The sequence below is a fragment of the Olea europaea genome, chromosome 16, assembly GCF_002742605.1.
Source record: "Olea europaea var. sylvestris chromosome 16, O_europaea_v1, whole genome shotgun sequence".
In the NCBI taxonomy this organism is placed as follows: Eukaryota; Viridiplantae; Streptophyta; class Magnoliopsida; order Lamiales; family Oleaceae; genus Olea; species Olea europaea.
In genome coordinates this window covers 5,969,543-6,041,631 of record NC_036252.1, presented here as the reverse complement: position 1 = coordinate 6,041,631, position 72,089 = coordinate 5,969,543, and the positions used below count along the sequence as shown (strand labels likewise).

The window sequence follows — 72,089 nt, the reverse complement described above, 5'->3', positions numbered from 1 at the left end:
TAAAAAAATGTGTTTGACTCAATCTCAAGCTGTCCTTTGGACCGAACTAAGATAAGCGAATTTTGTGAGCGACTCGATCTATTTGTCACCGTTGACCCATAATTTATTACTAAAAGCTTGTAAAAACTCAATTGTCGTGATCAATGAAGTCATTATCAACCACAAATTGAAGAGGGGTGAAAAATGAGAACTCATTTCGTTATATGGACGGCTCCACGTGCAAACGGGTGAATTTATATAACAAAGTGAACTATACATTGATTAGTACAAGGGTGGATTTGTGTCCATAACTTGTCCCACTTTAAATTTTTGCATTTATAGAGGTGTAAATCTGAATTAAATTTAAGAATCGTGTTGAAGTGAGATTTTTATATCCATCACTCATTCTGGACAGACACGCAACATCTCAACAAAAGGCTCAAAATTTAACAGAAAATTTTAAATTAGATTAGTCTTGGACCGTTGCCCATTCACATCTTTTTTGAATTAGTACTGATTAGAACTCCACAGAATTTATGAATTGTGTTAGGTTGATAATTGGTACAACTGATTTTACATGTGTAAATTCGTCTGGTCACTTTTGAACAATCGATGATGTGTAACCTTAACATTAATTTCCATAAATATTATTTACAAAGATCAAGAGTGAGGTTATCTCACGCATTGTTAGCAGTGGCAGTGTGAGGGTTCAATTTTTGAAACATGGAATTGGACTCTTTGTAGGCAGCTCTTGTTCTCTGACCTATTGGGACACATTCCGGGATTTACTTCTCTCACAAAGTTTTAGTGGTGGAACGATAGGATCCTTAAAATTGAGGTTCAACTTTTATTATTATTATTATTATTTACAATTGGAGTAGGTAGGGAAGGGTGACGTGGGGTGGACCTTTCACCTCATGACTAGTATGACTTCAAGGCTGTCTCATGCCTTGATTAGAGCCTATTAAATCTTTGCAAGATTTTCTTATAATGACTTCATCTTTTGGCTTTACTGTCTATTAAACTATTACTGACAGCCACATTTTTATTAAACAGAATTAATCAATTTTCTTCTTTCATAATTACCTTTTAAGCTTCACCAAATGTACTAATGGTAGTAAATCTCATCTACAACACTTACATAATTCACATAAATAAAAGATAACCACTCATAAAATATTGAGTTACGTACTTTTTTTGACGAGATTGAATCTCAATACCCTATATCATATCGAACTGAAAAAGATTAAATGAGCAGTTCGATGAGCTTAAATAACAATATAGTCGAATTTAAGGTTAGTATTCACTAGAGAAGGACCCCTTTCCACGTCTATATATAGTTTAATTAATGTATAGTCGCTTTCAAGAATTAATACAAAATATCTTTATTTTCAAGAATTATATGAACCATATAATAAATTTTTTGTTCTACATACAGACACATATATTGGTGAGTGTGTGTACGTGTTTTTGCATGGTGATTTCCAACAACAATCCGACCAAAAGTGTGAATGCCAAATATGTTGGAGTTTCAAGATTTTTTTCTTATTTCACTTTCACGCTTTATATTTTATAATAATAATAATAATACACTCAATTATTCTAAATAATATGAATTTAAATAAAGAATTATTTGAAGTGGAGATATTTTAAAGGTTGGTTCAGTCCGACTTTAATCCTGGTCAGTGGTTAAATCCCATCCCATCCTGACTTATCGCGGTTTCTCAACAAGACTCGTGTTGGACTAGATTTATATACTGATGCAAAATTGCTTGTATAAGTTTGCTTGATTTTTTTTCCCCAAATAGGATCACGTAGTTTTAGGGTTAGCAAATTAAATATCTTGCCCCTTGCTTGGTCTTGCTCGTCCCAACTCTTATTTTTTAATATTTCTAATTTTACAAAATTATAATATAAAAGTAAGTAAATAGGAGAACATGATGAAAAATGAGGATATTTTAATCCTCACTCCCACATCCTGGAAGTGTTCCTGATAGGCAGGGGACCAATACGACCACCTGACAATTGGGTCCATACAAGAGTGATCGCTCTTGACATGACCCACATTAGATCGCACCATGTTTAAAAGTATACCAGACTTCCCAACCTGCAACCCACCACATTATTTTGAGACTCTACGTAAAAAGTTTTATCGTCTAGATAGATATAATTTAATTTTAGAGCTATGTTTGGAAATGTATATAAATCGTTTAGTTTGTAAATAGATAAATTTGAATGATAGATAAGTGAATGATACTTGTAGATTATACAAAATATGCGGATATTAAAAGAAATAGTTCGACTAATTATAAAAAGTCAATACACATTAGCCAAACATAGGCTAAAAATCCTAATTGCTTTCTTCGAGGATGACGGTCCACAATAAGGATGACAACAAGGTAGGACGAGGTCAAGCCAAGCCTCCTTGTCCTCTGTCTTTTTGTGGATTTACGAGAGTTTGGAAGGGTAAACGATAAAAATTTTCAATTTGTTGCTCTAGTTTTTAAAATACAATTGGGATGGGGAGCATATCCCCCGTCCTAACAAGGCGAGGATTCCCTTCCTCATCCATGATAGGACAATGGCGGGTAATTTTGTCAATTACTTTATTTTTGGTACCCAGTTGGCCTAAATAGAAGTTGAGGAGAGTTGGTATCGGCATGAGATGGGACCACGCCTTTGACAGCTCATTGCCAATTCATTCAATTCCTCTGTCCAATTTTACCCCACTCGTTCACGACTCTCCGCGTCACCCAACGGGTCAGTCAGAGATACACGTTATCGCTCACGTGAGATTACCATGACTTTTACATTAAGGCCGTTTGGTATTCATGTTTTTTGCTCTCTCTTCTTTTCAATCATACATTTTTTATTAAAATAATACTATACGTAAATCAAAAAAAAAATTTATTTTTCAACCACACATTTTTATCAATTTACTATTAAAAAATATATTTTTATATAAAAATGTCTCTCAAACACCAATAAAATATCACCACTTTTCTTTTCATACATTGAAATCACTTTCAAGCAATAATAATAATAATAATAATACTTCAAAATTTCAATAAATTTTGCAATTGCAACATTAGAAACCATATACTATAGCCTCCCGCTCCCATTAAATTACATTCTATTTTTCTCTCTCCTATTTTTAACCATGCAATCTTCCATAAAATAATATTATATGTAAATTGAAAACTTTTCCTTTTTTTTTTCAACCACTCATTTAAAAAAAAAAAAAACACTATTAATCCAATTTTCATTACCAAAAAATGGGGGCCAAACAGGGGTTAAGTTATCATACATAAGGGCTCGTTTGATAAGACTTCTATTTTTACTTTTATAAAAAAGTGATAAGAACTCATTTGATAAAACTTCTACTTTTATTTTTGTAAAATATTTTTTTCAAAAATATTACCTTAAATCGCCCCTGTTTGCCCCTCCCATTAATTTTCATTCCATTAGATTTCATTTCATTTTTCTTACTATTATTTTCAATCACACAATCTTCCATAAAATAATACTACACGCAAACCAAAATTTTTTCCTTCTTTTTCAATCACTTATTTTTCAAAAAAACAATATTCCATACATTTTTATTTCTACAAAATGAGGGCCAAACGGGAGCTTTCCTCTAATAATTTTTATAATCAAATAAAATATTTTTATTAAAAGTGACATACAAAAGTAAGTAGGGCCCATTCATTGTTGATCAAAATGCAGATACCACTATTATTTTGCCACCGTATCATGTCACGAATGGGGCAATTGTCATGTTTCGTTTAAAGATATCCAAATGTTCGTAAAGCATTTTCCCAGAATCAACATCATCAGTTTCTTTCCAGTTCGATAAGTTTCCTCTGCTCGACCTGGTGATGTTTGATACATAGAACAAAAAAGTATAGCTTACCAAACATGACATTTATGTGCAGTTTAACTAAATAAATGACACTCACAAATTTGAATTCCAAATCCCAAGTTCTAATACAAGGATATTTCTCTAAAGACCTATTTGATTGGTTCGAATTCCATGGAAATTGGAATTGGAATTCCACCTTCTTCCAATTTTGTGCATTTGATAGGTTTTATTTTTCATGGAATTTGGTTTTCTTGGTTGTCTTGGAAATTGGTATTTTCTTGATTTTCAAGGATTGGTGGGAATTGGTTTTCCAACTTACTGTTTACTTCTTTTTCTTTTTTAATTTTTTTTTGGCAATAGAAACAAATTCTAAAAATTATTGTAAAAAAATATTTAATTTTAATTGACAATTTTCATGTAAAATAAAGCCAAACGAAAACCAAAAGATAGATGGTTTTCTTTTTTGCAATGGAAACAAATTCTATCCCCAATACTAGTAAATTTGATCTCTTTAATTGACAATTTTTATGTAAAATAAAGTCAAATGAACCTCAAAAACACTTTTACATCAACATTTTCCACGTGGAAAATTATACCAATCAAATACAAAAACTTACAATTTCCAATAAAACAATTTTTAGACAATTCAATTTCTTGAAATTTGTTTTCTTTCCATCCAAATTTCATCTTTGTAATCAAACGAACCCTAACAGACAAGAAAATCTCAGGTGTCTAGTTTCGAGAAAATGGTGAAACACTATTTGTTGACTAGCTATTGCCATTACTATACTGCATTTATATCACTTGTGATTCTAATAAAATATATGTACAAGTATCAAGAATACATGACAGGACGAAAAGGTTGGATAGTTTTCTCATTCCTCTTGGAGCTTAGATCATTGTGCATGTCAAAGTGAGAGATAAATCCAACAAATGCACGTAATGTTGGATATCCGATCTAAAATGGGGAAAACACGCAACATTCATGAGTTGACCTAGTCAATACCTAATTTTTGCAACCTGTCAATTAGATGTTGAAACTATTAAAGATCATCATAAAGTAATCCACTACCTTTGGTAGATTACGATTTCTCAGATCATGCAAAAGTTCAAAGAGTTGAGAAGAGGGGAGAAGGGCATGGATGGTTGCATTGAGAAAGCATAGATTCCCCAAGTTGATTGAAAATCTTTAGCAATTGAATATGGCCCATTTGATGCCTGGGTAATACTTTCGTTGGAATCGACTATGTCAAAACCTTCTGTCTAATATTCCAAAACTCCATCGTCCAAGAAGGATGACAATTCAGTAACTTTCTCACAACTGGGCTGCTGTATGCTTTGCTGGAAACACATAGGCTTCAGTTCTTTTGAGATATTACCCTCAACCGGACTTGTATAGTTGGCGCACCCATTTCCCTGCACAATAGGGACTTCCAAGTGTGACGTGTTTTCAGCATTTCTAGGAATCCTAAGAGTATTTTCTATTTGAGCTGGCTTCAACTGCGCATACCCTTTAAGGGAATAAATCTCTATCAGACTAGTATTTGAAATGCCCACGGATCTTCAAGTTACTGAATCCAAAGAACCAAATGTGATTTCTGTATTATTCTGTGACGGCTCGCACTTACAGAGTCTTTACTTCTCTTCTGTAAATGATCCAAAAATCAACACCTGACGATAAAAACAATTAACTACAGAAACGATAAAAGTCATCTCTCTTATGAACTATTACAATTAGTAACATAGATACACGTGCACATCCTTTGACGGTTTAAGCTTTGTATTTTCAAAGAATAAGATCTCAATAATAAATCAACTAAAGGGATACAAGCATTTAGCATACTGAGCAAAGTAATTATCCAGTAAATGGGTAGCAATCTCAAAACAAGCCCTATTATTAGCAAAGCAAACAGAAACGACAATATTCTAATATGTCAACGGTCAACGCAGTATGAAAACATATTAGCATTGCCTCTGTTGAAGCTCGGAAATCATGAAATGCCTTACGAGTTTCTTACATTATTCAGGCTTTCTTAACTTATGCAGTAAACCAGTAACTACAGTCTTGCTATGCCAAGTTACTGGCATTATTCAGGCTTTCTTATCTTATGCAGTAAACCTGTAACTACAGTCTTGCCTGAATTGCAAACTCACCCAAAATCGAGCTCAGCAAATCAAAATTCATTATTCCCATCTCAATTCTAGTATTATGGGCTTCTGTGACAAAATTTTTGACTTTAATCTTTTTGCTTTGTTTATTCTCATCACACCCCGGCGAAGACCACAAATGTACATACAAAATCACAAATAAAAAAAAAATAAAAAAAATAAAAAAAATAAAACCCTGGCCGTCTTTAGTTTCAATCAAAGTGAACAAAATTTATGGGATAATCCCAACATTTTCCTGATATTCAGAATTTTTATTTAGCTACAATGGACAGAAAAAATGAGCCACAGGGTACAAAAAAATGGGAACAGCGATGGAATCAGGAATGAGCTGGAGAATGAACCACAGGGTACAAAAAATGCCATCTGCAGGAAATGATGTTGTAAAGCAGAACGGAACGTCGTCTGAAGACATGAAAAATTGACCAAGTAGAGAAGGGGTTTTTAACTACATATTTTCTATTAATCTACTATTCAAAATACATTCTTTCCCAACAAAATAGGGCTCAAACAATGGCTAAAAAGAACTTTCTTTGAACACTAGACGGTACAATACATAATTTTTTAATTTATTTCTATGTTGTACTACTACCAATTAATGTGTTATTTATTATTTTTTATGAACGAATGCTCAATTGATTTTATAGCGATGTCTCTCCTCATTTTGGACATTTATGTATTCTTCGATGTAATGTAAACTCGGCGTGCTTTATCTTTTGTATTAGATAAGTGGTTAGTCTTGATTGACAATTGTCAATTGTAGTCTAGCCCTTTTTATTCATAGGTAAAAGGAAGTTCCGTGCCACGATCAAAACAAATCAATAAATAAATTGTATCTCATACAACAAATTTTTTTCTAATTCCTTAAAAATCAATTCAAAAAAGAGGAACCATTTTTAGCCTCTGTTTGATACAGATTCTTTAAAATTTGTTTTTTTTAAATTTTTTTTTCAACTACATATTCTCTCAGTAAAATAATTTTGTACATAGACCCATAATTATTCTAATATTTTAAAAAAAAAATTTCAAAAATATCACTTTCTCACCCAAAAAAAGAAAAAAAAGAAAAAGAAAAATCTACATCGCAAAAACTCCTATTCAAATAAGTCTTAAAGGATTCCATGTAAAGCTTTACGCAACTCTTTGGTTTATAAAACACATATTGAGTTTAAGGGGATGTTAAAGAAATATCTCTATATTATCGTAATGTTATTATACTTTCTAGATTGTTGTAGGCTATCTCCATAATACTTCAATTAAAATCTTTCTTTTTAATATAGATCCCGTTTGAGTCACATTATTTGTAGAATGAGAATGAAAAATAGAACCGTTATGGACCCCATATAAGAGATAGAAATTCAAAAATAATGACTTGATGTGATGGATAACGGTCATATTTTTTATTTTAATGAGATAAAAATGAGGCTCAAACAGGGCCATAGTTTGTAACCATAGTTTGTAACCCTATAAATATGATATTTTCGATCTAATTAATATTTCAGAACAATTATACAATTTCTCATTTTCCTTTCAATATTCTGTCTAATGTTCAGTTTATTATTCTATGTCTTTGTTTGAGCTCGATTCTTTTCATAAAAATGTATTTTTGAATAGAGTATTAATGAGAAATATGTGATAAAAAAAATAAGTCAGAATTTTGGATTTTAATGTAATATTATTTTATTAAAAAAATATGCAGTTGAAATAATGTTAAATCACTATTTAAAAATATATTTTTCTAAATAGCGAGACTCAAGCAGAGGCTATGTATCATTTCATGTAATAAATGTAGTCTATACTATTTTAAAGACTTGCCTTAAGTTAGTTGGCTAGGCTTATCATGGCACATACATTCAAAGGGGGAAATTGCACATTTAGTCCCCATGCTTTAGTGTCCCTGCACTTCTCAGACCAGTCATCAAAATTTCACTTTTCGATCCCCCAATATTTTGTTCTGTTTGCGAACTAAGTCCTTTGTAGTCATTTCATGTTAAATTTTTCGTCAAAGTTACACGTCATCATTTCCAATGGGAAAAACAACAAAAACATTGGTTAATGATAGCAAACAGAACTTAACATTGGCATGTGAAAATTCCAATTTTGAAAGGTGGGGACTAAAATCAAATGGAGCACTAAAAGTTGGGGACTAGAAGTAAAAGTTTCCCGTACGAAATACATAGAAATACTAGGAAATTCATAGTTAACCATAATATTAATCTAGTACATAATTGCACAGCCAACTTCAGATACAAAATTTCGACTCGAAATATCGTTATTACGACTCTTTTTCCTCTGACCCTTGTGCCAATAGTGCATTGTACTCATCTCTAAGATTGTTATATTTGTCACACAAATTGTCAAATGGCTTTGTTTCCTCTGTCAGCTTCTTCTCTAATAGAGTCTTCAGTTCTTCTTTTTGTTTTTTAAGCTCTTTAATCTTTGATATTTTCTCCTCATGTAGTTCCTGCAGTTTTGCCAATTCAGACACTGGTTTGTTTGATTCTGCAATGGAACAGCTTAATAGTAAACATCAATGACTAGAACAGAACGGAAATGTCAACACATCCCGGGAATATGATTAATCTCAATCAATGGACCTGCTAAATTTCCGGCCAACTGTACCTAATCTGATGATGCAATCTTGGTGGTTTGGACCTTATAAAGGTAACGTATGAAACGCACGAAAAGAAGAAGAGGAAGAGCATGAGCCAAGAGAAGAAGGCACCTGAAGAAGCACCGGTCGAGCAGCTGTCCTCCATCTGGTAATTCTTTATCTTCTTCTTCAATATAAACTATGCCAATAATCCTTTATATAAAGCTGTAGATTTATTGAACAGTATGGTTTGCAGCAGCCAGCAGCCTGATCTTCCTTCAATGGAAATAAAATCTATAATGTATATTTCAGTACAAAAATTTGCACTGCCAATAACAGGTAAATTTACAAGCCATTAGATTCTCCACGGTACTGTAGGATTTAGAGCTGTGATTTTGTACCAATTCTATGCATGAAATCTTCTTGTGGCTTTAAACGAAGCGTGGAAAAACACGGGACTTTTTTGTTCTTGTGGCTTTAAACGAAGCGTGGAAAAACACGGGACTTTTTTGTTCTTTTTCTACGTGAGATTAGGACACGATGTTACACCAAGATATCAGTACAAAACCAGAAAATAAACAAGAAAAAATATTACAAGAAAAAATAGCAGAAGAACAAATCCTCAGCCGTTCACTGAAACTCGAACCACACGGCATCCAGATGAAGGTCCTTTCATCTATGGGGCTTAGACTCAAGAAAATACAAGATTGTACCCGTCTGTATGACCCATACCGATCGTCCCAAACCCTAAGGTTTTCCTCTATCAGATTAAAGGAAACCACAAGGGTAAATCACACACCAATCCCTCCAATACACTTCATATTTAGTATCACAAAGAAAGAATCACTCAGATTTTAGATCCAATCAGAGATTGGATAGTCACGAAGAAGGAAGGGTTTGGAAAGATCTCGAAGCACAGCCGCAGCTGAAGAGAGGAGTAAAATGACGATCCAGCTAAATTAGGGCAAGAGGTGGAAATATATATATCCAACCAGGGCAGCCGTAGATCAGAATTTAATCCAACAGTCAGGGGGCTTTCAGTGATCTGAAGAAAAACGTGTTTATTGGCTGCGTTAAAAAACGCCACGCCAAAAACACGTTTTTATCTACGTTTGGGCCGGGGCGAATTAATGTGTCATTTATTATTTTTTTTGAACGAATGCTCAATTGATTTTATAGTGACGTCTCTCCTCATTTTGGACATTTATTGTAAGTTCTCAAGAGGTTAAACGAATACAGATTATCGCAAGATTCACAGAAAAATTAAAATTGTAGAAAAACAAAAATTGAACACTAAGGATTTTTTCACCACAAAGGCCCGGATGTTCAGCTTTACGGCCTGCTCGCCACGTTGAGTACCTACGAAGTAGATTTAGCTCTAGATCCACTAGAAAATTAACCAAGAATATTACAAATTTACGAAGAAACACAAAGTTTCTTCACTGTTTAGATCTCGCCTCACAAACAACTATCACAACACCACCACAAACTCGCATGAAGCGGTATCACAAATTATACATCAAGTGTAGTATCAAAATCACTCAAATTTACAGAAGAGATTTTCACTCAGAAAATATTGGTGATGTGAGAGAAAAGAGAAACCCTAGAATACACACTCAGAATAGATCTCTCTCAAAGAAATGAGGCGTCCAAACGTTTTTAATCAGGTAAGTCAATGGTCATTGATCAACGGTGAGGAGATGGCCAAATGTATGGCCAGATCATATCTTCAAGAAGGGCAGAAATTGCATTTCAAGAGAACGCGCTTCTCTTAGTAAATGGACCAAGACCATTTCAATAAATCTGGCCCAATAGCTTCAAAGGGACCAAGAATGTGAGGCACATTTATTTGGGCTCAACAATCTCCACCTTGCTGAACACTTCTTGGCAATTTCTAGTGGCTAGATAACTACTTGTTTCATTTGCTCTTATTCTCCTGTAAAAATAAAAAATAAAAATTAGTACCCCAAAAAAAATTTCAGTTAGAATTTTCTAAACATGATACCCTTCAAACAATGTTTAGAATCTTCAAACAGTTTTTGAACTTGTTTAAGGGTAGCATCTTAGTTCTCAAATCAGAGGGATTATATTCAATTGAAATTTTCTCTAACTTAATTAGACATTGTTCAACCATATTTCTAACAAAATGGAATTTAACATCAACATGTTTTGTACGATCATGATACATTGGATTTTTGCTAAGATAGATGACACTTTGATTATCAGTATAAATTCTGACAGAGCTATTTATAAAATCAATTTCATTCAGAAGACCTCTTAACCGAAGACTTTCTTTAATAGCATCACAGACAGCTATATATTCTGCCTCTGTTGATGATAAAGCTACTAACTTTTGCAATTGTGATTTCCAACTAATGCAACTATCACATAAAGTGAAAACATAAGAGGAGGTTGATCTCCTATTATCTAAATCACCAGCAAAGCCTAAATCAGTATAGCCCTTAGAATTATGTCATCATCACATCTTTTAAACAATAGGCCCAACTTAGATGTTCCTTTCAGATATTTCAACATACATTTCATAGCAAGTTAATGTAATTCACTAGGATTAGACATAAATTGGCTTAATATGCTTATACCATGAGCTAAATCTGGTCTAGTATATACCATGAGATACATAACAGATCCTACAGTGTTAGCATAAGGAATTCTTTCCATTCTTTTAAATTCTTCATCAGTTTTTGGTGATTGTTCAGTAGACAATTTAAAATGGTTGGAAAGTGGTAAAGAAACAAGTTTGCAATCAAGCATGGAGAACTTTTCAAGTATTTTATGCACGTAAGCAGATTGTTTTAGGATTATTGTGCAATCATTTCTATTTCTTTCTATTTCCATCCCAAGAATTCTCTTAGCTTGTCCTAAGTCTTTCATTTCAAATTCAGATTTTAACTTTGCTTTAATAACATCAATTTCAGATTTGTTGAGGCATGCAAGTAACATATCATCTACATATAAAAGTAGATAAATAGATTCAGGTCCACCTAACCCTTTGAAAAAGAAATAAGAATCATAACTGCTCCTAATGAAACCCAAGGTTTGAACATAAGAGTTAAACTTTCTATATTATTGTCCGGGGGCTTGTTTTAGGCCATAGAGGGATTTCTTTAACAAACATTCCTTTTCAACAGTTGATTTTACCTCATAACCTTTTGGTTGACTCAGATAAATAGTCTCCTCAAGGTCTCCATTTAAGAAGGCTGTTTTTACATCCAACTGATCAAGCTTCCAGTTAAAATGAGCAGTTAAGGCAAGAAGAATTCTTATAGAAGTGTATTTAGCAACAGGAGAAAAGATCATTATAATCTATTCCTTCATTTTGAGCGAACCCCTTTGCAACAAGTCTTGCTTTGTATCTTTTATTTTCAGTTGTAGGATCTCCTTCTTTTATCTTAAAAATCCACTTACAGTCAACAACTCTTTGATTTTTAGGTTTCTTGACAAGGATCCAAGTCTTATTTTTTATTAAAGAGTCCATTTCTTCATTTATAGCATCTTTCCATAACTTGGAATTAGTACAGGTTACAGCTTTTTCAAAGGTGGCAGGTTCTGAATTTAGAGAATTTAGGACAGAAAATAGGGTAACAAATTCATCATTATTATATCTGGTGGATGGAATCCTATTTCTTTTGTCTCTATCTCTTGTTAGCTGGTAATCAGTGAGAGAAGGATTATTAGATTTGGTCTTAGATTCAAGTTCACTCAAATCTTGATTAACATGAGATTGGGAAGTCTCCACCTCAATAAAATCATTTTGATCATTAGGATTATTTTCTGGATTTTCAAGAACAGTTTCTTTCACAGGGATAGATCCAGTAGGTTCAGTTTCAAATTGTATTTTGCAGGGAAACTCATTCTCATTGAAAATAACATTTCTACTAATGATCACTTTAAAACCATTTTGACTCTTAAGCCAAAGCCTGTACCCTTTAGTTTCTTCTCCGTATCCCAAAAAAACACATTTTTGATATCTTAGTTCAAGTTTACCTTCATTTTGATGAGAGTATGCAGCACAACCAAAAATTAATAATCTGGTGAAGTATTTGACCACAGGGTTTCAGGGATTTGGAAGTCAATGGCACTTGAAGGACTTCGATTTACCAAAAAGGCTGCAGTTTTTAGAGCTTCTCCCCAAAAGAATTTTGGAAGCCCTGAACTATGTAACATACATCTGACCTTTTCTAAAAGGGTCCTTTTCTAAAAGGGTCCTATTCATTCTTTCAGCTACCCATTCTGCTGAGGGGTGTATGTCATATTTCTATACCTTAATATTCCAGATTCTTTACAAAAGGAATCAAATTCCAGATTACAAAACTCAAGGCCATTGTTAGTCCTTAGTACTTTGATCTTCTTATCAGTTTGATTTTCAATCATAGTTTTCCATTGTTTAAAATTTTGGAAGGTATCATATTTTTGTTTTAATAAAAAAGTCCATACTTTTCTAGAAAAATCATCCACTATGAGTATATAAAATCTAAATCCACTAAGGGTATTAGTGGATGCTGGACCCCATAGGTTAGCATGAAGATAGTCCAAAATAGAGGTGGATTTATGAGTTCCAGATTTAAAAGGTAATTTACTTTGTTTACCAATTACACAGTCTTACCAAAAGCTTAGTTTTTCAAAGTTATATTTTCCCAAAAATCCCAGTTTGTTTAAAATAGTTAATCCCTTATTAGACATGTGGCCAAGTCTCCTGTGCCAGATAAAAGACTTATCACATTGTAAATCAATAGCTGCAGAGTTGTAACCTACCAGAGGTTCAGCTTGTAGAGTGTTGATACCATTGATCCTAGGAGCAGAGACAACTTCTCTGTCATCAGATATCAGCTTGATAGAGCTTTTATGAATTCTTATGTCATAGTTTTTATCTAACTCCCCCAAAGCAATTATATTTCTTTTTAGTTCAGGTACATACCTCACTTTTTCTAGTTTGAGTACAAAATTATTTTCCATCAGAAGATCCATCTTTCCCATCCCTTTTATCTGACAACTCGTGTCATTTTTCATCTGCACTTACCTCCCATTTAGATGAACAAAATCAGAAAACCAATCTTTAATGGGGCACATGTGAAAAGTGCACCCAAAATCTAAAACCCACTCATTTGGGTTCCTATTGATGGTATTAACAAAGACAACCCCTTGTATATCTGGTTCTCCTTTACAAACAACAGCTGTAGAACCATTAAAATTCTGTTTTTCTTTTGTATCAAATAATTTCTTAAAATAGTCTTTGATCAGGTGTCATGTTTTATCACAATAGTAGCATTTTCTAATTTGATTTTTGGATTTTACTTGGTTTCTGTTTTTATCTCTGAATTTTGAATTTTGGGGTTTACCTCTTTTATGAGAGTTGAAGTTACACATAGCATTCTTTTTATTTTGATTCTGTTTTTCTTTTATGTGTAAGCCTGAACCATAGCTAGAATCCTTTGACTCAACTCTCAATTCAAATTCCCTATTTCTTATGGAAGAGATTATTATGTCAACTGTAAGATCTTGTCCCCCATATTCCAAGGCATTTCTTTTCTCCCTATATCTGTCACTTAAAGAGTTTAGAAGGCCCACAACTTGTTGATCTTCAGAGAGATTTTCATCACAATTTTCTAGATCCTGAACTAGTTTAACATATTTATCAATGTTTTCTTTTAGCCCTAAGGATGTATCAAATCTAAAAATGTAAAACTGCCTTAGAAGATATCATTTATTTGGAATAGATTTAGTTAAGTAAAGGGATTCCAGCTTATCCCATAAGGCTTGTGCAGAGGTAGTTTCACCAACTTTTCTAATTACACTATCAGACAGATAAAGGAAAATAGAACTCCAAGCAATATCATCTAATTCTTGTCTCCTATTTGCACTAGTTTCAGTAGGATAAGTGTTATCAATAGCATGTGCACATTTCTGTTGTAACAACATAGCCCTCAATTTTTGTCTCCATAAACTAAAGTCACCATTTCCATTCCATATATCAATCTCAATTTTGTGTGCAGTGGACATGATGATAAATGTAGTGACAGAATCACAAATATTGTAATTAAACGTGCAATTCTCAATTCTTGAAAAGGTTCAAGGGGTGGTTACCCTTTGTTCCAATACTCCCTCAGATTCTCAGGTCCTCAAATGAGACCTTGGACAAAGAAAAGCATTGGAGGGTGACTTACCTTAATAACCAGTTTCAAAGATTGACACAGGTAATCAACAATAATAAGAGGGGAGTTCAGAGTGTACTGGAGACAATGCAAGAATTTCGTATAAGCACAGACAACTTACTATTGATAGTGACTCAGTGGGAACTTAGTAAGAATCGGAACGAGTTAACTCAGCTCACCAAGGACTCGGAGTGAGTTAAGAATATCACTGTGACTCGGTAGTGAGTTTAAAAATTTAACTCACCACAGAACTCAGCGCAAACAGCAGATTACACAAAGTTAAGAATGAGTCAGAAAAAAAACAAGAACTCGATGAATATCAAAAGATCTTACAGATCAACCCAACAGAGCATTCAAGATTTCAAGGAATACAATTTTTTTACCATCAAATTTTCAGAGAAATATAATTTTTTGCAAAAAACTTCAAATCTCAAAGATTTACGAACAAAAAACGGTTTAAACAAAATTTAGGGTTTTATAAAAAAACGTATCCAGATCCTCCAGAGAAGATGCTCTGTTACCACTTGTAAGTTCTCAAGAGGTTAAACGAATACAGATTATCGCAAGATTCACAGAAAAATTAAATTTGCAGAAAATAGAAATTGAACACGAAGGATTTTCGCCACAAAAGCCCGGATGTTCAGCCTTACGGCCTACTCACCACGTTGAGCATCTACTAAGTAGATTTAGCTCTAGATCCACTAGAAAATTAACCAAGAATGTTACAAATGTACGAAGAAACACAAAGTTTCTTCACTGTTTGGATCTCGCCTCACAAACAACTATCACAACACCATCACAAACTCGCACGAAACAGTATTACAAATTATACATCAAGTGTAGTATCAAAATCACTCAGATTTATAGAAAAGATTTTCACTTAGAAAATATCGGTGATGTGAGAGAAAAGAGAAACCCTAGAATACTCAGTCAGAATAGATCTCTCTCGAAGAAATGAGGCGTCCAAACGTTTTTAATCAGGTAAGTCACTGGTCATTGATCAACGGTGAGGAGATGGCCAGATGTATGGCCAGATCATATCTTCAAGAAGGGCAGAAATCACATTTCAAGAGAATGTGCTTCTCTTAGTAAATGGACCAGGACCATTTCAATAAACCCGGCCCAATAGCTTAAAAGGGGCTAAGAATGTGAGGCATTTGGGCTCAACATTTATGTATTCTTCGATGTAACGTAAATTCGGCGTGTTTTATCTTTTGTATTAGACAAGTGGTTAGTCTATTGATTGACAATTGTCAATTGTAGTCTTACCCTTTTTATTCATAGGTAAAAGGAAGTTCCATACCAAGATCAAAACAAATCAATAAATAAATTGTGTCTCATACAACAATTTTTTTTTTCTTTCTAATTCCTTAAAAATCAATTCAAAAAAGAGGGACCATTTTTAGCAGAGTTGTGAAAGAAAAAGCTGCTTTTGTAAGCACTCTTCTTGGAATTGAAGTAGCTCCATCATGAACTCGAAAGAGAATTTTTTTGGCTTCTTGCTCACTCACACACCTGAGGAGCAGTCCGTCCTTTTCACACCGATTCAAGGGAAGGGTTATAATCTTAGACATATCGCTCATTGACTTAGGGGACAGACCCGGTAGATGTGTGCGTCAGTACAAGGCTAGAAAAGTGAAATAGATAAGGTCTGTTTGATAAAGATTCTTTAAAATTTGTTTTTCTTTAAATTCTTTTTCAATTACATATTCTCTTAATAAAATAATTTTGTATATAGACTCATAATTATTCCAATATTTTAACAAATTTTTTTTTTCAAAAATATCACTTTTTCACCCCCAAAAAAAATTAGAAAAATCTACATCGCAAAAACTCCTATTCAAATAAGTCTTAAAGGATTCCATTTAAAGCTTTACGCAACTCAATTTGGTTTATAAAACACATATTGAGTTTAAGGGGATGTTAAAGAAATATCTCTATATTATCGTAATGTTATTATACTTTCTAGATTGTTGTAGGCTATCTCCATAATACTTCAATTAAAATCTTTCTTTTTACTATAGTTTGTAACCCTATAAATACGATCTTTTTGAGTCTAATTAATATTTCAGAACAATTATACAATTCCTCATTTTCCTTTCAATATTCAGTCTAATGTTCAGTTTATTATTCTATGCCCTTGTTTGAGCTCCATTCTTTTCATAAAAATGTATTTTTGAATAGTGTATTAATGAGAAATATGTGGTTAAAAAATAAGTAAGAGTTTTGGATTTGAGTGTAATATTATTTTATTGAAAAAATGTACAGTTGAAATAATGTCAAATCACTATTTAAAAATATATTTTTCTAAATCACTATTTAAAAATATATTTTTCTAAAGAGTGGGACTCGAGCAGAGGCTATGTATCATTTCATGTAATAAATGTAGTCTATACTGTTTTAAAGACTTGCCTTAAGTTAGCTGGCTAGGCTTATCATGGCACATCAATTCAAAGGGGGAAATTGCACATTTAGTCTCCATGCTTTAGTGTCCCTGCACTTCTCATCCCAATCATCAAAATTTCACTTTTCGATCCCCAATATTTTGTTCTGTTTGTGAACCTAGTCCTTTGTAGTCATTTCATGTTAAATTTTTCGTCAAAGTTACACGTCATCATTTCCGATGGGAAAAACAACAATAACATTGGTAAATGATAGCAAACAGAACTTAACATTGGCATGTGAAAATTCCAATTTTGAAAGGTGGGGACTAAAATCAGCAGGAGCACTAAAAGTTGGGGACTAGAAGTAAAATTTTCCCATACGAAATACATAGAAATACTAGGAAATTCATAGGTAACCATAATATTAATCTAGTACATAATTGCACAGCCAAGTTCATATACAAATTTTCGACTCGAAATATCGTTATTACGACTCTTTTTCCTCTGATCCTTGTGCCAATAGTGCATTGTACTCATCTCTAAGATTGTTATATGTGTCACACAAATTGTCGAATGGCTTTGTTTCCTCTGTCAGCTTCTTCTCTAATAGAGTCTTCAGTTCTTCTTTTTGTTTTTTAAGCTCTTTAATCTTTGATATTTTCTCCTCATGTAGTTCCTGCAGTTTTGCCAATTCAGACACTGGTTTGTTTGATTCTGCAATGGAACAGCTTAATAGTAAACATCAATGACTAGAAGTAACAGAACGGAAATGTCAACACATCCCGGGAATATGATTAATCTCAATCAATAGACCTGCTAAATTCCCGGCCAAGTGTACCTAATCTGATGATGCAATCTTGGTGGTTTGGACCTTATAAAGGCAACGTATGAAAAGCACGAAAAGAAGAAGAGGAAGAGCATGAGCCAAGAGAAGAAGGCACCTGAAGTAGCACCGGTCGAGCAGCTGTCCTCCATCTGGTAATTCTTTATCTTCTTCTTCACTATAAACTATGCCAGTCATCCTTTATATAAAGCTGTAGATTTATTGAACAGTATGGTTTGCAGCAGCCAGCAGCCTGATCTTCCTTCTATGGAAATAAAATCTATAATGTATATTTCAGTACAAAAATTTGCACTGCCAATTACAGTTAAATTTACAAGCCATTAGATTCTCCACAGTACTGTAGGATTTGGAGTTGTGATTTTGTACCGATTCTATGCATGAAATCTTCTTGTGGCTTTAAACGAAGCGCGGAAAAACACGGGGACTTTCTTGTTCTTTTTCTACGTGAGATTAGGACACGACGATGGTCATTGGTCATTCGACCGGTTTGGATGGTGAAGCTTGTACTGTGACGAAGCTGGTACATGTTTTTGAAACTAGGATCACGAGAACAAGTTTTATGAGAAAAAAGTTCGGTGAATATGTTCATAAACTTGAAACTCACCCTTTGTGTTGTGTTGTATTGTAATATCTAATATTACATGTTAAACATGCTTATAGTTAACAACTTTTTGAACTTATTTATCGACTTTTATGTATGTAGCACTTTGCAAACTACTTCAAACTTAGTTTTTGAATACTTAGTCGATGCTTAAACGTTTCATATATTAAGTTAGACAGAACATGACAGAATTATGGAAGAAAAAGAGTTGATTGATAGTCTAATTATAATAAGAAAGTCTCAACATTTAATGTAGCATAATTTGAGGTGTCAAAATAGGTCATGAAGTCTATACACACAGCATGTTTCAAATTACTTCAAACTTAGTTTTTGAATGCTTTGTCATTGCTCAAACTTCTTATATTAGGCTAGACAGTACAAAACGTGACAAAATTGCATAAGAAAAAAGGAATGTCTCGATGTGTAATCTAACATAATAAGCATGACCCCGAAAAGTAATGAACATATTTAGATGTGACGAAATGGGTGAGCCCATCAAAAGCTTGAAAAAGGCCCGGACTGGATTGGGTCATGGTTGCCCCACCTATGTAGGCCAGCTATGCCGAGGTAAAAATTCTAGGGGAAATTATACTGCACCCGTCTTTTAAAGAATAAAATTCTAAAATCAGGTGATAAGTTTCATTATTCATTAATCAACTGTTTAATATTGATTATAATATTATAAATTAATTTATACACACAATATCTCTACCCTAATCATTCAAACACTAATTATTTTCACTCTCATCTTCCGCTACCTTCTGTCTTTCTACACCTTTTTGTATAGAAGTCTTTCTATACCTTTTTCTCTACCCTACCCTCAGAAATGGACTTGCCATCCTCTTCATTGTGAGCGTCTCACCACCTAACAGAAGACGGTAGCGCTTACAGCACAATGCTATGCAGAGAGGTCGCGCGCAGCTGCGGTAATGTGGAGAGGTTGCATTGTGCAGAGAAGAGGCCGAGTTCGTGTAGATCCGTGTACGGCAACACTGCCTCCATGTTTTTGTGGTGGTTCTGTGTTGTGCAGTGGTGCAAGTGGTGGTGATTCTGTGTTGTACGGTGTGGTGGTGGTTTTGCGGTTGGTGGTCAGGTGCTCAGTTGGTGAGGATTATAATGTACTTTAAATGCGACAGGTCAGAAGGGTGCTATTAGGCTATGTTGGTAGTGTAGGTCGTAAGTGGGCGTGGTGGTGGTGGTGGTTGTGGGCTGACCAACTATTTGGTTAATTCGGGACCAATTATTTGATTATTTGTCATCAACTATTTAATTGTGATTTAAAATTTTGATAATTTATAATTGCAAAATAATTCGTGATCAATTAATTTGAAAATATGTAACCTATAAATTTTTAGATTTTTGACCTATCAAAATAAATGTGACCATAAAATTATCGATGATCAATTAATTTGATAATATGTGAACAATAAATAAATTATAACCTATACATATGCACCTGTGATAATTAATTGTATAATTGTGGCATTAATATATTTAATTAATAAAATACTTTTAATTAATTAAATAATACCCAAGTTTTGAATTTTGAAACTTAAAAAAATCTAAAAATTGAATTGCTTTATACTTAAAACCTGACTTGCGAAATTTTCCCAAAATTATGATTGGTGGCCCATAAGGCCCAGGGGCCCATTGGCTACTTCTATGTTCCCCTTGTTTATCCATAATGAAAATTTAAATACCTAGCCTCCATTAATTTTTATTATAATGGGGGAATAGTATTTTTTTCTAAAAAAATGAAATGGTTGTAAAAGAATGAATTTTTTTCGATTTACGTGTAATTATTTTATTGAAGATTGTGTGGTTGAAAATAAAAAATAGAAAATTTTAATTTAATTTGATGAGATTTAATGGAAACTTAATTAACAATAATTAACATGTCATACTCTTCATTAATTATAATATTGTCAAGTTGTCCCCTTTAGCACACAAAAATTATTACTCCTCAATTCCTGACCTTTTCTTAGATGAAAGGTTAAGGTCTTAAGGAAAAAACATTATTTTTGATAACCAAAAAGATTGAGAATTTAAATGTCAAGAAACATAAATCGGAAAAATTAAACTCAATTGCTCGTTTGAGTATTAAAAATTCAGATTACAAATGTAATTTTTTATAATTGAAATTTCTCAGCAAAAATTTTAAATATGAAATTGCTTTAAAGTATTTATTTTGTTTAACCCGACGTCATTATTTTCTCTTCGCGCAGCACAACCATTAGTGTGATTTCAATGTCAATGTAATGCTTTAGCCAAACATGTTTCAACTTATTTAGAAATTACTTTTTCCTTTAACGTTCTTAGTTCAAAACTTACCTTTTATGTAGAATTTTACTTATTTTCCAAATAAAAAATAGGGACAATTACAGCAGAAGTCCCAAACGGATTTTTTTTTTTTTTTTTTTTCAGACCTTACTCTAACTTTCACTTTGTACCACCTACAATCCCAAACCTTTTTAAAAATATACACCTAAGATCCAAATGAATGGTTACTGTTAGTAGACCCAAAAAGACAAAATTTGATCAATTTTGACAAAATTAAAAAGGGGAAAATAGTGCTTTACATTTTCACTCACATTAAATAAGTTAAAAATTAAATTAACAAATCAATATATACCCACCTTCTTCCCACTCCCCCGCATCCCCACACGCACACCGACACCAACCAATTGAAACCAAAAACTATCTAGCCACCACCCACACACCACGGTACCAGTAGATGTGCCTTGATGAGGCGAACCTAGGACAAGTGGTCCACAATCGTGGGTTGCACTATCGACATGGAATTGACATTTGAGAGGCCCGAGTTTGCTTCTTGAAAAATTGATCAGTAGGTGCGTATTGAGGTACTTTGTCAACTTGGAGGGTGGGCTTGGCGTGGGTGTCATCAGAGGTGAGAACACCGACCATTTTTTAGTGCATGGGCAACTCGCTGATGATTGGGTGGGTTGTGAAGGGGAGAAGTGAGAGCTTTCGAATGGAATTGATGCTCAATGGTTTGAGCAACCATTGGTCCGTGCTTGAGTGATTCAAAGTAGGTGACTTCATGAGTGTGGGTGGGTTGTGAAGGGGGAAGTGAAAGCTTTTGAATGGAATGGATGCTAAATGGTTCAAGCAACCATTGGTCAGTGTTTGAGTGATTCAAAGTAGGTGACTTCATCAGTGTGTGTGTGGGTGCTAGGGCAATTTTATTTTTATTTTTTTAAATTGTTTTAATTGTTAATATTTGGAAAAATGCAAATATACCATTTTTGCCCTTTTAATTTGGTCAAAATTGATGAAATTTTCATTTTTCTCGTAAACTAACGATCAATCCATTCGGACCCTATACGCATATTTTTGAAAGATTTGGAACTGTGGATGGTACAAAGTGAAAATTAAGATATAATTGCAAAAAAAGCAAAATGTTAGAGACTGCTGCTACAATTTTCCCTAAAAATTACTACTACATTTTTTAAGTTTCGATATGTGATTCGACACAAAATATGGCAAGAGACACAAGAAGATAAAAAATTGATTACAAGTAGTTCAAACGATGCATAAGTGAGCAACTCTGCATTTTTAACAGATTATACTCATTTATGGAAAGCTGCATATATCCAAAATCACCTCAAAAATCCATAATGTTGGTAAAAGGATAAATTTCATACTGCGTTCGAGTTCATGAAGCAAAAAAAGGCACATGTAACAAGTAAAATAAGTAATTATCAAAAACCAGGGCACAAGAACCCATAAAAAAAAAGCCAAACAGATACCATTCGACCGGTGTCAGTCTCCATGTGAGTATGTGCCTATGTGGCCCTACCACCCACTAACCCCAACCTCAAGACAAAAATGTCCCAGACTTTAATGGCACAAAAGAATACCCTTTTTTACTACTAATTTTTCAATTTTCTTTCTCCTTTTGCTTCTTTCTGAGTCATCACTATTCAGTTTTCACTGTTCTTCATGTAACGATTCAATGGATCATAGAAAGCTGTACAGCATTAAAACTACATAAACTGACAAATTTCAAGTTTTATTATCCACTTTTTGACTCTCTGAATCAATCTAGTTGTTACACTTACAGTTCCAGCTTGCCTTTGACCATCCCAGGGTTGCTGTTAATGTACATAAATCTCCCTCAATAGCAGATAGTTCGAGTTAAGAAAGAAATAAGCTGAAGTCATCTTTGGTCGAGTACTAAACTCGGCAAAGAGAAGATAAAGAAAAAAGTTACGTTACCATTCTATGATAAAAGAGTGAGTTACTGCTACTGCCTTTTTTGTAAATAAGCTAATTGTTCAGTGTTCCAGCACAACTACAGAGAGGGTACAAAATGAACAGAAAGACCCTACTCTCATAAATTAGTTCATATGTCCTTTACCTATGCACTATGTATTGTTTTAAATAATATGCTAGTATGGTATTGATGATGACAACAATCTTGAAAAGATCTTCCTTACTGATCTTTCTTTCTTCTGTTGTATGGTTTGGCTATACTGCTAGAGGACATTCTACTAATTTGTTTATGCTACTCATACTTTTCCTGCATAAACAGATTCATAAAGTAAACATCATAAAGAGGAATCTTATGAAATTTGTATAATCGTTCAGCCGATCCGACTCCATAATTTCTGGGAACGAGCTTGAACGAGCCTTTAGTTTAGTTTATTGTTCATAGTGGAATAGAAGTTCAAGAGAGTTCTCACCAAGCTATGATAATCCCTCCCTGCCAGCCATGCTCAGCTCTAACACCTACATTTCAATGGCTTCTCGCCCAGATGAAAACCTGGTGGTCAATAACAGTACTAGATTTTAAGCACTTCTAGCGGTGAAATTGAGGGACATAAGCGAACAGTAAAAATAGAGTGATACCTTGGCATTTGGAAGTAATACGACTTAAGAGAAGCCATGTCAAGAGCTGAAGAGTTGGGCAGCAAGGGGCTGTTAGTGGACGATGCAATTACGGGTATACCTTCATCGGTATCCGTTGAAGCATGGGCAAAAAATGACTGTTGTTCAGCAGCTAGTTTTGTAGGAGAGGCAAAGAGATTATCAGGAAGAATGTGCTCCAAGCTGCATCCATGACAAACATAAAGGTCATAGTATTAGTACGGGATAATAGTAAGCACAGGCCAAGTTATCCTAGATGGAGCATGGCTTAGTGCAATAATTACATCAGAGCACCTTTTTTGATCTCTTCATACATATTCCTAGAAAGGATGTCATCTAATAAAACATTGATTTTCAGTACCTTTCAAGAAGATCAGCATCTTCAGCATTGGTTCGATCCTCCTTATTGGCATTTTCACTGTTATTGCCAAATTTGGTTGCTTCCTCCTCAGCCTTGGCTACAAGGGCGGGAAATTTAGCTGCTTCCTGGATACCGCTAATTTCTGAAACAAAGAAGTCAAGAAATGGTCACTTCTTACCAAATAAACTTCAATCATAATGCATATAGTACATCTTTGGATAAAAAATCTTGAGAGCTAAATCCTCACAAAATATAAATATTTCAATCAGCTAACCTTCTGAAACTTCTAGATCAGTAGCATGAGATTGAAGAATGAGATTTTGGTTCATTTGTAACTGAGACTGGATTGGGGAGCCAATTGGGGCGCTGGCCGACAGGTTTGGCAGGAAATGATTATTGTGATGCTGATTTTTCAGGTCCATCAGTTGCATGTTCATCACCCTTCTCCCTTGAAGATCAATAGCATGCTGTACTTCTGCCTCCTGCTCCATTTTTCTCTGGAGCATCATCTCTTGTGCATTGTAAAACATTCTCGACCCTAAGTGGAATTACCAAAGGATAATCAGTTAATAGACGCATTTACTTGGGGATGAATAAGAAGCCTGACTTGAATGCTTACCAAAGGGGGCATCGAATTGCTCTTGGGAATCAAGTCCGGACGGGCTTAAACAAGCAGAAAACTCTCCTCTTTCAATTTGTTGCTGCTGTTTCCTACAAATTGTTAATTAACAATAGGATATCATTACCGGGCAAAGCAATGAAAACAAAATATTAATGCGGAAAGGATAAAATGAAAATTTACTTTTCTAGAACTTTTCCCTTCTCCTTGTAAGGTTTCACAAGCACTCGGGAGTCGCACACAAAATGGGGGTTGCCTTTAGCCAAAATGAGCTTCACAGTCTCCGGGTAGAGAAATGTAACAAATCCGAACATTCTTTTCTGCTGATATGGAATTCTAACATCCTGCACCGGTCCATACATACTATAGATGCGTAGTCAGTACACAATTTACTTGCAATTTTAAAAAATCTCAATCTCAACGAAACAAGAACCACTTACCTGAAGTAATTGGAAACATCCTCTTCCTTAAATGTACTATCAGCCGGAAATGTCAAGTAAATCTGTCTGGCGCTTGAATTTGAACTTCCAACAAATCCCATTGCTGAAAAATCGTTCCTCTCAGGTCGACCACGGCCAAATTTATGGAGTTCGTCACCCATAAACAATGCAGCCGTAGCAGATCTACAATGTGCCGCTAATTGTAAGAGATCACGAACCAGTCGAACTCAAAAATGCAGCAATCAATAGGTTATCCCAATCACAAAAAAATTGACAACGATATACCACTGTAATTAGCAAAGGTTTCCATTATTCTAGGCTTCTAAAGACTAAAAGGAACACTAGTTTATTGCAATTGTGCTAAACAGGAGTAGACTACATTGGGCACCATAAACAGTTTATAAGCCAAAAATGCATTAAAATTATCAAATATCTCCACACAAGTAAAATTTCAAAAACAGAATGAAAGCCCAACTAAGAACCATACTAAACATACGAATTGCAACGCTCGTACAAAATGCAACTGCAGGAATTCAAAACCAATAAATACCCAGATTCACAAAACAACGGTCAAAATCAAAAGGTGAACTTCATAAAAGATAAGTTAAAAAGGGTTAATTCCCATAGAATTTACCTTTGATGTTCATTCAAGAAGTTGGGGCATTTCATATAAGCAAGTGGGTGGTGACTACCATGAGGCGAGAGTGCAAACCTATGCTGCTGTTGAAGGGCCTTCATTCTCAAGAACTCATCAAATGGCCCTGAATCCGTCTTGCTTGGGGATCCCATCTCAATTCCTTCACTGCAAAAACCACCGTGCAAGAATTTGCACCTATTGTCATTCTTGCAAAAACCTCTAGCAAAGTACATGCAAGGCCTCCAACCACCCCTACCATTTCCATCATCAAAACCAGAAAGAAGAGCAGCATCATTAACTGAACAACTCCTTCTATGAAATGGGTGTGAATGGGGCGAAGGAATGCCATTCACATCCTCACCAAAAGGGAAAACCAGAGAATCGCTCCTCACACTGGGACTAATTATTGGATCCACCACGGAATCGTCAATAAATGGAAACTCTTGAACTTGATTATGCATTCCCCCACCAGACTCATCAGCAAAATCATTTCCATCATAAAAAGGCAAACTTGAGGGCCCTGAACCACTATTTTCATTATCATTAGAACCAATGGAACCATTGACAACGGCTGCATAAGAAATGGGTCTTGGGCTACTTCTTGAGAAACCTGCAGCAGATGAAGAAGGGTTACTCGTATGGAACCCATAGTTGGGAATCAAGATTCTTGGCTTATTTTGAGGAAATGGGTTGTTTGGTCTCATGGGATCTGACAAGGGAGTTGAAGGGTTGGAAGAAGGGCTATTTGAAGGAAGCCCCAAACAGGCCTTTGCTTGGTTGATGCAAGATAGCAAAAGTGCTTCAGGACCAAAAGCTAATCTCAAAATCTCCTTCTCCCCTTGTTCTTGTATCAGTATATAACCCATGATTTTTGAAGCGTTTTCTGGATCCATACTTTGGATCCTAGACATCACTATTTTAGTAGCTTCATATGTATCCATGGATTTCTATATTTTTTTTCTTACTATTTCCTGCAAAGGGCTTTTCTTGGATTTTCTTTTTTCCCTCTTCTGGGGAAGGTGTATGATTTTAAGGAGAGCCCTCAAGAAAGACTAAAAGGCTTTTCAAAGAGAGAGATTAGAGGGGAAAGATGAGTTTTTTTGTTTATTTTGGGGACTTAATAGGAAGAGGGCGGCAAAGATTTAACCATTTTATAAAAGGTAAGGATAGACTCGTGCTTATATTCGAGTAGTCATTGTATACCATATGAAGGGAGAGCGTGAGTGTGTAGAAAGGGAGAGTAGAGTAGGGAAAATGAGATTTTGGTATGTTTTTCAATTTTCCTTTTGTATTTTTGGGCATCTTTTCTCTTTCCCTCTCTTCATGGCTGATGGGATGGGAATTGCAGAGGCGGTGGTCAAAGAGGCGGAGGTGGCGATTGGTGGAGAAGAAGGTGGTGGAGCAAAAACAAAAACAATAACTTGAACTTGAAACCACAACTTTTGGTACCAGTGCAACCTGCAACTTTGGGGAGACACTTTCTTCTCTCTGAATAGTTTATACACAGACTTTCTCTCTCCTGTATGTATTGCAATTGTCGTTATACATGTGGACAAAACAATGCTATGTGGGGAGTCTAAATTAAGACCTGCTTCAAAGGGGAAAATTATTCTCGCGTCCCCTGTTTTGGCCATTGGACTTAATTATTCCCCAAATTTGAAACATAACAAAATTTGTGCCATTTTCGCCACTATGTTGCACATGGAAGAAATTCGATTAAATGTATCTCATTGAATGGTATTGTCTAGTATTGTGGTGTATGTTTCATACGTTAGATTGAATGGTTTTAAACACAAAAGTTTAGATTTCTTGCTTGTTTATTAACTTGATAGTAATGATTGATTTAACTATTGTTTCTAGAGTTTGAAGTTCCTCTTTCGAAAACAATCCGACAGAATCACTTGAATGTAAGAATTGATCAACAGGATCTAAACAGTAATTCGAGCTCACCGATTTCACGATATTTCCTTAAAACGAATTTGCTGCCAATGGTGTTAAAGACGTCCAGCAATCGTTTCCCAGGATAGAACGAATTTTCGTCTCCTTCGGAAGCAGCACTGCAATCTGCAGGAGTTCCAACGAACTCAACGAAGTGTGTTTTACTTCGAGACAATATCAGAACAAGAGAGAGGGAAATGAGATTCAAAACACAGAAAGTTTGCAATGAAAATAGTGTTAATTTTCTGGTAGAGAGGCTGACTATTTATAGACTTGTTCGTGGCCATTCAAATAGTCATCACCTTTCAGACAAGCCTCAAAAATCCGAACAGACATGCTGTTCTAAAAAGTCGTGTCTGTTAAGTCGGTTAATAGTCGGCTAACAGTCGACTGTTTGGTCGGTAAACAGTCGACAGTTTGGTCGGTAAATAGTCGACTGTTAAAAGAAAATAAAACACTCGGAATAAGCTAAAATTTAAATTTCATATTGTACCCAAGAATTTGATTATTTACAATTTGGCCCAAATTTTAAATAAATTTTGTCCAAAAAGTTAATATAGTGTAAAGGTCCACCCGCACCCGCACCAAATCGGATCGGACTCGGACACGGGCACGTGCTCGTACTCGTGCCGTGCCGTGCCGAGCCGGCCAGCGCATGTGGGTTTATGACTGAACCCAATAGGATATAGGTCTTCCCCCTTCCAAAGACTATTGGTACCCCTTGGGGCCCAAACCCAATTCCAAACTTCCACCTTATAAACCACACCAAAGTTTCCTAACTTTCCTATGTGGGATAAGTGTTTGGAAAATCAAATTCTTCCATAATCCTTAGTTTATGTGGGTTACTTTAACACTTAATATTTCATTCAATTTTAAATGGTTTTCGATAAATAAATATATCACGTTAATCATCTCGCGGAGTAGAATGTGATATGCTAGGTCCCGTATTAATTAAAAGGTGGGTCCCACTGAAGTTTGGGCTCAAAGTTGATCCATTAACCATTTTTTCCAACAATCCCCCACATGAATGAAATATGTTGGCCTTTATTCCAAACGATAACATCTGATATGTTTTTTCAAAGAAAAAATTGAAGAAGATTGCATCGGGATAAGTAGTCAATGACTTTGAACTTTTCCTAGTAAAATCTATCGAAATTCCTTAGCCAATCAGTAGCAAGTTGCTTTGAACAGTCAGCCGTTTATGGAAACCTAGACAATAGAAGTCACACAGCTTTCTTCTGACACAGTTGGTTCTCACGTTTGTGTCCATTTTGGCCTTGGACACCTCCTGGTTTATGAGTGGTTTTTAGAGAATTCATCTTCACCTAATTCTCTTAGAAGCGGCCCCTTCTCACTCACATAGGTGATTTTCATAAAGAGTATTCTGCTATACTCCACTTGAACGAATCAAGATATAGAAATCATTAAAAGCGTATCTTAACCTATTTCGCGGCAACTGGGCACTAGCTCATCATAGGAATGGGTAGAAGTAAAATCTTCCTAGTGCATACTAAGTTTTTCACAGTTCGATTGTCCCGTTGAACCTAAATCTTGGGATCTCCAGTCAACTAGGTTGGGTTGCCACCATGGAAACTTTTGATTATTTTATTAGTTTTAATCCCATCCCCTTCGATGAACTTTCGACTTGCTCTCTTGTTAAACTTTTAGTTAGCGGATCCCCAATATTCTCTTTTGATTTCACATACTTTATAGAGATAATACCTGTAGAGAGCAATTGTCTAACAGTATTGTGTTTACGACGTATATGTCGAGATTTACCGTTATACATTGTATTTTGTGTCCTACCAATTGCTAATTGACTATCGCAATGGATACATATAGCAGGCACAGGTTTTACCCAACATGGAATATCTTCTAGAAAGTTTCGTAGCCATTCGGCTTCTTCTCCGGCTTTGTCTAATGTAATGAATTCAGATTCCATTGTTGATCTAGCTATACATGTATGCTTTGAAGATTTCCATGATATTGCAGCACCTCCAAGTGTAAAGACATATCCACTTGTTGATTTGGAGTCTTTAGTATCTGATATCCAATTTACATCACAGTATCCTTCAAGTACTGCTGGATATCTCGAATAGTGCAATCCAAAATTTTGGGTATGTTTTAAATACCCTAAAACTCTAACAATAGCCTTCCAATGATCAGTGCTTGGATTACTTGTATATCGACTTAGCCTACTAATTGAATAGGCAATATCAGGTCGAGTGCAATTCATGACATACATTAAACTGCCAATGATACGAGAGTATTCCAATTGAGACTTACTATCACCAGTATTGGAAACAAAATGCATACTAACATCCATAGGTGTTTTCATAGGAATAATATTATATTGCTTGAATTTATCAAGAATCTTCTCAATGTAGTGTGATTGAGACAATATTAGACAATCAGATGTTCTAGAAATTTTAATTCCTAATATAACATCGGCCACACCTAAATCCTTCATTTCAAATTTACTTGTTAGCATCCTTTTTGTAGTTTGAATTATGGTATCATTGTTACCCATAATCAACATGTCATCTACATATAAACATACCATGACATATCCATTTGGAGTGTTCCTGACATAAACACATTTGTCACACTCGTTAATTTTGAAACCATTTGACATCATAACCATGTCAAATTTTTCATGCCATTTCTTAGGAGCTTGCTTTAATCCATATAATGATTTAACAAGTCGACACACTTTCTTTTTTTTTCCTGAGGCCACAAATCCTTCAGGTTGCTCCATATAAATTTCTTCATCCAATTTCCCATTCAAAAATGCCGTTTTAACATCCATTTGATGTATATCCAAACCATTTAATGCTGCTATTACAATAAGCATACGTATGGATGTGATTCTTGTCACAGGAGAATAGGTATCGAAATAATCAAGACCTTCTTTTTGCTTGTAGCCTTTAGCGACAAGTCTTGCTTTATATTTGTCAATTGATCCATCTACTTTCATTTTCCTTTTAAAAATCCATTTACATCCCAAAGGCTTATTACCGGGAGGGAGGTCTACTAATTCCCAAGTATGATTTTGTAGTATGGATACAATTTCACTATGAACAGCTTCTTTCCAATATGAAGTTTCGGTTGATGACATAGCCTCCTTAAAACTTTGAGGTTCATTTTCTAACAAATATGTTAGAAAATCAGGCCCAAAGGAGGTTGACGTCCTAGCCCTCTTACTTCGTCTAGGTTGTTCATTTATAGATTCTTGATCTATAGTCTCTTCGTTTTCACGAGATCTCTTTTGTGAATTTGATTCACCTTGCATGTTATAAAGAAAAGTATTTTCAAAAAATGTAGCATCCCTTGATTCAATAATTGTATTAACATGCATATCAGGTATTTCAGACTTATATACCATAAATCTGTACGCATTACTATGGTAGGCATAACCAATGAATAGACAATCAATGGTTTTAGGTCCTATCTTAACCCTTTTAGGTTTAGGAACTACTACCTTAGCCAAACATCTCCATACCTTCAAGTATTTATAATTAGATTTGTGACCTTTCCATACTTCATAAGGTATCTTTTGCATTTTTCGATGTGGTAGTTTGTTAAGAATATAATTTGCAGAAAGCAAGGCTTCCCCCCACAAGTTCTGCGGTAATCCAGAACTTATTAACATAGCATTCATCATCTCCTTCAATGTTCGATTCTTGCGTTCAACAATACCATTAGATTGAGGAGAATAAGGCGTGGTAGTTTGATGAATAATTCCGTGTTTCGAACAGAATTTCTCAAATGGTGAATCATATTCACCACCTCTATCACTTCTTATGGCCTTAATCTTTTTGCTAAGTTGATTTTCAACTTCTAACTTGTAGTGTTTAAATACTTCAATTGTTTCGTCTTTACTTTTGAGCAAATACACATAAGAATATCGAGTACAATCATCGATAAAAGTGATAAAGTACTTATTACCTCCTCTAATTTGAACAAATTTTAAATCACTTAACGAAAGGGTAGATGTGACATTTTGGCTTTTACACATATATCTTATTTGTGATTAGGATTTAAATCACACTTTGGTAATAAATCTATTTTGATTAGTCTACACAAAGTGTTATAACTTGTATGTCCTAATCGTTCATGCCAAATGTTAAATGACTCAAACAAGTAAGAAGAAGATTTATTCTTATTCATAATTGGAGGTATAACAGTCATTATATTCAATTTAAAGAGCCCCTCATTCAGGTAGCCTTTTCCTACAAACATTTCATTCTTTGAGAGTACAAATTTGTCCGAGACAAATACTAGCTTAAACCCGTTCTTACTTAGTAGAGAACTAGATACCAAGTTTTTCCTAATATCGGGCACATGAAGAACATCATTCAAAGTGAGCTCTTTTCCAGTTGTCATTTTCAGCACTATCTTCCCATGTCCTTCTACTTTGGAAGATGACGAGTTTCCCATGTAGAGATGTTCATCATGATCCATTGCTTTGTAGGTAGAGAACATCCCGCAGTTTGAGCATATGTGACGAGTAGCTCCAGTATCTACCCACCACTCCTTAGTGTTTCCAATTAAGTTGCATTCAGAGATGATTGCAGAAAGATTCATGTCTTGTACCTTATCAGTGAGGTTCTCATGTTCTGTTACATTGGCTTGGTTAGTTTTTCCCTTCACATTTTTTAGCTTTCGACAATCCTTGGATCGATGTCCTGCCTTGCCACAATTGTAACAGTTGCCTTTAAACTTTTTAGCAGTTTTTGAAGAACCAATTTGTCCTTCCCCATTGTGCTTCCTCTTTTTGCTTGTTTTGAAGTCTCCTTCTACAATGTTGGCTTTTGATTCCATCGAATTAGATGCACCATTCTTTTTTTCCGTTTTGCGATTGTCTTCTTCTATTCTTAATCGGACAATGATATCTTCAAGTTTCATTTCCTTCCGCTTGTGCTTTAGGTAATTCTTGAAATCCTTCCATGAAGGTGGTAATTTCTCAATTAGTGCAGTGACTTGGAATGATTCACTTAGTTTCATTCCTTCGGCATGGATGTCGCTAAGTATGATCTGAAGTTCTTGAATTTGGGATATGACAGTCTTGTTGTCAACCATTTTATAATCCAAAAAAACGACTGACAATGAATTTCTTTGTGCCGGCATCTTCGATTTTGTACTTTGTGTCCAAAGATTCCCACAGTTCTTTTGCGGACTTGGCATTGCAGTACACATTATATAACGTGTTATCCAGTTCATTAAGTACATAATTTCTGCATAAAAAATCAGAATGCTTCCATGCATCAACCGCAGCCAATTTTTCAACATTACTGTCTTACTCGGTATATGAAAGCGCGTTTTCTTTGAGAAATTTAGCCAGATTTAATGTCGTTAAATAAAAAAGTATTTTTTGTTGCCAACGCTTGAAATCTGACCCATTAAACTTTTCTGGTTTTTCCCCGGTCGTATTCGGAAGTGTAGTACCAGAAGTTGCCATTTCTGAAACACAATCAGAAAATCAACGGTAAGAAGGAGTAGAAACAGAAACAAAATAACAATAGAAATTCGTTTTAAGATTGTTGTTTCTAGAGTTTGAAGTTACTCCTTCGAAAACAATCCGACAGAATCACCTGAATGTAAGAATTGATCAACAGGATCTAAACAGTAATTCGAGCCCACCAATTTCACGATGTTTCCTTAAAACGAATTTGCTGCCTTCAATGGTGTTAAAGGCGTCCAACAATCGTTTCCCAGGATAGAACGAATTTTCGTCTCCTACGGAAGCAGTACTGCAATCTGCAGGAGTTCCAACGAACTCAACGAAGTGTGTTTTACTTCGAGACAATATCAGAACGAGAGAGAGGGAAATGAGATTCAAAGTATAGAAAGTTTGCAATGAAAATGGTGTTAATTTTATGGTAAAGAGGCTGACTATTTATAGACTTGTTCGTGGCCATTCGAACAGTCATCACCTTTCAGACAAGTCTCAAAAATTCGAACAGACTTGGTGTTCTAAAAAGTCGTGTCTGTTAAGTCGGTTAACAGTCGGCTAACAGTCGACAGTTTGGTCGGTGAACAGTCGACTGTTAAAAGAAAATAAAACACCCGAAATAAGACAAAATTTAAATTTCATATTGTACCCAAGAATTTGATTATTTACAATTTGGCCCAAATTTTAAATAAATTTTGTCTAAAAGGTTATTATAGTGTAAAGGTCCACCCGCACCAGCACCGAACCGGACTGGACTCGGACACGGGCACGTGCTCGTGCCGTGCCGAGCCAACCGGTCGGACCGACGGTAGCAGCAGCGCGCGCGTGTGGGTTTATGATCGAACCCAATAGGATATAGGTCTTTCCCCTTCCAAAAACTATTGGTACCCCTTGGGGCCCAAACCCAATTCCAAACTTTCACCTTATAAACCACACCGAAGTTTCCTAACTTTCCTATGTGGGATAAGTGTTTGGAAAATCAAATTCTTCCATAATCCTTAGTTTACGTGGGTTACTTTAACACTTAATATTTCATTCAATTTTAAATGATTTTCGATAAATAAATATATCACGTTAATCATCTCGCGAAGTAGAACGTGAATATGCTAGGTCCGGTATTAATTAAAAAGTGGGTCCCACTAAAATTTGGGCTCAAAGTTGACCCATTAACCATTTATCTAACATTAACTCCTTATTGAATTTAGAGAAATCTTTGAAATATAAGTTTTGGTTATTCATGTTAAGTGGGTTTGGACAAAATAGCAACCTAATGCATTGGCTTATTAGTATTTTGGTACTGGCGTGTTATAATTATAATATGTCTCAATTGTACCTCCAGGCCTTAGGTTGTCACCTCGAATTTATAGGCGAGATCAAGTTGGTTTTGTAACAAGATCATTCCTACGAGACTTTAAGTTATCATCTCGAACTTATAGGCCATGTCAAGCTATGAGACACTAGCAACCTAGTGCTCTAATACATTATTATTTGAGTTATTGCATGTTGTAGCATCTATCGATCTTACCTTAAGACGTTAGGTTGTCACATCGAACTTTTAGGTAGGTCAAGTTGGTTAGACGATCACCTTGAACTTCTATGCGAGATCAAGCTGGTTTTGTAAAACGATAATAGCGGTCCAATGTATTAACATATTATTATCGGAGTTATTGCAAGTTATGACACGTGTTGGATGTACCTTAAGATGTTAATAGTTAACTCGAACTTCAAGGTAAGATCGCGCTAGTTTGGTAGCAAGTTCATTCCTTTGAAACTTGAGATTGTCACCTCAAACTTCTAGGCAATGTGAAAGTGTTTCATAATGGGACAATAACAATGTAGTGCTTAAACATGTAATATTTATTGCATGTTGTAACATATGTCAATCGTACCTTAAGACAACTTCCAGGCAAGATCAACTTGGTTTCACAATAAACTTATTTGTTCAAAACTTTAGTTTGTCACATCGAATTTCTAAGCAAGATCAAGATAGTTTCTCTACGAGCTCATATATGTTGGGTCGCATATTGCGTTGTTTAATAAATCTTCGTGACTTTACTTGAATGTCTAATATCCCTTGATTTATGATGCATTATTTTTGTGTTTCAAAAGAATCATTTAGATTCAATTCATTGAAAATTCAACATAATAACCATAATACTAATAAATTTTCAAATTAATAGATATGAACCTTTGTATTAACTTTTCTTTTGCATTATTTGTGGCTAGTGATCACTTTACGACCGTTACACTTGAAGTGAGGCATATAGTTAAATAGTTATTTTTTTGTTAATTTTGAATAACTATATTTCAATATCATTATGAGAGAATTTTGATCAGAATAACATATTGTAGTTGTCAGGTTTGTTTTCCATAATTGTATTGCAAGAATATCTTTAATTAAAATTGTGTTATACCTTGGCACCTTTTATAAATGCTTTTGGACTTATTTAACATTTAAAAAAAAAATGTTAAAAGTATAAGTCAATTTTGTTCAATTAAAAATAAAATGTGTATCAATGACCAAATATTAATGTTCTATTGATCGAGCTGTATCAACTTTAAGGAGTAAATTATTTGAAACTTACAAAATGAGTTGTTTGGTTAATCTTGTAAGGTACGTTTGAAGAATAGCAACTTAATGCGTTAAAACGTAAATACTTGAGTTATTGCACGTTGTTATATGCATCATTTCTTTAAGATGATAGGTAGTCACTTCGAACTTATTTATAGGCAATATCAAGTTAGATTCATAGCAGGATTAGAGAATGTTTGATAAATAAGCTTCCACCCTAAATGTACTAGGATCTATTGGCTAAAAGATGAGCCATACAAATAACATTATCCTTAGAATTAGAGTAATACTACAAAAACAGGGATAACCAACAAGGTTTGAATCTAGGGGATACATGTCATGCATTGATTGAGTAGTTAAAAAAAATCTCCAAACATGTGCTAACATGCAGCACCTATTTTCAAATCCTGTTGGCTAGCCTGTTAAAGTAGCACAAGTCTTAGAATTATGGTATTTAGCACCCGTCTAAATGAAAGAAAATGGTCACCTAGATTGGTACTAATAATAACACTTTTATCCTTATTCTCTTACGAGGTGTGGGTCCATACTTGGCTCATCTTTGTCCTCACATTTTCATGGATCCCGATGTTTATAACATAGCAAATTAGTGGCCAAATATGTTGTGCAATATTTTGAGACTTAACATTGTCACCTCAAACTTCTAAGCAAGATTTAGTTGGTCTTGTAAAAGTCTCATTTATGTCAGAGTACATTATATTGTATGATAATCTTAATGACTTTAAATTTGATTAAATGGTAGAGTTAAAGCTCATCATATTAATAATAAAGTGATTTAGTCCTAGTGCGAGCCCCATTATTTTAGATTATGTTTTGTAAAATAAGTTTTTTAAAAATCGTGTGGTTCAAAAGTAGGGAGAAATTTTGAATTTACATGTAAAATTATTTTAATTAGAAGAATATGAAAAAAAAAATGATAATTAAATGATAAATCCCAACCTACTACAAATCAAGTGGACTGTCAAGAAACAGAGGCAAAGAAAAAAGTAAAAAATAATTCAAAAATTAATGAAGTTAGTGTCTGCAAATTGTACAATCAACCATACAAAAAATAAGTGGAGGTTCGAGATGGACTAGACCTTGTAAGAGAACATATAATAAATGACTTATTTTTAACGAAATTATAAAGAGTACTATTAGTCCCCTTATTTGGATTCATAGGGGGCCAAATGAGGGCTTAATCTAATCATCATGTTGTCATCTGCTTATATTGATTGTTATATTTTTATACTAAAATCCTTATGAAATCTTATACGGTGCACCCTACGTGTAATGTTGTTTGCATGGTGATCATCACACATGCAAAAGCAAAGATAGAGAAGTTAATAAAACCATTGAAATTCTCAAAAAATTAAATTAAAATGGTTAAGAATACAATTCAATAAGTAAAATAAGTTTTTAATATTGTTCAATATAATTATTATAAAAAATTGAATATAATTTTCATATTAAACTGCAATTAAAATAATTTACATGTATACAACATAATTCTATCATATCATATTACATTACATTAGTTGAAATGGAAAGATGATTGATCTATGCTGTCATTTTGTTTGATGTTGATGTTGATATTGATATTGGTGGAGAGCCATCTTCATTGACTACTACTCATGTGATTTGAAATTTAGAACCATATTTTTGCTTTCTTATGAGGTTTTGACCTAAACAATTGTCTTTTGACAAAAAGTTTTGATATATTATACAACATAGTGCATGCAATAATGTGAATGTGTACTTTTGGAGAATTATTTACGGTATTATTTATTAACTATATGTCACGAGACCGCTCAAGGGATTAGAGCTTAGTTGCCTAAATATAAAATATTGTCAGCACTGTATAAGTCGGGTTGTTTGAGAATATAATTCCAAATGAGAGGTGGATTTCATTTAAGGTTAAAAAGATAAATGGATAGTGAACACATGTCAAAAAAGATCGAAATTATTGAGAAGAAAATAGATGAGTGGCGAAGAGCATCCAAGTCATATGTGGAATGACATTGAGTTGATATGCCAATTGACTTGAAGTGTGGACTAGCACAGATACTAGCAATTATCTAATTATCAATACATGTATACTTTCTAAAAGGAGTTGACACAAACCAAATTTAGTTTACAAGAAATTTAATATTTTAGCTCATGTATCGAAACTATATTTCTCGGTGTATCTCCTTGAATTATTCCTACTTAAACTCGAGGTTTCTTCATCTCAAGCAAGAGCCTTAATCATAAATTCGTACGATCTAAAATCACAATTATAGAAATTGAAGTTAGAATATATTATTCTTTCACTACAAATAAACTGGATTGATATAGAACATATTATTGTCAACATAACATTTTCACGTGTGACGTTCTTGTACATTACAATAATCGTAAGGTTTATACAATGTAAAGATGACTATAAAATAAGATGAACTAAATAATATTAAATAAGAAAAGAAAATAATATTTTGCATATGAGTAGTGATGGACAAAATGTCACGACCAAATTATAACCGAACCAACCGAGCTATTTGGTTGGGGAACCAAACTTAATATTTGTATCCATTGGAGACAACTCGTTAATCAATTATGAGTCATTGAACACAATTCGTAATTTGTATTCACTTGAATCATTTTTCCTTAACTCTTTTTCAATTTACATAATGCCACAATACACTGGCATTGCATTTCATTAAGTTAGTAGAGAAGACTCTTTCAACGTCGAAAAATAAAATTGGTCAGTCACTTAAAAAGCCATTAAACTATTTTTTTCTTTGATTCTTTGATCAATCGTTTGTGTTCTTCAAAACTAGAGAAAAAATCCAATAAACATTTATGGAGTGTTAAACGGTTAATGGTTGCTCATAAAAGTGGACTGTAAAAGTTTTGCATTATTTATCATTTATCGTGGGAGTGTGCTATCAGAATTGTTGGAATTAATTTAGTGAATCATTACTATTACTTATTAAACAATGTTTTGTATGGAAATGAAAATTGATTTATTCAAATTATGACTAAATTTTATTTGTTAGTTTGGATTTTTGTAATCATAATGATTGATAATTTGAACTTGTTGAATGTTTGATGTATATTTTTTTTATTTAAGTATATGTTACTAACTTTTAAATATGTTGCAAATCTGAAATTTTAAGAAATGAAACGAGAACTTAATCAAACAAAACTAAAATCGAACGGTTTGGTTCGATTTGGTTCCATATATTAACAAAAAATCATTTGGTACTATTATCAAAAAAATTACTGGTTCATGATTCAGTTCGATTATCTTGAAATCAGAAACAAATGAAGCAGTATCCACCTTTAGTATCGAGTACCAAATTGGAAATATACCCAAAGTTTTTTACATGGCGATAATTTCATGTACTATCCGGTTCACCGGCCCATTTAACTTAAAAACCTAAAACCTAATTCCCATCCTTCCCTCCTCTCCCCCTCTCCCCCCTTATTCTTCCTTATACACAAGCATAGGAGCTGAACCGTGATATATGCTTGTAAGTATTTTTATTAATGGAATTAACCTTTTTTTTTTTATTATTTTTCTTGTTTTGTTGATCAATCCTTAAAAGAATTTCATGGGTGATTTACAGAATAAGTAAATGGAGCAGAGATTGGCTAATACATGGCGAATGACCGTAAACGAGAAGAAGTTCATCGAAACAGCTTTACTTTCGGACCTTAGAATTGATGGTCGTCGCCCTTTTGATTACCGTAATATAACTATCCGGTTTGGTAGGTAAGAATTTTTGACACCTTCGTTATTTTCTTTGAAGTTGTTTACTTGCTTTTCGGGCACTTCTTGCTGGTATAATAGTTGTGGCTTAGTATTTTTCAAGAATGCAATGGTGTTTATTCGTTTAATGATGATAGTTTTCATAAATTCTGGCATTTGCATTCTCGACTGAAATTTTATATCTTGAAATTATAAGATAAGCTCCTCTAACTTTTGGTTCCCTGTGTTTTCTAGTAATGTTCAACATTCATGCTCAATTTAATTAGCCTATGTTCAAGTTTGTTAGGAACATTAACAATGCCTCATTTTCTCCAGTGACATTAAATGCTTTGAATAGAAATTGGTTGAATATAAAATATCATTCAACTTCGTACTAACCTCTTTCTAATTTATCAAGATCCATCCTTTTTTATGCATTCAAGAAATTGTGGTGTGTGTGCAGGGAAGATGGGTCATCAGAGGTGCAGCTCGGCCAGACTCATGTAATGGGGTTCGTAACTTGCCAACTGGTGCAACCTTATCGGGACCGGCCTAATGAAGGAACTCTTGCAATATATACTGAGTTCTCTCCGATGGCTGATCCTTCATTTGAGGCGGGACGTCCTGCAGAATCTGCAGTGGAGTTGGGACGCATAATTGACCGTGGATTAAGGTGAGGTTACCATCTTGGAATAAGAAAAAAAAATTGGTAGGATTGCACTCGAGTTTTGAACTTTTTTATTATATTAGTTAAAATTTTGAAATATCAGGAAGCTACAATAGCTGCAGAGTTTAGAATTTAAAATATCAAGAAATTTGAAATTAGGTTTCACGATTCCATCTCAGCACGCTTTAAAAAGAATATAAAAAATTACTAACTCTTAGAAGATCTAGGAAATATTGTTGGTTTGATTATCTGAGAAACCAGGTGGTTGAAAAGCTAAAACACACATTTGAGTAATGAATTTCTTATTCTAACACAGCATGGTGAGAACTGAATCTTCCTGCATAATTTAGTGAACGGGGATTGGTTTATATTTTGAAATGAAATTTGATTTATTTGGTGTGGAAAAAGGATATTGTGTTGAGATTAGAATGGACTTTACAATTTACCAGATGCTATGAACCAGTTTGATCTGTCTAGAATTGGGCAGTCTTAACTGTCAATTCTAGACAGTCCAGTTTTAGACAGTTCAACTGTCTAGAATTCGACAATTAGGAACTGTAATTCTAGTCGAATTCTAGACAGTTCTGCAACAGCCCCTTTTGTTCAGTATTTTCTCATTGTAGTTCTGATATGTCTTTTGCAATTGTATCTTCTTTTTCTCAAATGATGACTATGCATCTCAAGACTTCTTTATTTGAAAGTGAATTTTAACGAGTTGATGTACAATTGAGCCAACCATGGTTAAAAAAAAAACTTATTCAACCAAAATCCTATTATCTACTCAGATTAAGTAACTCAGTTAAGTTCATGATATATTTCTTGTATTGAATGACAAATAACCTAGACTTGAAATAATTTTGTTGAACTATGAAAATGTGTTGCAGGGAAAGCAGGGCCGTGGACACAGAATCTCTCTGTGTTGTTGCTGGGAAATGGGTGTGGTCCCTTCGTGTTGATCTCCACATATTAGACAACGGAGGGTGAGTTGTAAAGATTCTCGTTTAAACTCCAATTAATGATTTATATGCTTCTTCAGCTATGCCTTTTTCCTTTGAGAATAGAAATCTTGTTGATGCTGCCAATATTGCTGCTCTTTCGGCCCTACTTACATTTCGGAGGCCAGAGTGCACATTTGGAGGAGAGGATGGTCAAGACGTTATAATACATGCACCAGAAGTGAGTTTGTCCTTTTATTGATGAATTTTTCAAAATCAAGATTTCTCTCCATTAGAGGGGTGCTAGGAAAATCAAGTTTGGCTTTACAGAGGAAGAAGTTGGTTTTCGCCCGATGAGTTTCTGCAAAATTCACTTTATGTTGGTGATTTGGTGGCATTGTTCTCTGTACTAGTTATTATTTCACCCGAGAATAAATTTTGAGTTATTACATTTTTAATTTTTGCACTTTGGCAGGCAAGGGAACCTCTTCCATTAACCGTGCATCACCTCCCTATAGCAATAACCTTTGCGTTTATTGGTGACGAGAATACAGTCGTAAGCACAATAAAATTTAGGCATTGCATCCTCCCTCTCTCTTGTCATTATCATTTTCTTTTCCTTTCTTAAATATAGTGAATCTGCCAATGGATAAGTAATGTTTGCAACATTGTGCTGCTAGGTGATTGACCCGACGCACTTCGAAGAAGCTGTTATGGGAGGAAGAATGACTGCCACTGTAAATGCAAATGGCGATATATGTGCTGTTCAAAAAGCTGGAGGAGAGGGCGTCATACAGAGCGTTATTATGCAGTGTTTACGGATTGCCTCTGTGAAGGCTGCAGATATAACGACGAAAATAGAAGATGCCGTAATTATCATGCTTTTCTATTTCCCCGACTTCACTACCGATCCTTTCAATATCCATTTTACAGAAGTTTACATATAATTGCTATTGGAGGCATGGAAGTATTTTTCATCTACTTAAATATATCGTCCATTTTCTGCAGGTCAAGTCGAACAATACAGAAAGAGCTCTAAGAAAGATCAAGCGACACCCTCCCTCTGTTGTAGTTGATGTCATCAAAGCTGGTGAAAAGGGGGCAAATAATTTGTTGAAGGAAAATATGGAGAAGCCACAACTAAAAATAGAGGACAGCAGTTTCAGTCAAGGCGATGACATGGACATTGAAACCGAATCGTCTAAGCAAGATGATGGTCGAACAAGGACTGACAAAGATGCAAGTTTCATTGGCGGGCCATCAAGTTGGTAAGAGTCTTGCGTTATCCAATTTTTGAACTTTGCTCTAATCTATCAAAACGAGCATTTCTTGGGCTTAGATTTCTGTGATTACTTCAGGGTTAAAGATTTTTCCTTGGTTCTGGAAATGGACCTTAGGGCTTGTTTGATAAAACTTTATTTAACTTATAACTGATCAAATTACAACTTTAATCACACATTTCACGAGCCTACAACTTGTATAACTTTCAACCATACATTTGAGCAACTTTTAAAAAAATTGCTAGAATTTTTATCAAAAGATTGTCACTCAACCTCTTAATATATGGATAATGAAATCCCTTTTTGTGATATTTTTGTTAAGTAGTTGCAATAGTAAAAAATGATTTCCTGACCTGTTCTTTCTTCTTTTTGCAGGGATCCGTATTCAAAGGGTGTCAATGCTGACGAATTGAAAGCATCTCTTGCCTCACGAGGTAATTCGTTTTATGAGGTCTAGGAATTTACCATTGCATCTAATAGAACACCACCATTCATTTGACGTGTTCGTTTAATTTTCTTAGTATCTGATGGTAATGGTTTCACGATGTGTGTAGCATTATGTTTCAGACAAGGAGAAAGTATTGTATTCTCGTAAACAATTTTACGTTGTGCAGTTGCAGTGACATCCCCGAAAGACACAACACCACTGGTGGAACCACCTGTAACTGTAACGGATCTGCCAGTCACATCTACGACTGCAGCATCTTCATCAACAGAGACTACTGGAGCTGGACAGCAGACGAACAAAGAGAAGACGTTAAAGGATGCTGTGAAGCCGAAGCACAAAAGGAAAAAGAAGACGTCAGCAAGTTAAGAAAATTCTGCACGAGCGATCTCTTTTGATGCATGTAAGTAGTCCTCTCTTCGTGCGAAATGTTTCAAATCAGATATTCATATTCTGGAAACATTTAGTTCATGTTTGGCGCTATTATTAAATGAATAATGCTATTCATAGTCAGCGATTGCAACCCGGGCTTGAACCGTGAAGAGGAAGGTCATAATGTTGACATCATCCAGTTTACCAAGTTTTATTTTCTTGGAATTCATTCCGACTCTGCTGGAAGTAGTGCTTTACAAGGTTTTTCCGATTCCGATGCCGATGCCGATTGTGCAGTAGCTCTGTCTTCAGGAATTAGGAACCTGGAAAGTTTAGGCAAGATTTTATTTGGAATGTAAATTTGATGTAGTATCTGCTTATGGTTTTATAATATTCCATGGGAAATTAGTTGAATAGCATATCTACTGGCTTTTTTAATTAATTGAAATTAGTAGAAGTGTAAGCGAACCCACTCGATAACTAGTATCTATTTGTAGTCAGGGTTGAGCTACATTTTTCATTATATTTTCTTGATGATTGTCCACTCGAAGCCTAATACTTGTAACTCGACAATTTTCTAAGTGAACGAACCATATCAACCAAGAGTACATTTCTTTATTACAGCATATTTTCTTAGAGAACAAGCCACTAGACCATATTAGTACTATTTGACCAGGTCAGATTTTTCTTGTTCAACATATAACAAGCGCACTGACCTCATTACCTCAATTCGACTAAGCTGAAGCCACTCAAACCCTGATATTAGCAACTTGAACACGGTATAAAGGTCATCTTCAACTTCAGTTCCCACTTGAGCCCTAAAATAAGGAACCAAAAGTGCATTCATGAACGAAGAATAAGCCACTAAACATTCAGTATCGCGCTTTACAGTGGGTTAACGAAATTCAAATACTCGTGCAGCCTGATGCTAAGTTAATGAAGGTAAGCATTATGTGCTAAAAGCCTTCTCTGGTTTTTTTTTTATTTTTTTATTTTTATTTTTTATTTTTTGGTTGCTGGGGGGTGGGGGAAGGCGGGGGCTAGCCCAGTTGATTTTGACCTATTTACTCTCGTTCTTTATCACACAATTGTTTGACATAATAATTGAAATCTTTGAATAACATTTTCAAGATTAAACTAAAAAACAGCGAGTATTCTTTCTCTATGGCATCTTTTAGTAAATTGGATACAGTTACTGGTACATGATATGGCAAGTAGAAAGGAAACATCATTCTCAAAATCTACAAGAAACTTAGTTAACGTTTCTTCCAAACACATATACGGATTTTAACATGCACCAAAAGATCATTTATTGTCCAACATTACCAACAACTATGAAATCGTCGTTTTATAACCACACAGATGAGTTGCTATTGTTTCGGGTATTTATTTTAGCGGTATAACTATTGTACATATTGTAAATGAACAAAATTTCAACCTACAGGAACGTAGTAGAAACACTATTATTGTAAATAAAAGTTCCAATCCGCTGGAGCGTAATTAGAACACAATGTAAGGACACAAAGCATATGACTAAAACGACCACACAAAACCAAAATGAAATGAGTAGAAAAAGAAATCCGAGGTAAGTATAACTATTTCTTTAAGACAAATTACCTCGCTACGATGTTCACAATTGAATGACAAATGTTTCCGAAGATACAACGGATACATACTTGTGCTAACAGCACTTCATACTACAAAATTGGTGAAACTTCAACGGAATTTTCCCTCTACAAAGGAATGTTATGAGAATGAGAGAAAGATGAATTCTAAGAGAAAAATGGATGCTCAATGCAATGCTATGTTTAAAACCACATCCATAAGGTCTTATTTATAGATGTAGAAAGGGTACAAATGAAGTATTGTGGACCAAAACCTTCATCATTTCGAAAAGTTGCAACACTTTATTTCAAAATCTGCTTCCTTTCGAAAAGTTGCAACATTTCATTTCTTCCAATTTTGGATCACAATTTCTCATTCATCTGGAATTGGTTTCAAAATTTCAAATATACTACGACGATCTACTCGAAGAGTAGAATAAGTTGGTCTATTTACTTTTGTAATTTGACCATCAGATCAAGTTCGAATATTTGGCCGAAGTTGACAAAAAGTCACACCTTTCCATTTTTCCAGTTTTACACGACCAAATTTCAGTTATTTTTTTAATCAATTCCAACAATTCCCCACATGAATGGAAATTCGAGTATGTACATGTAATGCTATGATGTGATGCATTGTAGTGAGAGAGATAGCCACTGCATCGAGGATGGAAACTTTTGGCCTTGAACCTCCCGTAGTTAAATACCATCGGACTTACTCGGCTAAGTGGTGAACGTGATGTTTTGAACCATTCAGCCTTTAGTGTAAGCTAAGACAACAATACTCACATAGATGTCTTCCCTATTCCGTACTTGTTTCCCATGTCTTGGTTCATTTTGGCCCTGAACCCATCTCGGTTTCATAAGTTTTTAATGAATTCAAGCCTCGAATAATTCTTATTGAAGCGACCTCACTTCACACTTACATAGGTGATCTCCTATTAAGTGTATTATGTCCTACTCCACTTAGCTTTAATCAAGATATAGGAATTATTAAAAGATTAACTTAACCTTTAACCACTCTGCAAAAAGTACTTTCGTATCATAGAAATGAGTTAGAAAATTTGATTTACTAAGTGTTTCATGGAATCCTCACAACTTAGTTGTCTCTTTGAACTAAGATCTTGGAATCTCCAGTCAATAAGGTAGGGTTACCATTGCAAAGACTCTTATGTAGTAGACTTTAATCACATTCCTTTCGATAGACAACTTACTTGATCTCTAAGCAAACCTTTTGTAAGTGGATCCGCAACGTTCTCCTTTGATTTCACATAATATACGGAGATAATGCCATTTGAGATCAGTTGCTTAATAATGTTATATCTACTACGTATATGTCTAGACTTACCATTGTACATGCTACTTCTTTCCCTTCCAATCGTCAATTAACTATCACAATGTATACTAATTGGAGATACCGACTTAGGCCAACATGGAATGTCTTCTAGAAAATTATGAAACCATTCTGCTTCTTCTCCAACTTTTTCCAAAGCAATAAACTCGAATTCCATAGTTGATCGAGCTAAACACGTTTGCTCTGTCGATTTCCATGAGACAGCAGCTCTAGCTCGGGTAAACACATAGCCACTAGTGGACTTGGAATCTTTCATATCGGATATCCAATTTGCATCACAATATCCTTCCAATACTGCAGGATATTTCATGAAGTGTAACCATGGTTTAAGGTATGTTTCAAATACCCAAGTACCCTTATTAAAGCCTTCCAATGATCATGACTTGGATTACTCATGAATCTATTAAGTTTGTTCACCGCAAAGGCAATGTCCGATCAAGTACAATTCGTAATGTACATTAGACTGCCCATCGCTTGTGAATACCTTAGTTGTGACACGCATTCTCCCTCATTTTTGACTAAGTGCAAACTTGGGTCAATAGAGGTTTGTGAAGGACTTTCCTTGAATACTTTGTATTTCTTAAGTACTTTCTCAATGCAATGTGATTGGGAAAGTACAAGTCCTTCCGACGTTTTAGTAATTTTAATTCCTAAAATCACATTTGCTACATCCATGTCTTTTATATCGAAGTGCTTCGTTAACATTCTCTTGGTGTTGAGTAGCACTTCGTGACTATTGCCCATTATCAATATATCTTTTACGTAAAAACATATTATTACATAGACACTTGGTGTATTTTTCACGTATCAACACTTGTTACATTCATTTATTTTGAATCCATTTGGCAACATTGTTTTGTCAAACTTTTGGTGCCATTGTTTCGGAGCTTGTTTCAATCCATATAGGGACTCAAAGAGTTTACAAATTTTGTCCTTTTGATTAAGAGAAACGAAATCTTCATGTTGCTCTATGTATATTTCCTCTTCTAACTTACCATTTAGGAATGTCGTTTTAACATCCATTTGATAAATCTCAAGGTTATGTATTGCCACAATTGTAATTAGTAACCTTATAGATGTGATTCTAGTTACGGGTGAGTAGGTAACAAAGAAGTCAAATCCTTCTTTTTGTCTATATCATTTGGCAACCAACCTAGCATTATACTTGTCAATGCATCCATCTGGTTTCAACTTTTTCCTGAATATCCATTGGCATCCCAAAGACTTATTCCCAGAACGTAAATCAACAACTCTCATGTATAATTTTGCATTATGGAATCTATTTCGCTATTGATAGCTTCTTTTCAATGCGATGCTTCCGGAGTTGACATAGCTTCTTCGAAAGTTTTCGGGTCATTTTCTACCATATAGGTTAGAAATTTCGAATTAAAGGATGTGGACGTTCTAGCCCGTTTACTACGCCTTGGTTCTTCCTCACTTGAAGATCCTTTCGTAGTTTCATAAGTTCTTTTATTCGAGCTTTCAAATTCCTTGTCTTTGCAAGGAAATTCATTTTCAAAAAATGTTGCATTCCTTGATTCAATTATCCTACCCTTGTGTACGTCTTGAATTTCCGACTTGTGTGCAAGGAAACGATATGCATTACTTTTATTGGCGTATCCAAAAAATATGCAATCAATCGTTTTATGTTCAATTTTTACTTGTCTAAGCTCAGGAACTTCAACCTTTGCCAAGTACCCCACACTTTTAAGTGCTGATAGGACAGAGGATGAACTTTCCATAACTCATAGGGAGTCTCTTCCATTTTCTTATGGAGTACCATGTTAAAAAGATGATTTGCTGTTAAGATGACTTCTCCCACAAGTTCTGAGGTAAACTCGTACTTATCAGCATTGCATTCATCATTTATTTAAGTGTTCTACTTTTTCGTTTTGCAATGCCATTCAATTGAGGAGAGTAGGGTGCCGTTATTTGATGAATGATTCCATGTTCGGAACGGGATTCTTCAAATGGTGCCCCATATTTACCTCCTCTATTACTACAAATATTTCTAATTCGTTTGTTAAGTTGCATTTCAACTTCAGCCATGTATAATTTGAAGGCATCCAATGCTTTGTCTTTACTTTTTAAAAGAAAGACATAGCAATACCTTGTACAATCATCGATGAAAGTTACAAAGTACTTCTTACCCCTCTAGTTTGTACGAATTTCAAATTGCATGTCACTATGGATTAGTTCTAGAGGTATCGTATTCCGTTGTATCGAATGGAACGATGTTTTAGCTATTTTTGCTTAAACACATACTTCACATTTGTGATTAGGATCGATTTTAAGCGCCGAAATTAAACTTTGATTCATAAGTTTGTGCATTGATTTAAAATTCACGTGTCCTAATCGACCATGCCACAAACAAGATAGCTCAAGCAAGTAAACAGAACTTGTAATTTTATTCATAATGCCTTGCTTAGGTACAATTGTTAGAACATTCAACTTGAACGTTCCATCACACATATAACCTTTTCCCACATACATTTCATTCTTAAATAACACAAACTTGTCGGACACAAATACAAGTTCAAAACAATTTTTACTGAGTAGAGACCCGGATACTAAATTTTTGGGTATGTCCGGCACATGTAGGACAAGTTCTTTCCTAGATGCCATCTTCAATGTGACTTTGCCTTGTTCTTCAATCTTGAAATTTGCAGCATTTTTCATAAAAAGTTGTTCCCCATTCAATTCTTGATGGTTAGAGAACATTCCCTTATCGGCACATACACAACGGGTAGCACAGGTGTCAACCCACAATTCCTTTGTGTTGCCAATCATATTGCACTCGAACACAACCGCAAAGAGGCTCATCTCTTGTATTCCTTCAGATAGGATGACCTTCTCGACAATGGGGGCTTGTGCATTCTTATTTTGTTTTCGACATCACTTGAGCAATGTCCGGCTTTCTCACAATTATAATAGTTTCCTTTAAACTTTTTAGTCTTCTTGAACTTATCTCTACACGATGCATCACTGAAAATCTTTCGCTTCTTATTGACCTTTGGCTCGATTTCGACGAACTTTGCTCCAAGTTGAACAATTAGCTTCTTCTCGGTCTTCCTCAATCCTCAAGCGGACGATCAACTCTTCCAAGTTCATCTCTTTACGTTTGTGCTTGAGATAATTTTTGAAATCTCTCCACAAAGGAAGAAGTTTTTCGATGATGGTCGCAACTTGGAATGACTCAGTTCCATTTTTTCGACATAAATGTCGTGCAATAAGACTTGGATCTCTTGTACTTGGCTGATCACTATTTTTGAATCCACCATTTTGTAATTTAAAAACTTGCCAACGATGAACTTTTTGGTTCCGGCATCCCCGATCTCGTACTTCTTTTCCAATGAATCCCATAAATCCTTAGTCGAGTCTTTCGAACTATACACACCATATAGTGTGTTATCCAATCCATTAAAGATGTAGTTTTTGCACAGAAAGTCGGAGTGCTTCCATGCATCCAAAGTAATGATCAACTCCCGATTGTTTTCTCCTTATAAGACGGGAGCGGTTTCCCTAAAAAACTTAGCCAAATTTAGCGTAGTGAGATAAAGCATCTTTTGTTGCCATCTCTTAAAGTCTACGCCACTGAACTTTTTCGATTTCTCCCCATGATGGATTGACGTAGCTCGAATTGGTATCGTTATTGGATGAGCAACATTATTTGCTCTAGGTGGGACAAACTTTTTCATTTCAATTTGACTTGTATTAGCCTATGGGTGTCAAAAAGGCTCGACGGCCCAGCTCGTGACTCGGAGCAACTAAGCCGAGGCTTGGGCCGAGCCCCATTTTGGGGACACGAGTCGACCCCGAGCTGGCCCATGAGCATAAAAAAAGGGCATAAAAGGCAGAATTGCTGCTGCCTTTAAAAAGGTAGAATAGAATTATGCCTTTTAAGAGAAAAAAAAGAGCCAAAGCAGCCGGAAAGGGGGAAAAAAAGAGCCGGCCCGGCTCGGCTTGGCTTGAAAAAGCCCGAACTGAAACTTTTTGGCAGAGCAAAAGCTCGATTCTCTTGGGCTTGTAAAAAAGCTCGACCATTTTAACCGAGTTGAGCTCAAGCCAAAAGTTTTAGGCTGGGGCTCGGCTCGTTGACATCCCTGTATTAGCCGTTACACAAACAGAAGTTCAACATAGTAACAACGAAAAAAATGAATAGTACACGACTATTCCAAAATAGAGTGTTTAAAACAACAGCAGCAGACGTACAAAATTTGTCATAATCTTGTTGTTTCGGGTATTTATTTTAGCGTTATTATAGCTGTATATGTTGTAAATGAACAAAATTTCAACCCGTAGGAACATAGTCGAAACAATATTATTGTATGGCAAAGTTCCAACCCGCAGGAGCATAATTAGAATACAATATAAGAACACAAAGTATATGACTAAAAAGACACACAAAACCAAAATGAAATAAGGAGTCGAAAAAAATTCGAGGCGAGTATAATTCTTTCCTTAAGACAAATTGTCTCGCTACGATACTCACAGTTGAACGGCAAATGTCTTCGAAGATACAACGGATACACACTTGTGGTAGCAGCACTTCAAACCACAAAAACGGTGAAACTCCGACGAAATTTCCCCTCTACAAAGGAATGTTATGAAAATAAAAGAAAGATGAATTGCAAGAGAAGAATGGATGCTCAATGCAATGGTGTGCTTAAAATCACGTCCATATGGTCCTATTTATAGATATAGAAAGGGTGCAGATGAAGTAGTGTGGGCCAAAACATGCATCATTTTGAAAAGTTGCAACACTTTATTTCAAAACATGCATCCTTTCGAAAAGTTGCAACACTTCATTTCTTTTAACTTTGAACCGCAATTTCTCATTCATCTGAAATTGGTTTCAAGATTTCAAATATACCACAACGATCTATTCAGAGAGTAGAATAAGATGATCTATTTACTTTTTGTAATTTGACCATCAGATCAAGTCCAAATATTGACCGAAGTTGACACGAAGTTACACCTTTCCATTTTTCCAGTTTTACACTTAACCAATTTTCCTTTTTTTTTTTTTAACCAATTCCAACAGTTGTCAATAAAAGCTTAATTCCTATTAAATTACCAACAAGTTCAATGGTAAATTAGTATACTACGAACTGTATTGTCAATCAATAATCTCCAACCTTCATGTGGCTGTAATATGAGGTAGACCAAGTGCTACTTTAAACCTCCTTCATTCGATGCAAAATTAACACATTTTCTAATTTAAAGCAAAACTTCTTAAAAAGAAATTCCTAAGGATGCTACCTTAAGCTAGCTTCCTTTAAGGGCCTGCTGGGATTTTCGAGTACCGGTTATAATCATTTATTAAAGTACCGAATTTGAGAATTATGAGTGAACGAAATTTTAGTACTAGTTTTAGTAGCCATTTTCAAGACAGTTCAACCAATGCTTGAGAGTTTATTATTCATCGGTTCTGAAATTTTTTAGTAGTAAAACAACATATGCGTCCCTTAGTAAAATTTTAAATCTATAATTTTTATATGAAATTTTTTAAGTGATATTTTACTTACAAGTAATTATTTCACATATAAGTTACTATTTAACTAAAAAAGTTAAACATTTACTCAAAATTTTATGTTAGCATTTTTTACTTCATAAATAAATTTTATAATTATAAGTTAATTTTGTACTTTTAAATATTTTTTACACATAAGTCAATTTTTTACTTATGAATAACTTAAAATATTTTATAAGTGAACTTTTGACTTTGTAGTAGTATTTGTACTTTATAAACAAATTTTTACATAAAAGAGATTTTTTATCTTACAACTAATTTACTTATAAGTTTTTTAATTATTAAGTAAATTTTTTGCTTATAAATAATTTTTTAGTTAATTTATTTTCATTTACAAGTTGTTTTGAATAAAATATGTTGGTGGAAAATAATTATTTTATAGATATAAAATTAGAAGAGAATATGAAAAATTGTCAAAACCCACCAATGTGGTAGGTTTAGAGCAATGATCAACATTAGACTATCAATTTTGGGTATTTTTTGAACCATCCAAAACCAATGTCCCAAAAAATTAGCAAACACCATTTTTCCCAACCTCTCATAGATGGTGCCATCCAAAATCAATGAGAACCAGTGAAAAAAAACTCCCAAGCAAGCCAGACAAAGCACTTTTATAAAATTATCCAAACATGTTCAAAATACATATTCTTAGCCTCAGATGGAGGTTTTGACTCTTTCCCTTAGAATACTTCCTTATAAAGGAAAGGTAAGTAAGGAATTAATATGTGAAAATTCAGAGTATACCAATATTTATTCAAGTAAATGTTTGTGGTATTAAAGATTGGGGAAAAATTTATAGTTCCTCCATCCCAAAGTGAAATTGAATGTTTTAGTTTAACTTGAGCGTTTGGTTGAGAAGAAATTGAAAAGCTGCATATTTTTTAAGCCTTTTTATTTGTCCCCAGAGGTGTGATGTAAAAACATTCAATTGGCTTGAGTTCGGTACTAATGAAAATAAATAACAAATTTACGTTGAAAAGGGAAGAGAGATTGATAGTAGCACAAGACAACACGTGAATCATAGAGCTACTATTGACATTAAACCACGGTTTGAACTGTTCACCAGGGATACGTTTGATACATAGTATCACATGAGAGATTGGACATTACAATGGACTACTTTTTCTTCTTTAATACTGTCTAGTGTCATTCAGAGAAAGATTCGGTCACCCCACATGCTAACAATCTATAATCAGGCAAAGACAAAATAGGTAGTAGACAAGCAGCTTTGTAAAGGTGGAATATAACCAACCTGAGTGTTTTCTTCAAGCTTGACCACCTATTTCAGCGGTATCATTCCCTTTTACCACTTTATACATGGGGCACATTCTGGTGATATTCCATGGACTACCTGTAATCAGAGAGTAGGTCTGTGTTATATAAAAGCCACCTACCCTCTTCTCTACACAAAGAACAAAGGTAAACTCAATTAACTTAGAACAGGCAGATGGGTAAGGAAGAGGAAGAGAAGGAATAAGATGTCTTATATTTCAATGGGGGAAAAAATAATAATAATGGTTAGAACAATTAGTCAATAACAAAAATCTGGCCTTCTGTATCAAAATTATAGTCACATTAAAAAAATATATATATTAAAATAGGCCAATGACCAAATTAGAGACACTAGATCATTGCACAATGAAAAATAAAATTCTAATGAATACAAGTGCGCAAGGCAACAAAGTTTTAGATCCATAAAGGTTACAAGAGAATAGTTTTGCTAATGCAACATCTTTATGAAAAAAATGCAGTCAATCAATAAAAAGAAGCCCAAAGAGGAAAATCCTACTTATCTACTGTTTTGAAGCAAATAACTGAAAACTTTTTTCCACTTTGCTTGATCTAGAGCTAATTTTTCCGTCAATACACCTCAGAGGGTAAAAGGCCAGAGGAATGTTATGAATCAAACTTCTAATAGAAGTTGATTTCTCACCTAATCGACTGTTTATATGTCAATCATGTCATAAACAGTCAACAAAGTTACAACAAAAATCAAAATCAAATAAAATCCTAATTCCTATATAATTGAAAGACATGCGACGAGATTTTATAGCTACTGTTTCTTCTCACTGGACACACCATTCTCAACTCTGCCATCAACAGCTTGATAAGGAACTTCAAACATTGGTCTTGGGACAGGACGCCCACCAAAGTCATCTGGAAACTGTTCAAAATCAGGACCAAAATTGAACTTGACAACACAATTTGGTTGGCTCGGAAGAGTATACATTGAAGCAGCAGGATGGTAACGACCACCATAAAGATCCTTGAAAGCAACACCTTGGCATATACCGTTTTTGAAAAAAGATATCTCACTTCCTGCACAGCAGAACAGTTTATAAAGAACTCAGCAAATGGGCTTCTCAGCAGAAGAACTCTATATCTGAGAACTAAGCTTCTAAAAAATTAGACTGCTAACATGAATCAAAAGAAAAATTTAATGCATAACATTATGCTGATATTAACACCAGAAAAATCAAAAATATTTCTTGTTAGAAGGCTCAGATACAAAATATCCATAGGATCAATCAAACATATTGCATCCACTTAAAAAATAAAACTTCCAATGACTGCTACTGTTTTCAGTCATTCACTGACTTAAAAAGAGAAATGTTAAGGCAATGTAGAAAGATCAAGGCAAAAACAACTCAATGTTCCGATGCAACATAGCAAAGAAACACGAATAGAGAGGAAAAGAGTAGCAAGATATGAGACAAATATAACCAAGAAGAGCAGTTTTATATATATTGAAGAAGAAAAAGCAGCAAGAATGGGATAGGATCATTCACCAAAAAATTTCTACATCAGAATGTCATTGCCGGGTGGTCTCCCATCTGCCAGGCAGTTGTGATTTGCTACAATGAGAAATGCTAAAAGCTACAAGCATATTCCTTGAGCAGCTCAATGGCCAAAAACATTACTGAAGTGGTTGTTTGATGGTGCTTATAAGTTGTGGGTCCTTCGTAATATGTGGATAGTAAGTAGATTGTTGGGTCCTAGGAAATTTAAAGATAAATGTACGTTTCACCAACTTAAATTATATTTTTATGCTTTGCCAAACATGCTTTAACTAGAACTATTCATACTTACAAACTCAAAGATACATCTAATTGGAAAACCGCAGTCAAATTACAATAGGCAAAGCTCCTAATATGACTCCTACTAAAGCATAATCCAATATGAGGAAAACATGTAGTAGGCAATCTAAGTTAACCAAAGTAAAACCAACATTCTTCTAGTAATGATCATCAATACAAGAGGTAAATAAAAAGAAAAAAAATAGGCCATAGACCACGCACATGGTAGAAATTAATGCTTCACTCACCCGGCACAACTTTTGGGGGATCCTCCTTGGGATTGGGAGCACAAACGTACCGCTGGCCCTTGTACAAAACCATGCGTGGAGGATCAGGTGCATAGGACCCTCCGTCAGGCAAATTGATATAAAAACCGATAACATCACCTTCTTTATATCCTTCCTCCCCATACTTCTCCCTCAAAGCCTTGTGCACTTTACTCCCATCAATGTCCCTGTATCCAAAGCTATTACAATCATACCCTACAGGCGCCTGCAAGTCCCCTTTATCTGTGGACCACCCCAACCTTGTATGCCCCGTCTCACCCAAATGCACCACCTTAATCTCGAAATACCATGCGCCCTCTTCAACCCCCCTTGTCGCCCTAACCATTCTGTACCCCTTCGTGCTGCCCGCACTCAATCTATCCTCTCCTAATTCCACTTTTTCAGCCTTATAAACCTTGGAGAGGCAAATCTTCAAATCCGGGCTATCATCACTTTTGTCAGGAAACCTCGGAATAGGGGTTATCAAGACCTTATCTTCAGTTGCCGTGTTGGTACCTGTGGCATTTTTAGAATTGTGGTTTCCATTGGAGGCATTTTTTGCCTTTTTCTTACCCTTCCTTGTGGTCGTCGTCCACACATCCTTGCTCTTCTTCTTCAACTTCTTGCTTGTTTTCGCAGCTGTGGCTTTTCCATTTTGGGAAGGGGGCGTAGTTCCCTCCATGACCATGGCCGAGGGAGTTTCGGCAATTTCATTCTCTAGGAGCTCAGGTTTGGGCAAGTCGGGTAGTTGTTTTAGCTTCTTCGGTTGGGACTCTTCTTCTTCTTCTTCCTCCTCCTCCTCCTCCTCCTCCTCCTCTTCCTCTTCCTCCGAAATTGGAGAATGTTGGGATCCATTTTGGTCGGATTCCGGAGCTAGTGGAGTTCCATGGTTGGAAATTTCGTCGGAGGAAATTTCCTCTGATGCGAGAGTCTCTGGCTCTTCTTCGATGCCGTTCACGGGCTCGGATCTCGGGTCCGGATTTGTGGTGGCAGTGCGGGGAACATTGGCTTCCTTGGACGATGCACTGGAGGGCAGCGGAGGCGTCGGCGTAGTGACGTCGTTCACATTTTCGTCACCGTCTATGGAAGCAGCCCGGAGGGTAACCATATTGCAGTGGAGGTAGTCGAGTGCTGGTCTTGATTTGGGGTAGAAGAAATTTGGGTTATATAACAACAAAAGTGGATGTGGGCTTTGGCCCATAGAAAAATGTCATAGATAAGCCATTCCACTTCTTCACTGACACCATCCCTCACTTTACCAGCACCAACATCGGTACAAACGGTACTATAGCCCGCGGTCACGCAAATGCTCAACGGGCACCGCTTCACTCGCGACGAAGTCCATCATCGTTGCTTCTTGCGATCATCATGTTACTGCTATTGTGATGAAGGAGGATCCGAGTCGAGTGATGCTGATTTGTCAGATAGCACGATGATGACGTTGAGATACCATGAGATGGCGGATCGACGCAAAGATGGAAAGTGAATCACCATTATTTCCTTAATTCGGGGAATTTGACGCGTCTTTTGATAATTTGACCATAACTTTGGTTACGATTATTGGAATCGCTATTATGACCCCAATCCGAAAAGCTCTCTTCGGCGCGCATGTCGTAGCCACCCAGCTATGCTCGGTGAACGTCAATTTCGAACTCAAAATCCACTGTTTTCCTTTCCAAAATTCAATTTTAAGTTATTTTTTACTATTTATGGAAATATTTCATTTCCTTTTTTCCATATGTTAGAAAACTTTTTTTCAGATAGCACGATGATAGCGCTGAGATACCATGAGATGGCGGATCGGCGCAAAGATGGAAAATGAATCGCCATTATTTCCTTAATTGGAGGAATTTGACGCGTTTTTGGTAATTTAGCCATAACTTTAGCTATGGTTATCGAAATAACTATTATGACCCCAATTCGGAAAGCTCTCTTCGGCGCGCATGTCGTGGCCACCCAGCTATGCTCGGTGGACGTCAATTTCGAGCTCAAAATCCACTATTTTTCTTTCCAAAATTCAATTTTAAGTTATTTTTTACTATTTATGGTAATATTTTGTTTCCTTTTTTCTATATGTTAGAAAACTCGAATTGAGCCAAATTTTTGACAACTTACTTTTTTTACTTAATATTTTATTTTGGTATAATTTCGGAATTTTGCCATTTTTGGTAATTTTCCTATAATTTCGTATTTCGCAGTTATTTAACTCGGCTTGTGGGTTAATTTTGATCATTCGGCATTATTAATAATATTGAGTTAAATTCAGAGTATTTTCTCTGATTTTTGGGCGTTTTCTGTCGTTCTTTTCTTGCGAATCATCTGCTACAACAAGCCAATAGGATATTCAATATCCTACCCGGCGTCAGTTGGTATCAGAGCATCAACATCTTCTTAACTTACTTCTTTTACTTAATATTTTATTTTGGTATAATTTTGGGATTTTGCCATTTTTGGTAATTTTCCCATAATTTCGTATTTAGCAGCTATTTAACCCGGCTTGTGGGTTAGTTTTGATGATGTTGCATTATTAATAATATTGAGTTGAATTCAGAGTATTTTCTCTGGTTTTTGAGCGTTTTCTGTCGTTCTTTTCTTGCGAATCATCTGTTACAACAAGCCAATAGGATAATCACTATCCTACCTGGCGTCAGTTGGTATCAGAGTGTCAGCATCTTCTTGGGAGATAAATTCCATCAGTTATAATGGTTGGTGGACGTGATCGTGGTTGTCGAGGACAGGTTCCGATTGAGGAAGTCCCGCACCGTGATCGTAATATTCAGGATGTGAAGATTGAAGATTTGCAGAGACAAGTTGCGGAGTTAACCCAACGTTTGGCGGAGCAGGAGTTCGGTAATCATGATGTGGAAGGTCACGATTCCGATACCAGTTTTGAAAACCCGTATCACCATCGTGCTCGAGTTTGGGAGCATCGTGGACGAGAGGATTGTCATGTGGATCTCGGTTTCAGAGTGGATCTGCCTGAATTTTCTGGTACGTTGCAGGCTAAAGGATTTATTGATTGGTTGAATGAAGTGAAGTGAATTTTTGAATATAAGGAGGTTCCTGATCGTGTCAAAGTGAAACTGGTCACCATCAAACTCAAAGGTAGGGCATCTGCATGGTGGGAACAGTTGAAGCGTTCACGGGAGCGACAGGGGAAATCCAAAATTACTAACTGGGAGAAGATGAAAGGGCACTTCCTCCCTTTCGGCTATACTCAAACCTTGTTTCAGAGGCTTCATTCACTAAGGCAATGCACAAGATCAGTCAATGGTTATACTAAAAAATTCTATCAGTTGGTGGCTCGGAATGATTTATCTGAGACGGAGGAGCAGATGGTAGCACGGTATTTGGGGGGATTAAGGCAGCCCCTCCAGGATGTTCTCAGCTTTCATTCATTGTGGACAGTTTCTGAGGCATATCAACGAGCACTTGCAGTAGAGAAACAGCAAAGTAGGAGGCCGGTGGTTAGAGGTGAAGGAAGTCAGCCAGTTCGCCCTCAAAAATCTCGTCCTGCTTATCAGCCACAGCAGGATAGTTCCAACTCAAGTATTAAGTGCTTTAAGTGTGGTGAACAGGGGCATAGGACGACTGATTGCAGGAAGCCTGCTGGTCAGAAGAATAAAATTTTTCTGATTGAGGATGATATGATAGAGCAATTCAAGGAAGTTGGGGAACCCTTGTATGATGAGGGTGAAGATGAGAACGTGCTATATGGAGATGGTCAGGAGACCCTGGTCGTTCGAAAGAGCCTGCTGACTCCCAAGGGCGATTCAGGGGATGATTGGTTGAGGATCAACGTTTTCCACACAACTTGCACAGTTGCTAATAAAGTCTGTAAGCTGATAATTGATAGTTGCAGTTGTGAGAATGTAGTGTCTAAGGAGGCTATCGAGAAACTGCAACTGAAGATGGATCGTCATCCCAAACCATACAAGTTATCTTGGCTGAATAAAGGCAGTGAGGTAACTGTAGAAAAACGATGCTTAGTGTCTTTCTCGATTGGAAAAAAATATTTTGATAATGCTTGGTGTGATGTGGTATCAATGGACGCGTGTCATATTTTGTTGGGACGACCTTAGCAGTATGATCGCAGTGTTATCCATGATGGGCGGAAGAATACTTATTCTCTTAGCATCAAAGGAAAGAGAATTGTTTTGGTGCCTCGTAGGGAAGGAAACATCCCTGCCCCGGTAGTTAAAAACCCCAATCTACTTTCTATGTCCAGGTTTTTGGTTGAAGTTGTGCGTGAAAAAATAGTTTATGCTTTAATGCCTCATGAAAATAATACAGCGAATGTGGATTCGAAATTTCCAGCAGAAGTACAGCAACTACTGATGGAGTTTTCTGACTTGATGCCGGAGGATCTTCCTCCAGGACTATCACCTATGAGGGACATTCAACATCAGATCGACCTCATTCCGGGGTTGAGTCTTCCAAACCGACCAGCATATCGCCTCAGTCCCAAGGAAGCTGAAGAGTTGCAACGACAGGTGGTCGAATTATTGGAAAGGGGCTACATTTGTGAGAGTATGAGTCCTTGTGCAATTCCTGCTCTACTAGTGCCGAAGAAAGATGGGTTATGGCGTATGTGTGTTGACAGCAGGGCAATTAACAAGATTACAGTAAAGTACAGGTTTCCAATTTCCCGTCTGGACGACATGTTGGATCAATTGTCCGGTTCTAAGGTCTTTTCAAAAATTGACCTTAAAAGTGGATACCATCAAATCAGAATCGGGCCTGGAGATGAGTGGAAGACCGCGTTTAAGACACAACATGGGTTGTACGAGTGGATGGTCATGCCCTTTGGAATATCCAACGCACCTAGCATTTTTATGAGGTTTATGCATCAGGTTTTACGACCTTTCATGGGAAAGTTTGTGGTAGTTTATTTTGATAACATACTTATTTATAGTCTGACATGGGAGTCACATTTTAATCATCTTTGTGCTGTCTTTGATGTAATGAGGACGGAGCGCTTATTCATCAATCAGAATAAGTGTTCTTTCTTCACAACTTCTGTAACTTTTTTGGGTTTTGTTGTGTCTACTGATAGTGTTCATGCAGATCAATCCAAAATTGAGGCAGTTTTGAATTGGCCAAAACCAAAAACACGATGTCAGGAGTTTCCATGGATTGGCATCCTTCTATCGTCGATTCATCAGAAATATCAGTACCTTGATTGCTTCTATCACAGAGTGCCTTAAAGGGCGTGATTTTCAGTGGACTGAGGAGGCAGAGGCTAGCTTTCAGTTGGTTAAGCAGAAGATGACAGAGGCCCCAGTCTTGGCACTTACGAATTTTGAAAAGGTGTTCGAGGTAAACTGTGATGCGTCTGGAGTTGGTATTGGTGGTGTTCTGAGTTAGGAGGGACGTCCAGTAGCCTTTTTTAGTGAGAAGCTATCGAGATCGAAGAAAAATTATTCCACTTATGACCTGGAGTTCTATGCCATAGTTCAGACTCTGAAGTATTAGCGCCATTACCTGGTATAGAGGAAGTTCATCCTTGTTACTGATCATGAGACTTTGAAGTACATCAATGGTCAGCACAAGCTGAGTAGGCGACATGCAAAGTGGGTGGCATACTTGCAGGAATTTATTTCACACTCGGGCATCAAGCAGGGAGTTTGAATCGAGTAGCAGATGCATTGAGCCGTCGCACATTACTCCTCACCACCATGAGCACCAATATTGTCGGATTTGAGGCATTTCCTGAAATGTATGCTGCGGATTCTTCATTTGGGAAGATAATTCGGGAGGTAACTAATAATCACCGACATGATTTTGTTTTACATAATGGTTACCTGTTTCGTGGATTGCAGTTATGCATTCCGGATTGTTCACTAAGGCAGCAGATTATTAGTGAACTTCATAACGAAGGATATTTTGGGCGAGACAAGACATTGACATTGGTCTCTTCTGATTATTACTGGCCCAAGTTGAGCAGTGATGTGGCGCATTATGTGGAGCGGTGTTATGTATGTCAGCGGTCTAAAGGGGCTCTTACTAATGCTAGATTGTACACACCATTACCCGTACCTGAAGCTCCTTGGTTTGATGTCAGTATGGATTTTGTCTTGGGCTTACCTCGTACACAGCGGGCGATGAATTCCATTCTTGTTGTGGTTGACAGATTTTCAAAGATGGCTCATTTTGTGGCTTGCCGGAAGACAATGGATGCTACTCGGATTGCTCGTCTTTATTTCAGAGAGATTGTGCGTTTACATGGTGTTCCACAGTCAATTACTTCTGATCGTGACACTAAGTTTATGAGTCATTTCTGGAGGAGTTTGTGGGAGAAACTTGGAACAAAATTGAATTTTAGCAGCGCATACCATCCCCAAACAGATGGTCAGACTGAGGTGGTGAATCAGAGTTTGGGAAATCTTTTGAGAAGCTTAGCCGGGACTAAACCGAAGCAGTGGGATTTGGCATTACCTCAAGTAGAGTTTGCTTATAACCGGTCGAGGAATAGAACCGCCGGACGAGTCCTTTTGAAATTGTCTATGGTCGGAACCCATCCGAAGTACTTGATTTGGCTCCAATTCCACGTGTGGGTCACTTCAATAACAAAGCTGATGAGATGGCTGAACATCTTCGAGGTATCCATGAGCAGGTGAAGCTGTCCATACAGGATAGTAATACTAGGTACAAAGTTCGGGCAGATAGTGATCGACGTGTTGTTTGATGTTTGTGATTTTGTTTGGGCAGTATTAACTCGTGATCGTTTTCCAGTTGGGGAATACAATAAGCTAAAGGAGCGGAAGATTGGACTTTGTGAAGTGCTGCAGAAGATCAATGATAATGCTTACAGATTGCGCCTCCCGAGCCATTTGAAGACCTCTGACGTCTTCAATGTAAAACACCTAAACCCTTGTTTTATGGAGTCCGATGAAGTTACTGTGAACTCAAGGGCGAGTTCTTTCCAACCTGGGGCGACTGATGTAGGAGGATCCGAGTCGAGTGATGCTGATTTGTCAGATAGCACGATAATGGCACTGAGATACCATGAGATGGCGGATCGGTGCAAAGATGGAAAGTGAATCACCATTATTTCCTTCATTCGGGGAATTTGACGTGTCTTTGGTAATTTGGCCATAACTTTGGCTACGGTTATCGGAATCGCTATTATGACTCAAATCCGAAAAGTTTTCTTCAGCGCGCACGTCGTGGCCACCCAGCTATGCTTGGTGGACGTCAATTTTGAGCCCAAAATCCACTATTTTCCTTTCCAAAATTCAATTTTAAGTTATTTTTTATTATTTATGGTAATATTTTGTTTTCTTTTTTCCATATGTTAGAAAACTCGAATTGAACCAAATTTTTGGCAACTTACTTCTTTTACTTAATATTTTATTTTGGTATAATTTTGGGATTTTGCCATTTTTGGTAATTTTTTCCATAATTTCATATTTCGTAGCTATTTAACCCGGCTTGTGGGTTAGTTTTGATGATGTTGCATTATTAATAATATTGAGTTGAATTCAGAGTATTTTCTCTGATTTTGGGGCGTTTTCTGTCGTTCTTTTTTTGCGAATCATCTGCTACAACAAGCCAATAGGATAATCACTATCCTACCCGGCGTCATATTGTAGCCGCGGTGTGCGACATTGTTGCGAGCTGTGATTTGTCGCTGCAACGACCGTTTGGTTATGATCTATAAAAAATTACAATTTTTAATTAAATTTGTAACTGTAACCCACATTTTGTATCTTTGTGATTGTGATGTTCTTCAATTTGTGGTTAGGGCGTAAATGTAAACAAAAATTGTATCTTATTGTGACATTAACATATTTAATTAACACCATCTGATTTTTGGAAGAATTCTACAAATTTCTTAAATTTAAAAATTATTTTAAAACTATGGTGATTATGTATTTTTCCGTTAAATGATTTATTTTGTATGTTCTCAATGAATTTCAAAAAAAATTTTATATATTTTTTTCTTTTAATTTTACTTTGATCTTTTAAAGATGCGTTGGGACCGAAATATATTGCTATCTCTAATATCTATATGTTCTCAGTCCTGTCCCTATTTCTCAACAGGACCAAAGTATTTTACTACTTTGTATATGAACTTTGATTTCCAAATGCACATCAAGAGTCCATACTTGAGGTGTATATGTTGATTTGTTGGTGTGTGTACAACGGTGTCTTCTCGTGTCTTGGTGTTCCTTCATTTGCCTTAATATGTATATGTTGTTGCTTTTGTGCGCCAACATTCTATTTGATTAAAATCGTAACCGCAGGATGTTAAATATAAGTAACATGATGATAAATTGAGTATCATTCCATGAGAATTATCCAATCAGCTATCGAATTTAAGTCTTTAACTCTCCTTCTCTTATTCAAAATTTGGTTTTGGATGAGAGAATGTGTTTTTTGCCAAGAAATTCTAACTTAACATAGTGGAAGACACTCCTATATATAGGTTACAAAATTTGGTCAAGGAATTGTGCAAAAACAATGACCAAAATACTCTTAAGCAAATCGAACAATGCAAAAACCGCGCACAAGAGAAAAGTTCCCGTTCGAGTGAGGAGACAATTTAAAAATCAATGCCTCTTTGATTCGTTTGTCGCTCAAGCGAGAGAATGATGTTGTTCGAGCAATACTCTTGTTTCTTGGCATGCAGCTCCCTTGTGCCATTTTCCTCATCTTTTTTTATTTATCATTCTTGGTTCTTATCAGCATACGAGACTTGAACCTTTGTCTCTAATATCATCCTTTAGCCATGCTCTTCACTTGATTGAACAACGTTTTTCAAGTCTGGATATCGCCTTAAAAGAAAATAAATCAAAACTCAATAGATATCATTTCTAAAACACTACTTGAGACTACACATCATCCTTCGTTAAGAAGTCGAGATAAGTTGATGATACGTTTGGTGCCTATTTTATACCTATGTTGTGTGACTTTGACACTAATTCTTTTTGTCGCTAACGCTACAATAGAGAGTTTTTTTACAGTGAACATTCTGACGAATAGATTGCTCAATCGAATTAGAGATCCGTGGACGAATGATAACTTCATTCTTTATGTAGTTAATAAAGCAAGAAATTGCAAAGATGAAATAAATAAATCAATCACACAAGAACACCAAGATTTTACGTGAAAATTCAAAACGGAAAAAAATCATGGGCAAAAGGAGTATTTTACACAAGATCTCAATGTTCTCAATCAAGATTAAAAGCTCTCTCAAGGCTCCCTATATGTTACGTTATGTTTGCAAGTCGTGGCTCACATATATAAAACCTAAACATAGAGCTTTAGAAGGAAATGAGTGCTAAAAACGTGTTAAAACGTGAAATGGACCTAGGTGAGAACAAATTGTTGCTCGAGTGCCAGTGCTCCCGTTTTGAGCGCTTGAGAGGGAGCTAGGCAGACAGGGAGCGGGAATGCACTGACTGTTTCTTCCTATTCTATAATTTGACCTCTTCAAGTCCTCTTCAACCAATATCCAATATAATTTAAGTCATACTTCAACCGTTTATGTTGAGAAAAAAAATATTTTTGAAGATTGATAATGAAGTCATTGAATAAAGATATCAAAGTGCGAAAACTTGCTATGAAGAGTTATAGGACATGTCTTTTTATTATTGTGTTATTATGCCCCTGTTTGGTATCCATTTTTTTGAAAATACATTTTTCTCTCTCTTCTCTTCAACCATACATTCTTTATTAAAATAATATTACGCGTAAATCAAAAACCTTTCTTTATTTTTCAACCACACACTTCCCATCAAATTACTATTCTAAAATGCATTTTTACATAAAAATATGACTCTCAAACACGTTTTTATTTTTTTACCGTCATTAAATATCGTCCGTACCAGAAGAATTTTGTGACTGTGTCCTGACAGAGAGCTGGCTCGAGCAATCCATCTGGCATGCCGGCACGGGAGTTAACACCCTTAATTTGATCGCAAGAACAAAATCAGTTAATTCACTAGAATTAAAGGAAGATTCAGTCTAATGCCCCCATGATCCTCGAAAGTATAAATTATGACTTTCTTGAAGCTACTTGACTATTCATCATTCCAGAGGCATTGGATTATGATTTCTTATTCTTTAATAAATGAATAGAATAAATGACCATGTGAAACTTGACGTATACTGGAGATACATCCTATTTCTGTTTATCAGTGCGAGGAAATGATGTGATATGTTTATCAGTGCAAGGAAATTAAGCTTTAATTTGATTTATTCTACTTGTTACAATCCTCCTCATTTTTCAAAACGATCGTCCATGATGACCTATTTCTGTAGTTTGTTGACTTCACGGAATCGATTTTCTACGAGAAGGAGCCCTTTTACGATATATCATTCTCAGCAAGGACCATTCCAAGAATATTCTAGCCTATTGAATAAAATTCATTCCTAAAACTAACTTATAAGAAAAAGGTGCTCAAAGAACCATTATAATAAAATTGTGCGATAAGATACTTTGCGACAACTAGTGCAACATTATTTAAAGTTTGTCGCAACAACCATGGTGTAAAAAAAAATATAAGGTGACACAATTGTAAAATGTCAACATGCTTGATAATTAATAACGATTGTCATAGAAATTATGATGGGAATCATGATACTAAAATATTGTTTGGTGGAAAATTTATAACTGCGAACTTTTATTTCTTGATGTAATTCTCCATAATTTTGAGCAGTATAAATTGGAGATAATATTCATAAAATGGAAATATTTTATTTTCAAGAGGGTCGCAAAATTCAATTGGATAAAGCATTGTTGGCCAAATAATCCCTCCTCAAGTTGACTAAAAATGATCCGTGCATGCCTTAAGCGAAGGTGCATTTTGCGTATTAAGTGCGATATTAAGGTCTATAAATTACTGTCAATGAATTGTTGCTTTTATAATTCTTCTATTTGACTTTAATTTTTTCAATAAATTTGACTACTAAATTTAAATTTACTTATTATGTACGTAATGTTGTTTAGTTTTAGACTGCTAATTAATTTAAGTTTTATGAGCTGTCACGAACATGATTATATGGAACTCTTTCTTGATTTTTACTTAAAACTTATATGCAAGGGTTTTCTTGTTAACGAAGTATAATAGTGAAACAAGTTTTATTAATTAAATTATTTTTTATTTTTCATTTTTTTTTGAAGTTTCAAATATTGATACGATGCAAGGCTGATTGTAACAAATTGGAGAACTACAACTTAGGTTGAAGGCTTTCGAGCAACCAACAAAACCTCGCATATCAAATTCCATTCCGAATAAATAAACGAGCAAAAACGGAGTCTGGGGCAAGACCTTACAAGAAAATTTGCAACGAATAGAACGAATTTCAAGTTAAAATCTCGTCGTCACTCGTCTTTGCATATATAAAAATTCAACACGCGGCCTACAAGTTAAAGTGCTTAAATATAAATAAATTGTTTTTCCATCTTTTAACATTTATAGGTTATAGGTGATGTAATTCAACAAAAATTCCAGTAATTCCTTGAGTGTGCATGTAATTTCTCTCGTGTACTCCACGAACACGATCGCATGAATTAGCTAAATAAATGAAGCAAAGTTGGACCATAAAAACCACATAGATATCATCTTCTGATTTATATTTGATCCTTTCAATCGGATACAACTCTAGTACTGTTACAAGTACATGAAAATGGGATCATCTAAGTGTAATTTAGATGTGAGTGGTCTATGCAAAACCCTTCTCATTTTCTGTATGATCCTTTATTTTGTTTTCATTGCCCTTTCCAATCAATATCCCAATTGCCCAGCTTCAGATTTCTTTTCTCCTTTCTGGAAAACATCCATTTTAAAGTCCAGTTCTGTACTTTCTCCTGCAATTTCTAATTATTCGAGGACGAATCGTAGCCACCTAGTTTTCGGCCTTGTGGGCTCCGAAAAAGCATGGCATCATAGGAAAGCGTACATAGAATCATGGTGGAGACCAAACAATACAAGGGGATTTCTGTTTCTTGATAAAGTGCCAACAGCAGGACTCCTCCCTTGGTCTGGTGCTTCTCCAACATACAAAGTATCGGATGATCTTACAAAATTTCTTAACAAAACCGATGTCACGGCCCAACGGATTATTCACGGAATAATGGAGACTTTTAGAGAGGATCATGAAAATCTCAGATGGCTAGTAATGGGAGATGACGATTCGATATTTTTTCTTGATAATATTGTTGACGTTCTTGCTAAGTTAGACCATACGAAGTATTACTACCTAGGTGGGCAGTCTGAGTTTATTTTGTCGAATTATTGGTTCTCGTTTAGCCAAGGATTTGGTGGGGCTGGATTCATGTTGAGTGCTCCTTTGGCAAGAGCACTGGCTAAAGGCATGAAATCTTGTCTCAAGAGATATGCACACCTCAATGCAGCTGATCTAACCACAATGACATGTATTGCTGATATTGGAGTCAGTCTGTCTCCCCTAAAAGGAATTCATCAGGTAAAATGCTACTCAAATATCACCAAAATTTAAGGTTTAATAATATTGAGGTTCAAATAATTTAAACTATTATTTATATACTTTAATGCTCAAATTCATAAAATTAGTATTTAATCTATATTTGCAGATGGATTTACGTGGTGATGCATCCGGTTTCTTATCATCACACCCACAATTTCCACTCATGTCCCTTCACCATTTCGACATGGTGCAACCAATATTTCCCTCCATGGATCGTGCTGAGTCCACGCGCCACCTCATGAAGGCGGCCGAGGTCGACCAGTCTCGAATTTTGCAACAAACCATCTGCCATCACAGGCAAAGTAACTGGACTTTTTCCATTTCTTGGGGCTATTCTGCACATATATACGAGAGAATTATGCCAAGAAGCTATTTACAATACCCCATTGAAACCTTTAAAACTTGGGGAAGGAGTCCAAGGCCACCACATTATATGTTCAACACAAGGAGACCATCTAATGATCCTTGTGAAGCGCCACATCTTTTCTTCTTTGAATCCATAGAAAAAACCCCAAAAAACGAGATTTTTACGAGTTTTTCAAGAGCATGGCCTCGTGGGCTGCTGGCTTGTTCATCAACAGGCAATCATACTGCAGAAATTATTTCCAAAATTAATGTCTTCTCCCCAGCAACAAAGCGCAGTGAGGTATGTTCTCAAATTTCAATTGGAGATATATAGTTATTATATCTTTTAAAGATTTTGTCTGGTTTTAGAGATTTTGTCTGGTTGTTTAACTCACATTGAAAAAAAACCAGTTTAAGTCTTATTTCTAATAAAATTTAGCAATGCACATTAATGTTCCCTACTCTCATCAATCCCTAAAAAAGATTTGATTCTATTTCGCCTCTTTCTCAAAAAAAGACAATAAAACAATTCCAAATCATGATGATCGCGGATTGAATCATCCATATACAACAAGAAACTCCACATAGTTGATATCTTATTTTCTAATTTTTTTTTTCCTTCATCAGATTGATCGAAGTGAATGCTGTGACGTTGTTCGAATAGATGGAACCAAGGTAGATGTTAAATTTAGAGAGTGCATTACCGACGAGATCATGGCTTAAGTATTATAGTTGTTTTGGTATATATTATTATAATCATGTTGTGCATTACAAAAAGAAATAAAAAAAAATGAAAAACGCTGTCTATTCCAAGGAAGGGTTTGTCCTCATTGTTAAGGAAACTAATTCCATATCCTGTAAAACAGTGGGAATTTTAATAAAGATAGTGGCCATTCATCACGCAACATATTGAGGATCAATAACACACATTTATTTTGTTTTTCTATACAAATGAAATGTCTTACTGTACATGTGTATATTGAGTATTCTTCAATCAAATTTATTCATCAAATCAAGTTCTTCAATCACTGTGCCATATGTCCACGTTTTCCGAATGGAGTGTTAACATTAACAAACTGAAATATCAATTAGTATGGACACTTAGGGGTACACACGACTAATTAATTAAAAATCTGTTAATAAAAAAAAAAAACATGCATGCTATTTATACCTAAAAGTTTAAGCATTTAACTAATTAATCAATTATAGGACTAATATTTTCTTGAGAGTAGGCAAGAAAATTCGTAATAGTTCTGTACTCTTGAAGCTACGGTTAGGCAAAATTAGTGTTCTAAAAGGCTTAATGCGTGCCGATGCGAGGAGGTCAAGCTATGGATTAGGCGAGCTTAAACGAGGCATAGGCATAAAAAAAACTTAAAAATGCATTTTCTTATTTTAGTATTTTTTTTAAATTTTTAATCAATCAAAAAATCGTTTAATAATTAAAAATAATACTTACCAAACATCTAAAACAAATTTATAGGAAATTTTGACATTTTCCCAAAGATTTCAACAAAAGATAAGTTCCAAATGTAAATATTAAATAGTAAATAAATAGGAATTTATGGGAGATCTTCTTTGTTCAAGACGTCAAGTGCCTATTTTGAATTTAAAATCGACGAATTTAAGAAATCAACATTTGAGTTCTAACTTATTAATAAAAATTAAAAAAAAAATAAAAATTAAATTAATTAAATTAAATTTTAAAAAATGATAATTATGCGGGCCTAATGGTCAACTATTGTTGTTGATCGCTAGCGTCAAGTTGGCGTTTCCACCATTCAACGTCTTATAGAACAGTGGGCAAAACCTAAAGTAACTACATTTTGGTAGAATGAGTTAACTATTTAGCCCACTAAAAGCGGGGTTAGTCGGATGCTTAGATTATGTTAGCACCAATTTATTGTACTAAATATGCAACGGAAATTATGAAATTCAATTTCTTACGATTGTCATTTGCTTTGCTATATACAGCACGCCACTACATTAGTTGATAATTAAGCTATTTACTTGAATAAGACGAGTTCTTCAGGCTCTAAATTGTTGAAGATAAATATTTAAAGTTTTATTTTTAAAGTTTGGTGAATGACGTTATTTAAATTTATATTACAATAATGCAAATGTTTTTTAGTCATCGATTTCGACAAATGATAGATGAGTCAGATTGATGTAGAATGTGTAGATGAAAAATAAGGGAAAAAAATTTATTTACGTATAATATTATTTTAATGAAAAATGTTTGGTTAAAAAGAAAAAAGAGAAAAATGAATTTTGATAAAAATGAGAATCAAACGTAAGTAAATAACTTTGTCTAATTTTTATCATTATGATTTTTGTTGATCCCAAAGGCGACATAAGGATTGAAATTAATGATGTTGTATGAAACATGTAACAAGATCATAAGGAGGAGATTTAAAGTAAAATAAAAAAATAAAAATCAAAGGGAGTTAAGTAGAGGAGATGATGTTTTATTATAATGACAATATGGAGAGAAAATTACAACACAGCAATTTTGGCTTAAACTAAACTGAAAGAAGAAGTCATTATTTATAGGTACATACTATACCATAAAGATGGAAATAACATGAAATAATGAAATAATATATTTTCAATAAAATCATTTGAAAATAAGGAAACAATATTTTCCACGTGAAAACAATAAAACAATTTTTTTTTCTTGATTTAGGTAACAAACCCAACAATCTCCATCTTGACCCAAATTTCGGTGCAACGAACAAAACTCAAAAATTGCTCCACTTGAAATAATATGTCCAACTGTATCGAAATAACCGAACTCTTCAAAACAATAACCAAAACTCTAAAAAAAAAAAAATATTCCTTTGCTCGACGTCCACAAACGACACTCGAATCCAACTCTCGAGTTCCCAAAATTCTACTAAGGAAAAATTGTTAATTAAACAGGGTTGAAGCACACCATGTCGCAGAAACCACACCAAATGTCTGATAAAAGGCCCCTTACTAGAACTGTCACCTTCAATGATCCCGAAAGCATTACAGACATTACCGACAACAATACACATGCACTCCATGAATCCACCCTATCAATCGAACACAGTGTATTCGCTGAAATTGGTGGCAAAGTAGAATCACTAATGCTCCCCTGAACAATGTTCTAAATCGATCCAGAGCCCGTCACAAGAGGTACTATACCAAATTGAATATCCACTATGGTACTAAACTGGTCCAAATGTCTCTTAATTGGTTCTGCGCTTCCTTGCAAGATGTACAATTGAGACTTCTTCCATCCATCCAATACAACCTTGACACCCTTTCGGACCTTCAAGACTCTACCTCCATTAGAAAAATTATACCATTTTGCATCAGGGGTACTCGATGAGATGAGATTCCTTTTCAAGTCTGGAACATGCCAAACCTGATCAATTGTTTTTATTGTCATATTCTGCGACCTTAATCTGACTCAACCGATGTCAGCAACACGACAATATTGGTTGTTTCCCATAACAATTCTACATTGCTTAACAGCCTCATATGTCTGAAAAATTTTTCGATTGGAACACATATGATGCGAACATGCGGAATCGAGAATCCACTCCTCGTCAAATTTAGACTCCACATCGGATACCAAGGTCAACATCACACCGTCATCCAAAAAATCCTCAGTAATATTAGTCTCGTCCGAATTGCATGATTGTCCCATATGATTTGCAATTAAATTACCTTTAGCTGCAACTTATCGCAAAATAATTCTTTGGAGAAAAAAAAAAGAAGTATTTTGTAAATCCTTTTCTCCTGCAGTAGAAGTAATACAAATTGCTAAAGTTAACTTTTGATCGGCCTCTTCGTCGATCACCATGAATACAAGAGCTTCCTAATCCCTCGATCTAACTCCAACCAAATGTTTTATCTTCTTCTTAAAAACAGAGCATTGTAGACATTCTCAATGGTCAAAATATCATGACTGTATATAATGGTGTCCCAAAACGACAAATAAGAAGTGGGCAGCGAATACAACAAGATCAAGGCCAGATCCTCTTCTTCATACTTAACCTTCAATGTTTTTAAATCTGCGACAATTTCCTTGAACACAGTAATGTGGTCTTCTAGTGACCCTTCTTTCGTCATGCGATAGGAACATAGCTTTTGCTTTAGAATTAGTTTGCTAGTGAGACTTTTAGTCATGCATAACTGCTCCAGTTTCCACCACAAAGCAGCCGCTGTTTTTTCTTTCATGACATCCTGCAGAATATTATTGGATAAATGAAGATGAATATGCGATAAAGCCTTCCGATCCCTTCATTGTTTCTCCTCTATTGTTCAATTAGCTGGCATATTCTCAAAATCCAGTAACGCATCGTCCAAATCCAACTGCACTAGAATAGCCATCATCTTTACTTGCCACAAAGAAAATATTGTATTACAATCCAATAGAGGAATATCATATTTCAATGTAACCATCTCTAAAAAAGCCTAATCAAATCACAAAGAACCTGCATTCTAGCTCTGATACCACTTGTTGATCCCAATTCCGAAGGCGA

The 72,089-nt window shown here is 35.3% G+C and overlaps 4 protein-coding genes across 8 annotated transcripts; 2 read left to right on the top strand and 2 right to left on the bottom strand.

The window, feature by feature from the left end:
- Window positions 1-22,817: 22,817 nt before the first annotated feature.
- Window positions 22,818-27,076, bottom strand: LOC111411892 (zinc finger CCCH domain-containing protein 53-like). 2 transcript variants are annotated; one of them, XR_002705924.1, is made up of 9 exons: window positions 25,544-27,076; window positions 24,910-25,092; window positions 24,653-24,832; window positions 24,470-24,561; window positions 24,125-24,388; window positions 23,851-23,992; window positions 23,472-23,672; window positions 23,306-23,365; window positions 22,818-23,142 (listed from the first exon to the last, which is right to left on the bottom strand). XR_002705924.1 is itself a non-coding variant. In XM_023042548.1 (9 exons), the coding sequence occupies exons 1-8, from the start codon at window positions 26,485-26,487 to the stop codon at window positions 23,352-23,354; spliced, it is 2,040 nt and encodes a 679-aa protein (XP_022898316.1). In that variant the 5' UTR covers window positions 26,488-27,076; the 3' UTR covers window positions 22,818-23,142; window positions 23,306-23,351. The 2 variants fall into 2 exon arrangements, 1 of the variants encoding a protein (XP_022898316.1); XM_023042548.1 differs by having other exon boundaries at window positions 23,306-23,385.
- Window positions 27,077-38,928: 11,852 nt separating this feature from the next.
- On the top strand, window positions 38,929-43,484 carry LOC111411891 (exosome complex component RRP45B). Of its 3 annotated transcripts, none has more exons than XM_023042545.1 (11): window positions 38,929-39,023; window positions 39,120-39,265; window positions 39,705-39,914; window positions 40,793-40,888; window positions 40,970-41,084; window positions 41,319-41,399; window positions 41,524-41,712; window positions 41,852-42,111; window positions 42,499-42,557; window positions 42,738-42,971; window positions 43,079-43,484. In XM_023042545.1, the coding sequence occupies exons 2-10, from the start codon at window positions 39,129-39,131 to the stop codon at window positions 42,935-42,937; spliced, it is 1,347 nt and encodes a 448-aa protein (XP_022898313.1). In that variant the 5' UTR covers window positions 38,929-39,023; window positions 39,120-39,128; the 3' UTR covers window positions 42,938-42,971; window positions 43,079-43,484. The 3 variants fall into 3 exon arrangements, with proteins under 3 accessions (XP_022898313.1, XP_022898315.1, XP_022898314.1); XM_023042546.1 differs by having other exon boundaries at window positions 38,953-39,023; window positions 39,099-39,265; XM_023042547.1 differs by lacking the exons at window positions 41,852-42,111; window positions 42,499-42,557; window positions 42,738-42,971; window positions 43,079-43,484 and having other exon boundaries at window positions 41,319-41,419; window positions 41,524-41,608.
- Window positions 43,485-43,634: 150 nt separating this feature from the next.
- LOC111411890 (protein TRAUCO-like) lies at window positions 43,635-55,937 on the bottom strand. Of its 2 annotated transcripts, none has more exons than XM_023042543.1 (4): window positions 54,754-55,937; window positions 53,508-53,747; window positions 52,681-52,779; window positions 43,635-43,758 (listed from the first exon to the last, which is right to left on the bottom strand). In XM_023042543.1, the coding sequence occupies exons 1-3, from the start codon at window positions 55,877-55,879 to the stop codon at window positions 52,694-52,696; spliced, it is 1,452 nt and encodes a 483-aa protein (XP_022898311.1). In that variant the 5' UTR covers window positions 55,880-55,937; the 3' UTR covers window positions 43,635-43,758; window positions 52,681-52,693. The 2 variants fall into 2 exon arrangements, with proteins under 2 accessions (XP_022898311.1, XP_022898310.1); XM_023042542.1 differs by lacking the exon at window positions 43,635-43,758 and adding an exon at window positions 50,185-50,486.
- Window positions 55,938-66,353: 10,416 nt separating this feature from the next.
- On the top strand, window positions 66,354-68,449 carry LOC111412791. The gene is made up of 3 exons (XM_023043693.1): window positions 66,354-67,206; window positions 67,334-67,873; window positions 68,200-68,449. The coding sequence occupies exons 1-3, from the start codon at window positions 66,403-66,405 to the stop codon at window positions 68,293-68,295; spliced, it is 1,440 nt and encodes a 479-aa protein (XP_022899461.1). The 5' UTR covers window positions 66,354-66,402; the 3' UTR covers window positions 68,296-68,449.
- The last annotated feature ends 3,640 nt before the right edge of the window (window positions 68,450-72,089 follow it).

Excerpts from the sequence above, each read along its gene's own strand:
- LOC111411892 (XM_023042548.1), bottom strand. The coding sequence starts at position 26,487 with ATGGATACATATGAAGCTACTAAAATAGTGATGTCTAGGATCCAAAGT. Across the intron at positions 24,833-24,909 it reads GATGTTTCCAATTACTTCAG|TATGTATGGACCGGTGCAGG; the intron begins GTAAGTGGTTCT and ends ACGCATCTATAG. Across the intron at positions 23,673-23,850 it reads GATGCTGATCTTCTTGAAAG|CTTGGAGCACATTCTTCCTG; the intron begins GTACTGAAAATC and ends TCATGGATGCAG.
- LOC111411891 (XM_023042545.1), top strand. The coding sequence starts at position 39,129 with ATGGAGCAGAGATTGGCTAATACATGGCGAATGACCGTAAACGAGAAG. Across the intron at positions 40,889-40,969 it reads CACATATTAGACAACGGAGG|AAATCTTGTTGATGCTGCCA; the intron begins GTGAGTTGTAAA and ends CTTTGAGAATAG. Across the intron at positions 42,112-42,498 it reads ATTGGCGGGCCATCAAGTTG|GGATCCGTATTCAAAGGGTG; the intron begins GTAAGAGTCTTG and ends TTCTTTTTGCAG.
- LOC111411890 (XM_023042543.1), bottom strand. The coding sequence starts at position 55,879 with ATGGTTACCCTCCGGGCTGCTTCCATAGACGGTGACGAAAATGTGAAC. Across the intron at positions 53,748-54,753 it reads TCCCCCAAAAGTTGTGCCGG|GAAGTGAGATATCTTTTTTC; the intron begins GTGAGTGAAGCA and ends TCTGCTGTGCAG. Across the intron at positions 52,780-53,507 it reads TGATGGCAGAGTTGAGAATG|GTAGTCCATGGAATATCACC; the intron begins GTGTGTCCAGTG and ends CTCTGATTACAG.
- LOC111412791 (XM_023043693.1), top strand. The coding sequence starts at position 66,403 with ATGAAAATGGGATCATCTAAGTGTAATTTAGATGTGAGTGGTCTATGC. Across the intron at positions 67,207-67,333 it reads CCCTAAAAGGAATTCATCAG|ATGGATTTACGTGGTGATGC; the intron begins GTAAAATGCTAC and ends CTATATTTGCAG. Across the intron at positions 67,874-68,199 it reads CAGCAACAAAGCGCAGTGAG|ATTGATCGAAGTGAATGCTG; the intron begins GTATGTTCTCAA and ends TTCCTTCATCAG.